The following is a 72,089-nucleotide window of genomic DNA, read 5'->3' as shown; positions in this document are numbered from 1 at the left end:
ATGGTTGCCATTGTCATGTTTCTTGACAGTCTCTTTATAGACTAGCAACTCATGAAGAAATTATTTTTAAAAGTGAGTGAAAATGATGCCGACACGCCTGCTCTGGTGGCTTGTCATCATGGTGTTGAAGTGTCACCGCCGACTACTGGTCACACCCAAGAGGACAGCTTTATTTAGAAAAGTGTTTTTTTAGTTTGGCTCCCAAACGGCTCTTCATATTTTTTTATATTTTTTTAATGATATAGTATCAATAATAATAAAACATTACGCACCAAATTATTTAGTACCGTAAATTCCGGACTATAGTGCGCACCTGATTATAAGCCGCACCCACCACATTTTAAGAGGAAAACCTCTTTTGTACTTACACAAGCCGCACCTGTATATAAGCCGCACGCGCCCACATTAAAATATATAAAACAATCATAAAAATAACCCAAACCCTACTTTGAGTCAGGCGATTTTAACTGAACATAAAGAACACAGTTTAAAAATCACAGCCGGCAAAATGAACGGAAAATGATACCGGTACTTAAGATTTGATGCAGACCTGCAGAGTCCAAGTCCCGTTAAAAGTAATGCAAGGAAAAAAAGTGTATATTTCCAAAGGTAAGGGGTGGGAAAAATATATATACACTTCCCGTCATCCCCCGCGTCTGTTACGCCCCTTCTTTTTAATTGGTCAGTGCTTATCAGAATAAGTGTCCAAAATAAATACAAATAAATACCGCACAAAAATATACAGTTGCAAATACATATTATTCATGGTTACACATATTGACATAAAAAGAAGGTACACCGAGAGAGTTTTTAAAGCTTTAATAATAATATTATAACTTTCATCCCAAACTGTGCCTGTGAAGGGTAGCAAAACGCTACTAACAACACGCTTGCAACACAGTTAACGGGTCTGTTAAAAAGAACATACCGTTCTCATCTTCCTCCCTATAACTGACGTCATCAAAGTAGTCCTCCTTTAGTATGGGAAAGAGACTTTGTCATATAGACATCGTCCCACGCTCCCTTATTCAAAAACACGCTAGCAACACGCTCGCAAAGCAAAGTTTGTGTGCAGTAGCTCTGTTTCCTTCTTTATCGGACTGATCAATTGCGTTTAGCTTGATAGCTGCGTCATGTAGCCTAGATGGTAAGGCGCCCGCTTTGAGACTGGGAGGTCGGTGGTTCGCGCCCCGGCCGAGTCATTCCTAAGACTTAAAAAGTGGTCGGCGGCGCCCTCTGTTGGCTGCGGCTGCATCGGCTCGCTACAACGGGTCAGGTGCAATCGACATTTCGTTCTGTGTACATTGTTACACAGAATGACAATACAAGGAAATTATTATTATTATTATTATTATTATTATGTGCCTTGAACTTTAGTGCCGCTGGCGGCTGTTAGAAAAATTACATAAATTGGCCGCATCACTGAATAAGCCGCATTGTTGAACGTTTGGGGAAAAAGTAGCGGCTTATAGTCCGGAATTTACGGTAATTAGCAATTTCATATTTTTGGAGGGGATTCCCGAATAACACATGAAATATAAAATAAAATGTTCACAGATCTACAAAAATGTTCTTAAAATGCAAGACAATTTTTAGCCTTTTACACTCTGAACAGATTTTTAGTCGAACAACAACACAATCCCTGAAAATGCAAAACAATAAAATAAAAATATATTAACTCTTAGTGCTATAAATAAGTGATAAAATGCAAAATTAAAAAAAAAAGTTCACAATTCTATTTTGACCAATTTGGACACAGGTCCTCTGAAAAACACGCAAAAAATATAGATTAAAAAAGTAAAACAAAAAGCAAAAGATCCGTAGTCTCTAAGATTGAGAGATTGAAAGCCCTCTACTTCAGCGCAATAAATATAATTAAAAAGAGGCAAAGTCCGGTTTTTGTAAACAAGTGTGACGTAGCCAAGATTCGTGTGCATTGTTGAAGCAGTATGGCAGAAATGTCAGTTAAAAGCAGCCAAATTAATCCAAAAATATTATAAATCAGGCAGCACGGCGGCGCAGTGGTTAGCGCTTGTGCGGCACAGTTCATGTCATGGGAACCTGTCGTGGGTTCAAATCCAGCTCCAGACTTCCTGTGCGGAGTTTGTATGTTCTCCCCGTGCTTGCGTGGGTTTCCTCCGGGCACTCCGGTTTCCTCCCACATTCCAAAAACATGCATTCCAGGTGAATTGGCCGGTCCAAATTGTCCATAGGTGTGAATGAGCGAGTGAGTTGTCTGTCCCTGTGTGCCCTGCAATTGGCTGGCAACCAATTCAGGGTGTCCCCTGCCCACTGCCCGGAGATGGCTGGGATGGGCTCCAGCCCCCCCGGGACCCTAATGAGGATAAGCGGTACGGCTGATGAGATGAGAGATGAGATGAGATATTATAAATCATAGATGGAACAGCACAAAGAATGTTCTAGCAGCAGGATAGCGACTTATTTTAGTAATCAAAGGCGCTGGGTTTGGTTCTTTGAAGGTATTGGAAAAATTTTAAAATTGGCCTTTTAAAGTGCTTGAATTGGGCCATTAAAAAGGTGTGTGAATCCTAAAAAGTAAACGTTGCAGTAAAATGTTAGCTCATTGTTGATTTGATTTCAGCTGAGGTGGCCAGCTTACTTGTCCGCAACGTGAACTACGAAGGTCCGGCGTTGAGGAAGCAGCTGGCAAAAGCCAAGCAGCTGCAGCAGGAGATGAGCAGACGTGAGGTTGAGTGCCAGAGCTCGGCCAGCAAACTTCGGGAGCTCTACTATGCCTCTTGTCTGCAGTACGGGATTAAGGTGAGCGCTTAGGATGGGTCAAGGACCTACGGCTCGTAAACCATATATGGCTCTTTTCATACGTAGAAATGGCATGGAAATAAAAGTTGGCTTATGTAAATATCAGTTGCGTAATCCAATTCTGCTTTGACTTTCAACTAATTTTATGATTGAATTACTACCATATGACTCTAACTCCATGTTTGCTGCACCTCCCCTAGGGAGACAATGTTCCCAATGAGCTACAGGCCTTGGTCAAAGGCCTTCCAGACGTTCTCGACCAAGTGGGGATGGATGTCACCAGGCTGAAAGAGCAAATCCAGCTCTATGCAGCTTTTACCAACTTTGTGTGCGAGTGGTGAGTCTACAAACATCAAAAAACTCAAATTTGGACGCTTCCTGAGTCGAGCCAATGGTTTAGTTTATATGCATGCAAAAATCTGTATTGAATGAAGGTAAAATGGGGCATTACAAAAATCCAGTCCGAGCCTGACCAATTAACTTGATTTGAGGGATGGATCACTAACACTAATGATCTTTTTTTAATTATTTATTTTTTTTTTTTGAGAAGGAAGTAGGCTTATCTCTCGCTGACTTTTTTGTTGTATTGATGTATTTCCAATTTTTCCAGTCTATAAGGCCCACTGAATTATAAGTCGAACATTCGAATTCCTGGCAATTTTTGTTTTTTAGGCGCGCATATAGTCCCAAAAAAATACCGTTCCTGATTGTTTCCGCCACTCTCAGAAAATGAACTCGATTCAGATTCAGATTTACTTTATTGTCATTCGTGTACACGTGTATACAGAACGAAATGTCGATACATCTGACCCGCACAGTTTCTTTGAGCGTCAGCCGGGATAGATAAGATTAACCATGTCTTCGTCAGAATTTTAGCGCAGCAGTTCGTCATCTCGCGGTTCGATGCCACTTCCAGTTGTTAAATGGTCCAGTTTATTGTCCAGAGAGCGAACGTTGGAGAGGAAAATGGATGGGAGAGGTGTTTTGCAGGGTTTAGCCTTTAGCCTAGCTGTTAGCCCGGCCCGACAACCTCGCTTCCTCGTCCGGCGGTCACGCCGCTGTCTTGCCACTTGCGGCTACTCCTTTATTTACTAGACGAATTTGGCTTGCCCCAAACCATAGACTTACACTATATATATGGATAAATACAACTGTGACATTTTGGCCATGGGGGCAGAAAATATACTTTGACTGACTGACTCTGAGATGATATGTGATCATTCTGAACCCAAAAAGCATCAATTCCTGCCTGTGAAATGTCTGCTTTTGTGATACCTAGCGCTCCTCTCAGAATGTTGAATGTTTGTCGAGTGAGTAAAGGGGGCAAGGTTTAGCCATAGATCTATTTCAAGGATTGCTCCAGAAATCCAGTATTTTCTTTCCAATCTCATTGTTGCCTGCATATAAACGTAGTTATCGTCACCAGGTCAGAGCCTGTTCTTCCTCTGCTGATGTTTGCGCTGAAGAGAGGAAATACTACTTTTTACGAGTGGAGGACCGGGCAAGTTCCGGCAACGGTTAAGAGGCCAAATGTAGAGGAGTTGTCTGTGGAAGCGCCAGCTGTGGACGACACGGTATCTCTTTTATATATATATATATATATATATATTTGTATAATGTGTATGTATGTATGTAGCAGGACGTTATTGTTCCTGCTTTAGTGGCTCAGCTCCCTATCGCTTATCCAATCAGAAGGCGCGGGGTGGGTAGTGCCCGAGACAGAAGGCGGGAGAGAGAGGCTTAGGTGAATCTGAGCCTAAATAACACAGTTTTAAACCCAGTTTTATGTAATCAATCTGTCGAATAAATAAAAATGCAGATACTGATGTCCGTCAAATTCCCAAATATCTGTGCCGATAATCGGGACCGCCTGATCATCTATTCTGTATCATCAAAACAACACTTGATTGACATTTTTGTGGTTCTAGATTGACTGGGGCGATTTTGGCACTCAGGAGGCGAGCGTCGAAATCAGAGCCGAAGACGGAATTGACTGGGGCATCAGTGTGGAGGTCCGATCCACTCAGACATTGAGAAGTTTTTGGATTTTATTTTTGAAGCAAAGTGACAGTGTTTGGTCTTTCGGCAGGACAGCGACGCCATCGACTGGGGGGAAGCCGACAAAACTCCCGCCGAGATGGAGGTGGTCCAGGAAGACACAGACTGTGAGTAAGACTTTGTCACATGAGACTTTCTTCAATATATTTATTAAACTTGCATGTGGTCTTAGGTACGGTAGGCGTGGCCAAAGGCAATGACGCCTTAAGCGTATTTGAGAACGCACAATCTCGAGGACAGTTCATCGATGAACTCATGGAGGTAACCTTTTATTTCTAATGTATCGAAGAAAGGATTTTTTTTTCCTTTTTTACTATTTTTGTACATTTCCAGTAAATTAGAAAGTTTATTCCAAAGATACTGTATGTAACTTTAAAACATTCTACTTGCTTATGCCATCTACTGACTGAAATCATCATCGCAGCTCCTTTTGTTGCATGTGCAAATATGTGAAATTCTTAGATGTGCTCAAATAAACCATTTCTCTTTTGGGGTTTGGGTTGGCATTTGGACTGTATTTGACACAGTCCTTTTATTACTTTCACAATTTTCATCGTCGAATGAAATAAAACAACGAACATGTGGGTGAAATCGCTCTACTCCTGCTAATCACGGATCCTTAAAAAGTCTCGAATGGCATCAAATTCATTATTCTAAAAATAAGGCCTTAATTGGCATTAAAATGTCCTAAATCCAATTTCTGAAAGTCTTAAAAATGTAGACACACATTTGTTTGAACTAATATGATTAGTAGCATTTATCAATTGTCTTTTTTTAAATACCCCGATTTACTTTCGTGGCAACATAGCTTAAACACAAGAGCGGAAGTATCAAAAAGGTGATGTGGTTTCAGTTGGGCCTTTCAGAGCAGACTCATGTCTCAGGTTTACCCACAATGCATTTAGCAAAATTGTACAGAAACATTTACTTTGGACCATGGCAAAGTGTGCATTTAATGAGAAGTAGCTGTCTGAACATTTTTCACCGTTCCTAAAAGCTGTGCTATGTGATGTGTCCTAGAATTACAACATATTTCACTTAAACAAAAAACTAACAGTGCATGAAATAAATTTAGGCTTAGCAGCAACTTGAATAAAGGTACATAAAAACTTAAATAGCTCCCCATTTATTTGTGTATGCAAACAAAGATAGAAATGTCAATACAACCAACGACTTAAATTAACTTAAAACAAAAGTGCATCGAAATTTCAATGGCGCTTACAGTTTGAAAAGTGTTGGCATGCCTGTATTAGTGCCAGATTGACAAACTAATGTTATGGTAAGAGCCAATCGGTTTCACTTTAGCATGCTTTTTATGCTCTCAATCACAAACACACACGCTTGATTGACAAACTGATGTCATATTCAAAATAATCTGCTTTAAAGCACTTCCATTCCTCCACTTCTTTACTTCAGATATTAGTTTAAAAACCGTAGATCAACAAATAAAAATACAGAACACAGAATTGTCGTTAAAATGATGGGAATTTATAAAAGGACAACCTAAACTACAAAATGTTGTCAGTCTGACATGGTTGATGACATTTGATGTCATATTCACTGATCACAGGTTTCACCTATGGGTAATGAGTTTCCCATACCTTTATATAACTGCCTTTCCTTTTCATTGCGCTCTTCTGACTTTTCCTCAGAGTCAGCCATGCAAAAAAAGATAGAAATGTCAATACAACCAATTTTCATTGTTTCACCATTTTTTGGGACATTGTGAAACAGTTGTAAATGTTTGACTTCTCTTTCCAGAAGTCAATCCATGATTGTGCACGCTAATTTCATGTAAAAAAGGAATCCCGAGTTGCATTACGCACGTTTTTTTACGGTTCCAATTTGAGTACACATCATTAATATGCATACATTTATTTTGAGAATTTCATTGGCTAACCTATGTGTCAATCAACATCAAAATCAGTTACTATTGTTATTTTTGAAGCCGAATAGGTCTTAGCGTTTTTTTCAATACTGGCCTCATAAGTTGTCACAGGCTAAGGACCGTGACAAATTGGCCGAAAGGGATGTCAATTAAATGTTCTGTGACTAACGGCCATATTGGAAATAATCTTACAAGTCTGTTTTTTTTTAAAAGGGAATTATGGAGCGGAACGAACTGATTACAACAAGTCAAGCCATGGGAGGGTGGTTCCTGAGCGGCCAATCAGTTTTTCCAGCCAATCGAGTGGGATATTGTGGTCCATGGTCTTGAGGGCTGCGCTGGGGTCCGTTGCCAGTAGAAAATCATGGTTACCTTAACCAGGGCTTTCTCAGTCGAGTGATTATCCCTGAATCCTGATTGCATGGATTAAAAAAGATTATTCTCAGACATAAGATCATTCAGCTGCTGTGCCACAACTTTTATTTTAGAAAGATACCTTGAATCCCAAGAGTTTAAGCTTTCCAATGATATGTGGCATAACATATTTTATTGACTGGTGACATCGTGAAGACACGACTTTGTTTATTAACAGTCTGACGGCCCGCTTATCCTCAGTAGGGTCACGGGGGTACTGGAGCCCATCCCAGCCATCTTCGGGCAGTGGGCAGGGGACACCCCGAACTGGTTGCCAGCCAGTCGCAGGGCACACAAGGACAGACAATTCGCTCGCTCATTCTCACCTAGGGACAATTTGGACCGGCCAATTAACCTGACATGCATGTTTTTGGAATGTGGGAGGAAACCCAGGCAAGCACGGGGAGAACATGCAAACTCCACACAGGAGGTTCGATCTCATGACCTAAAAACTGTGCAGCACACGCGCTAACCACTGCTCCACCGTGCTGCCTGTCGTCGGAACATTAAGAGATTAATATCATATAATTTAGTGTTTGATACTATTTGAATGTCTTTTTGTTGATCAGGAAATGTTTTGTATTTATTTAGGTTTCACTTTGATCCTTTTTAGTGGCTGAAAACGGGCAAATTAGTTTCTAATCATTTCATATTGGGAAAATTGGCTCGTTACACAAGAAATTCAAGGTATGAGCGCGAACCCGGAACATATAAGGACTGTATGTAGAGGTACCACTGTAGTTTATTTCCTCTCAACTAAAGTTAGTTGAGGTTTCTTTAAACGTTATAATACAGCTAAGCTATCTCCGCAGCTGGAAGCATTCCTGAGCCAGCGCTTGACGGAGATGGGCCAAGAGAGCGATGTGGTTGCCATGTGTCAGTTCCAGTCTGCGCCACACGTCATCCAAATCCAGGGCAGCGAGCAAGTCCGCCAGATGCTGTCTGAGGTCCAGGACCTGCTTGGCCAGCTCACCTCGGTCCGAATGCAGCATCTCTTCATGATAATGGCCTCGCCACGGTACAGTGATCCCTTGTTTTTCGTGGGGTTGCGTTTCATAAATGTCACGTGATGGTCAAACCCTCATGAAGTACAAACCTTTTTTTATATATTAAATACTGTTTTATACATTGAAAGTAACAACCTAGGAATCAACCAAAATGTGTTTTTAAGGGCCATTACTGCTGATTAGTATTAAGAGGAGAGCGACAAGAAGACTTTTTGAGCTGATATTCATTTGCTGTAAAAGCCTAAAAATAGGCATAAGAAACATTTTCAAACATTTTACAGGAAATAAATTACAATTTAAACATGACTACCATGAATAATCTTTACCCTTAAACCGAAAACTATTATTGCAGGAATTAAAATTAGGCTTAGCTCCTACTTGAATAACGGTACTTAAAAATGTAAATAGCTCCCTGATCATTATTTTTTCCACAATAAATGAAAAGAAATGTCAATACAACCAACATGACTTAAATGAACATAAGACAAAGGTGCATCAAAATTTCAATGGCGCTGGCAAATTGAAAAGTGTGGGCACGCCTGTTTTAGTGCCAAATTGACAAACTAATGTTTCGGTAACAGACAAATAGATCCACTTAAGCATGCTTTTTATGCTTTCGCTCAATCATAAACACACACGCTTGATTGACGAACTAATGTTATGATAAGAGCTAATCTATCAGCCCCCACCTGAAAGTGCACCTTTTTCCGAGAAGAGGACAGTGCTGTAGTGCTTCTTTCCACCACGTTGCGCTGTGAGAGGTCAGCCAACATCCACCCCGAAGAATAAATCCGACTTCAACTTCCTAGTTCGTGTGTAAACACACTGCACTGTATCTGTAGTGCGCTAAGAACTTTTGTATGTTTAATTTCTCCTGCATCCATTCGATACGGTTGGTGTAAAGTGCAAAGAGGTAAGCCGTTCCTTTTGAAATGAAAGAGGAATAAGAAAGTTTGATGCAGTTGAGAAAATGGTTGGATCGCTTATTTTTTGTCCACTTTTTACCACGGAGGAGAAAGTCGCCTAACTCTTGCAAAAGTAAGTTAAACTTAACTTTATTTATATTTATAGTCAAGTTATTTTTTGTATAGCCCTTAATCACAAGGAGTCTCAAAGGACTTAACCGACCACAGAATATCTGTGCCTAATGTGGGGCATTGTTTTTCAGTCCTCTGCTTTATCATTCAGCCTGCTTTGTAACATTATAGAGCATATTATTTTATTAAACATTTATTGTTCAGTTTCCAAAACAATACAGGTTACGTATACAAGCCTTAAACATACTTATATAAACCTTAAATACATTCCATACAAAATATAGCACTGAAGCAACTTGCGAACAAATTCAATTTACGAACGATCGTTTGCAAGTATACCCGCTCCATCAAAAAGCTCTCAGCCGCTCTGCCCCACAGCCTTGGAACTCTTTGACCACCAGAATTCTGCCTGTCCACCTTCAAATCCGGACTCGACACCCACTTTTTCAGACTTGCCTTTTCATAATCATCTGCCTCACATACCGTCCCCTTTCTAAGTCTAATGTTTTATTTATTCTTATCATTTTATTTTTGTTTTATTCTTGCTTTATTGTTGTTTGGTACTTTGTACAGCGACCTTGGGTTTCCTGAAAGGCACTCTGTAGAATGTATTATTATTATTATTATTATTAAATTGAGAATGTGGTCACACTAGATGGAAATATTTTCCTCTGCCTTTTGAGACAACTGAAGGTGTTTTTGTGGGTCATGAGCATTTTGTTGACATTTTGGCTTTCAGAGAAAATGGAAATTGAAAAAGATTTGCGTGTACGTAATGTGGGTTCATCAAGTCATTTTACATGTACACCTAAGACCGCAACCTTATTGACAGAAGGATCGACTGATATGGATCTTTCAGAGCTAATACCGATTATAAGCATTAATAGAATAGAATAGAATAGAATTTACTTTTATTGTCATTCTTTGTAACAATGCACACAGAACGAAATGTCGATACACCTGACCCGTACAGTTAAACTGTAGCAAGCTGATGCAGTCGCAGCCAAACAAGGCGCAGCCATTTTAGTCATTAGGTGACCAAACCCCCCAATTCCAACCCTTAATGCCGAGCGCCAAGCAGGGAGGCAATGAGTACCAATGTTGTAAGTCTTAGGTATGACTCGGCCGAGGCTTGAACCAGCGACCTCCCAGTCTCAGAGCAGGCGCCCTACCATCGAGGCTACCGAGCTGGTTTAAGAGGAGGATGTTAACTAAATTTGCAGCCAATATTAATTTGCTGTAAAAGCTTAAGAATTTGCAGAAGACTTTTTTAATAATGAAAAAATAAACCGGAAGAATATCTGTTATAAATAAAACTTTAATAGCTCTCTGAAACTTTTTACAGTAAATAAGTTAGAATTTTAACACAACAAACGTGACTAATCTTTCACTGAAGCCGAAATTTTACAATGCAGGAAACATAATTAGGCTTAGCAGCAACTTGTATTAGATACATGAAAACGTAAATAGCTCCCTGATTTTTTTTACAAGAAGTAAATAAAATGTCATTACAACGATTATGATTTAAATTTACTTAAAACAAAAAGTGCATCTAAAATTGTCCCTAGGTGTGAATGAGCGAATGAGTTGTCTGTCCCTGTGTGCCCTGCGGATGGCTGGCAACCAGTTCAGGGTGTCCCCTGCCCACTGCCTGGAAATGGCTGGGATGGGCTCCAGCCCTCCCGCGACCCTAATGAGGATAAGCGGTACGGCTAATGAGATGAGAGATGAGATGAAAAAGTGCATCTAGATTTCAATGGAGCTCGCGAGTTGAAAAGTGTGGGCAGTCCGTAAGCCAGATTGATGAACTAATGTTATGGTAACAGCCAATCAGTTCCACTTAAGCGTGCTTTTTATGGCCTCTGTCGATCACAAACACACACGCTTGATTGACGGACTCATGTTATAATATATCATTCTCCACCTGAATGTGTCTCTTTAAATACACTTTTCTTGCTATTTCTTGATCACAAACACAATACCACAGACTTTTTAAAATCTCAATATTATTAGCCGTCTTTATCTATAGGCCTGTCTGGATGAGTTAGCATAGCTACTTCTGTAACATTATTGCTTCAGTGACTCCGCCCCCAGTTTCTTATCCCATCAAAATGTGCGGGGTGGGTAGTGTCTGAGGAGAGAGGGAGAGCGAGGCTCAGCAGCATCTGAGCCTTGCTCTCCCCCTCTGCTGCTCTTCTAAACCAGTTTTAATTGTTTAATCGCTTTATTGAATAAATAAAAATGTCAATAATCGGCACGCCCGATAATTGGTCCGTCATACAGCGAGGGTTAACCTTACTTGAACAGCAGACACACGTTTGCTAGAGAGCTCATTTGGTCCTTAATCGAACTAACGTTGGCGTGCAGGTACGTGGAACGCTTGAGCGAAGTGTTGCGGCAGAAAATGAAGCAGGCCGACATTCTGGAGCAAAAGGCCGTTGGCATGGTGCAGAAGAGGCGGCAGGCCTTGGAGGAGCAGGCCAGGCTGGAGCCTCAAGTTGAACTGCTGGCGCAACGCATGCAGGATTTAAGAAAAATGGTCAGTGCTTTTTTTTTTCTGCTCATTCTAACATCACAGTAGAACCCCAGGGTATGGCACAAAGCCTTAATGCCTGCATGTCCAAACTTTTCAGAAAGCGGGCCAGATTTGGTAAACTGAAAATCTGTAAGGGCTTACAATTCAGCCTGGCATTCTTTAAACATCCATCCATCCGTCCACCCTCCATCAAAGGTTTGCAGTTCTTGGTGATCAGCGTCCTCGTAGCTCGCCTTTGTAGCGTCTCAATTTGACTCAGGGGGTCTCTGGCAAAAATGCGGCTGTGCCGTCAAAACAGCTTCCAGTTGCTTCACATTTTCACATAGCTCGTTTCCAGTTAGGTTGCCTAAGTCAGCATGTTTTGTCTGGAAGTGACTCTTTATATTATATTATTTGAAAACAGCTACAGTCTCATGGTAAATTAGGGAAAAAAAACAACACTCCAATTTCCACTCGTGGCCCTCAGTCAACTTTACTTTTTTATTTACAGTGGCCATGTGCAAGGTGGCCAGAGGGCTGCTGCCATCATCTGGTGAAATGGCAATTTATTTCTTTATTTTTTTGGTACAAATTTATTTTATGCTGTGGTCAATATTATAGGCGGACATATTATTGATCTAATGACAGAGGCCATGGGCCATTAAGAATTTAAGCAGCGGCCGTAACTGGCCCCCGGTTCGGACTTGCTGCGAAAATATTTTGAATTTACGGTCTGGAAAAAAAGCCCTTCTGGCATTTTCCCTACTATCCTAGATCAACAACAAATGATTTATTGTATTTATTCGTGTATAACGCACACTTCTGATTATTGATTAACCCTTGTGGCATGCGTTTTCTTCTGTGACAACGCATTTTAGTGTACATTATTTGGAAGTGAACTTAGAAGTGTGATAAATCAGCCATTTATGACTATTTTACTCCCAACCACTTAAAAGGGACTGTAAAGAAACTAACTGATACATATATATCTAGGTCAGGGGTCGGCAACCTATGACACGCGTGCCAGCAGTGGCACTCGGGGGGTTAACCAGTGGCACGCGAGCGCACGGTAAAATGATTTTTTTTTAGATGCGCATTTTTACCTGAAATTTAGACATTTTCAGTTGCGCACCGTGTTGTTCAGAGGCTAGCGCCCCTCCTCCTCTGCTCCGTGTGTGAGTGCGTGTCTGCGCGGCGCCGAGGAGAGATCCGTGTATTATCCCAGCCAATGAAACACACGCATGCAATAAATGAACGAATCATGACGGCTCCTTGAGCGAAAACATCTTGTTCTTTCCAGCCAGCGTGGACAGACGAATGAGGCTTTGTGCAAAAAATGACCGAGCCGTTTTGTGCATTAAATGTCGTTACCAGAAACATGAACATGAATTCAGGATGAGTCTGACATGACGTAGACATTAAAACGCACTTTGTCCAGGTATGGCCAACAAACACAGACCCTGAAAACATTTGTTTCTATCTAAAAACACCACCACTGAAGCAAGCTATCACATTGCTCACTGCATAGCACAGCACTGAAAACCATTTACTGATGGCGAATATTTTTAAGAAGCGTGTGTGGGCTTGCCTTCGGCTTTGATGCTGTTATTTTAAGTTTTGATATTTTCTCCAAGAAGATATTATTGATGAACGGTACGGTAGCTGTCCATATCACTTGTAGTTCATTAATTGTTAATAAAGAATGGTTGGTAGAGTCTGGTTAATTCTTGTGGTAAAAAGTTGAAGTCATGGACGGCTACAGGCCTTTCCACTTGTTTTTCACATTATATTTTTAGTTGATAATAGTGGATAATAAATTGGTGAGTTACACGATTTCAATGTATATCCACACAAAAAGGTTGCTGACCCCTGATCTAGGTGAATATTTCATATGGCCTAATTAGATCTTTGAATTAGTCAAAGTTGTGACGATTTACTTTTCAATACATGCCAATTATTTTGACAATAACAGTTCCACCTAAAACTCCACCAGTCAATCAATGGTTTAAAGGCAAATTTTTTACAGTTACTTCCGCACTAGACTGCACACCCAAGCCTTAATTTAAAAAAAAAAGATGATCATGTGCCTCATAAGACCTTATGCAATGAGGCTCTTTAACTCCACCAGGGGGAGTAAAAGCCCACATTAAACCCCACCCCCACATTTGCATATTACCGTAGCACTATTTAAATACTCTATCGCAAAACATTATATTAGGTATTCTTGTGTACTTTATTTTTATTTTAGTTTTCAACACAAGGATACTGCTGGAAGTTTGAATTTCCCTACGGGGATGAATAAAGTATCTATATCTCTATCTATTTATGAATATTAAGTCTCAACAGGTCTTGCAACTAACTATAATCGTCCGCAAACTCTTATCCCCCCGTAGAAGTAATGCACGGTGCATGCTGGGATAGATTTACAGGCGTTTCATTTCCTAACCCATGTGTCAATCATCGTTTAAATTGGACACTATTGGCGAATGTTAGTTGCAAGTAAAGAAAGTGGGTCATTTTTAGTATATACAGGGTCCTTTAGGTTGAAGCGGGGAAAAACAAAGCCTGCGATTGGCCAAAAAATATGTGAATCACAGTTAGGTTGAGACTCGACCAGTTCAATTCACCAAAGGTATATCAAATTTCATTTTTTCTCCTTTATGTTTACCAATGTTATTAATTCCTATACACTTCCTTTACACATAAATAGAGCTTACTAGATACAATGTTGTTTTTATCTCAATCTGGGGTAGCAAAATTATTAACCAATTAGCACAGGTTCCCATTCCCCACTAAACAGCAATTTTCCTTGCGATCACCGCCTAAGAACGCATTGAAGTCATATCCCAGGGGTCTACTGTATTTTATTGGCTCTAAGACATTTAAGTTTTCTTTTCCTTCCAGATTGAAAACGACATTTCCAAGCGCTACAACAACCGTCCAGTCAACCTGATGGGTGTAGTTATATAGAGTCTTAAATTATATTATTTTGACTACAAAGTATTGTCAAGTGTGTTCTGTCAAGCCATAATGTTATCAGGCATGCACAATAATTGTAAACTGTTTCCCATAGAATTGTGTGAGACCTTGGTGGGTGGGCAGTTTGGGAACGTCCAGGGGCATGACCAACCCCTCTCCCCGGAAGAAAATGTACATTTTAAATTAAAACGCATCAATCTGGTGCATTTTTAGAGCAAGAAACTAGATGTATGAAAAATGTCTCCCCTTGTAGACTATTAAATCATAAATACACTAGTCATGTGTCAAAGATCTTGGTGGCTGTATTTACACAGATAAAATACATATATTGTTAAAAACTACATCGTGATAGCAGCTGCAAGGTACTCACGAGGATCCAAGTTGCTTGAAAAAGGGAAGCCCAAACGGTGGGCGTGGTTTATTATACGTCAGTGAAAACAGGGCACACATGAGCACGACTTCACAATAAAGGAATATAAGATTGATAAACGCACAAAAGATGTAATTACACTCATTATTAAAACATTACTTTATATGTGTGTGTTGGATTGTTTTTATATTTAGGAATAATAAAACAAGTTATTTTCATTAGACTGAATTCTGAGAGATTTACATCCATAACGGCCAACTGACAATGACAATTCCCCCCTGTTGTTAATTTCGAAGAACTTTATGAAAGAGAACATCAGATTGGTAATTTCACGGAGAGGCAAAAACCTTCAAAAAGGTAAAACTTCCTCCCAAGGAATGTCTTTTTCTGGAAAAACAGGATAAAACAAAAATAGACAAAAAACATACGAACAAAAATTGGACAACTAAAACGAACAACAAAAAGTAGTCTTATTTTTAGTGTGGTTCATTTTTTCAAAAATGAAGACATCTCTAGTTAAGCAATCGTTAACTATAAGGTCATTGGTGAAGACCGCGAGAGTTAAAAATAGAATGAAAAGAACCCCAAAATCCTTTTCGAAACTGTAGCATCACTAGTTAGGCAAGAGGTTAGAATACGATTGCATGGTGCCAATTTATCAAAAAATTGTATGCATAAACAAACCTTCAAAACCCTTTTTCATTAAGGAAAATATTGAATATTAAATTCTAGCAAATATGACAACCGGCATCGATAAAATGTGTGGATGTCTTACTATAGGAATAAAAACTTAAATCAAAAACATTAAAATATCGCCTGTTACCATTATTGCTCCTTCATTAAGTTTGAGACCTAATGTCGAAACGCATCAGAAAAACCTTTGAGTGATAAGATGTATTTTCTTGTAAAAACCTTGTCATAATACGTTCATTACATGATTTGATTCATGTGAAAAAACCTTTTTCTCTTATCTTAATTGTCAAAAGTTTTTTGACCTAGAAGTATTTGTTAAACAGAGAATAAACAAAAATTTCAATCAAAGAATCAATTAATCAGTGTTATTTTTGATTAACCCAGTAACTATGTTTATAGCTGTGGGGTCTGATGTGTAAGTAGGTGAGACTTGTGGAATATCTGGCTACGTGATCTGAGGCGTGTTCAGGAGAGTGAGTGATTGCTATCGCGAGCTATCGCTAGCTTCTGAACGGCCAGTGATTATTGAGCGCTCGCGTGCCCGAGTAATCACGGGAGAAAGACCGCTTACTTTGATTTCCAACATGGCGTCGACAGTGCAGAAGATGGAGGATCTCACCCTGACGAGTGCTGTTGGCGATGTAATATATCGTCTTACATTGCCTGGTAATGTTTGTGAACAATGCAAGACAGGTATGACCCTTCCACTGCGTTTAGGATAACCTTAACTGTGTCAATATGCGAACTGTCGCTCATATAAGCCAACTCGCTCAAAGCAAGCTGTAGAACGAAATCCATTGTACTGTCGTCGGCCATTTTGGATCAGTAAGGCAATCACAGTGAGCGATTACAAAACGTTCAGCAGTGCGCGGCAAGCGATTATCAAGAGACTACATGTCTGATCACTCTCCTGAACACGCCTCTGGTCAGCAGGGGTCACTATCTCCTGTGTGGATGAGAGAAGCATAAATGAATACCGTAGAAATGGATATTTAGGGAAAGCTATTGATGGAAATAAGGATAGTTAGGACATAATTTTTTTTTTTTAATAGTTTATGCTAACCATATTTTATTCCCCCTCGTTGAGACACTTCTTGTGGCTCAATTTAACTTAAAAAAAACAACTAATTCATTTAGAGATTCGTATGTTTTCTTAAGTTATGTTTATATTTATTATAAGTGAAAGCAAAAACCCCACTATAAGTTGCCATATCCATTTTTAGCATTATATCCCAAAACTCCAACTCGAAGATAAACAATTTATTTTTTAAATTGTTAGTTCTAAATCTCAAATTTTGCTTTTTTACTAATTCAAGTCACTGAATCAGTTTAACCATTATTCTTGTCAGAATCATTCACTCTGATTTGAGTGATTGTTTTCTCTTTTGTGAATTGATCATTTTCGAAACAATTTTGTATGCACTTTTTATTAGCATTTTCTTTTGATTTTTAATGTGTTATCTTGCTGTTGGCCATCCCCCTCGAGGCAGATGACCAGGGTAGATTGTTAAATTATCAATTTAGCCCAATAAAACGTTTTTATTGTTATGATTCACTCTTTGTTTTGCCTTTTGTAAAAATCATAACCGATGTATTATCTTTTCAGTAAGTAAATAAAAGTAATTTGCAAAGAAAGCAGATAATTCATGCTCAGAGTGAATGATTTTGCCAAAAATGAAAAATACCATCCAAAAATGTTTTCAATGTGGGTGATAATGTAATGAATGGTTATTCTAATTAATTATTGTTAATCAATTTGACAAACAGTTTAATGTTGTTGTAATATAACATTTCTTTTGTGTAATATTTTTCTATCCGTCCAAATTTCGTAGTTTGAATTTCAAAACAGTTATATGGAGAGCTTATTCAGAAGACAATTTTTCATCAATTGCGGACAAAACTAGGTTTTAACTCTTATTTTAATGAATGTCTCAAAACTTCCCCCCTGAGTTAAAACCTAAGTTCACTACTTATGAATTCAAGTGAAATAAGATAGCATTTATAATTTTGCAAGATAAATTTATCAATCTTCCTCGCGTACATATACACTTTGTATTAACGAGACGCTACAACTTCAAGCAGACGTATTCTTGAATGTTGTTGTGTTTCAGTCTTTGATCTGCATATTCCACATTACATTTACCATTTGAATGTTTTTTTGGCCCATCAAAACTATTTTTTTCAAAATGTGTCCTTGTCAAACACGAAATGACTTTATTGTCTTTTTTGTCAGTTCCACTGACAACGAGTCCAGGAATCTCTTGTTAGCTGTCTGAAAAGCAGCTGGGATGTGCTCCATCACCCCCGTGATCTCGTTTATGAGCGCAGCTGGGATGTGCTCCATCACCCCCTTGGTCTCTCTGTTGATAAGTGGCGCAGACAATGGATGAATAATGTCTTTGTTAATTTCTCAACTGAGTTCCCCATCACAGCAAATAACATTTTGTCCGTGCCCTCTTTTTGACAGGTTGATATGCCCTTTGGAGAGTGCATTGACTTTCAAAAAAAAAATATTTTGTGGAATTTAGTGGCACTTAGTCTCATCAATTTTATCGTGCTTACGTACTGGGATGTCTTAGTAATTAGCCGGATTATTCAATGTCTTAAATTTTCTCTAAATTTAAGTACTAGTAGACATTATCTTAGTTTAATCAATATCTATCCATTTATTTCCAGTGCAGTTATATTTTTAAATTATGACATGTCTCGAAATTAATTAATCCGTTATTTTTAATTCCTATGATCCTTTCCAGGGTTGATCAATTTGTTTCTCATCGTCTTCTAAAAAATGCTTTTCCATGGACACAGTTTCCTTTTAACTTAACCAAACCATAAGTCATTATTTGTTACACATTTATTAATCATTTGTCAATCGTAACACTCATTCTAAAAAAAAATTCAGTGTGGAATCAATTGTCCTCCCAGAGGATCCAGTCCTAAAACTCGTCAAAATTCCAAACCCTCACACTATCTAATCATCAAAAAAAATCTCAAAAAAATGCCAAAAACTTTCTAATTGTATTTTCCTCTCTCTGTAATCAGAATCAAACTTTTGTTATTGATTCAATATAAAGCAATGCATACTTGTCACTTATGAATTATCTTGTTGACTCGTATTTATATTATTATCATAATCTTTTATTCTGCGCAACAATCTTTGTTTCTACGCAATAGTCTTTGTTATAAGTTATAGTCTTTGTTTTATGCAAGTCTTTGTTCTATGCTATAGTCTTTGTTTTATCCAACCCTTCAAGATCCCTTGTGATTAAGGCTATACAAATTAACATGATCTGGCCAGACTATTAACTCGTTTTTTTCTTTTTTTCTTTTTTAAAAAAAAAACCATTTCATTCAGTGACTGAAATAGCTTCAGCTACGTTATGACTTCTAGTCTCAAATTTTCTTTTCTGTGTCAATTTGTCGTCATTTTCAAACTTCTTTCAAAATTTTGATTATTTTATTGGGAGTAATCAATTATTGAATATGAGAAAAAAAACTAAGGAAATAATCTTTTTACGTATTACGCTTCTTTTGAATGTGTCCATTTACGAACGAATGAGAAGATGGACACTAAAATCATGGACGGTTTCCAGTTATCTTCTTTGCTTTACTCGTCCTTGCTTTATTAGGAGCAAAACTACACATCTTAAAAATCCTTACCCTTTTGCTATTTGCATATTCAACGGGAAATTATTAGTTTGGTTACTTAAATATTTTTTCTTTTTAAACTATTCTGTATAATTATCTTGTATTATACACTCAGTGTTTTCATTTCCCCACGTACCTGTGTCCTAGACGCATCATTTATGCTGGGGACGCAACTTTTTTTTTTTTTTTTAAATTGTCATTATTATTTATTTTATTTTTAACAAAGATTTACTGCAATACAAACTTTTCATCGTTATTTTGGTTTTGCGGTATGAATTCCTATTTTTCTGCACACCGATCTTAGCTAACGAGATCTCGTCGCTTCGAGATTACTTCATTGTTGTTGGTAATTGTTGTCGAGCGAAGGTTAAGTCAGTCTTTTATTAGACAAAACGTCTTTTTTGGCTCAATTCATTAAAGAGAGCTTGCTTTTAAACGGCTCATTTGCTTTGATGATTGATATTACGAATTATGTTGTACAAAGAAGTTAAAAATAAGGAAGTATAGAAGTAGAAAAATGGAAAAAGACAAGCCTGTAGCCATTCGCCATTACCATCAACAATTACATGCAGAAAATAAATTAATAATTTGATGATCAAAACTGACTGAATACGCAGATATTTACTATATTTGTCACTGATTCATAACTTTTATCTTGGTATCACTAAATTTTGGGGTCTCATAGATCTCTGTCGGGCAGCTCGGCAGCGCAGTGGTTAGCGCGTGTGCGGCACAGTTCTAAGGTCTTGGGAACCTCCTGTGTGGGTTCAAATCCAGCTACCGGACTTACTGTGCGGAGTTTGTATGTTCTCCCCGTGCTTGCGTGGGTTTCCTCCGGGCACTCCGGTTTCCTCCCACATTCCAAAGACATGCATTTCAGGTCGATTGGCCGGGCCAAATTGTCCCTAGGTGTGAATGCGCGAGTGACTTGTCTGTCCCTGTGTGCCCTGCGATTGGCTGGCAACCAGTTCAGGGTGTTCCCTGCCCACTGCCCGATGATTGCTGGGATGGGCTCCAGCACCCCCGCGACCCTACTGAGGATAAGCGGTGCAGCTAATGAGATGAGATGAGATAGATCTCTGTCTAGATCCATAAATCTCCTTAAGGGAATTCAAAATCCCTTAAGGGCAAAATAAACTCCGTACACTACAATATCTCTATTAATCTATTCTTTTACATCTATCACATTATCATTATTGATAGTTCAGTTTTAAATTATTTCATATATATATTTATATGTGTATGTGTGCGCAGCACGGCGGTGCAGTGGCCAGCACGTGTGCGGCATAGTACTAAGGACCTGGGAACCTCCTGTGTGGGTTCAAATCCAGTCACCGGGCTACCTGTGCAGAGCCTGCATGTTCTCCCTGTGCTTACGTTGGTTTCCTCCGGCTATCCGGTTTACTCCCACATTCCAAAAACATGCATTTCAGGTGGACTGGCTGGTCCAAATTGTCCCTAAGTGTGAATGAGCTAGTGATAGACAATTCACTAGCTCATTCACACTTTGCAATTGGCTGTTAACCAGTTCAGGGTGTGCCCTATCCACTGTTCGATGATCACTGGGATGGACTCCAGCACTCCCGCTACCCCACGAGGACAAGCAGTGCAGCTGATGAGATGAGATATATCTATCATGTTTATGGTTCATACCGGCCGCATATGAACACAAAATATTTTCTGGTTCTCACCTGTAACGCCCTTAGTGTGGACATACTCCTTTAATATCATCAAAATTGGTAAATTAGAATAGAATAGAATATACATTTATTGTCATTGTTACAAAATGGGTTAACATATTGTGACAACGAAATTGGGCATGACACTCCAGTTTTACACATTCACAGTGAGGTATGAGTCAAGAAGATAAAGGAACAGAGAAAATAAGGTTATAAAACAAGGGGGATAAGGCTATAGTTATAATTTACGTGGTATTTACACAAGAAATGTCGGCATGTGGGATGTTACATACAGTGTTATCGTGATACCGTTGGTATCGTAACGGTTGTGCAATATTGCATTTGGTGCAAAGTCATCATAGTGCAAAAAAATAGTCAGCATATGCATTGGTGCAAACATAGACATCATAGTGCAGAAAAAGGAAATGGTCAGACATTGTGCAAGGTGACCAGTAAACGTAGTGCAGTCGACATGTGCAAGAACATAGACATGAGTACCATTATATTCGTATGAGGTAGTGTTGGCACGAGTTTTCAGTTTTTTTGTGCGGTGTCTGTTTTGAGCAGTGAACAAACATAGTGCAGACAGCATGTACGTGAGTACCATTTTACATTCGTGTGAGGTAGTTTTTTGCAACAGTTTTCAGTTTTTTGTGCGGTGTCTGTTTAGGGTGGTAATGGCTGTGGGGAAGAAACTGTCTCTGAGTCTGTTTGTTTTTGCGTTGTGTGACCTGTAGCACTTGCCGGAAGGCAGCAGGTCGAAGAGGTGGTGGCCGGGGTGAGAAAAGTCCTTGATGTTTTCTGCTCTGCTGAGGTAGCGAGAGCAGGCAATGTTCTCCAGACTGGGCAGAGAGCAGCCGACGATTCTCTGGGCTGTTTTGATGGTCCTCTGGAGCTTTTTCCTGTCTGCTGCTGTGCACCCAGCATACCACACCGTGATGCAGTATGTTAGAATGCTCTCCACTGTGGCTTTGTAAAAGGACACCTGCAGCTGCTGTTTTAGATTATTTTTCCTGAGCAATCTCAGGAAGTGCAGTCGCTGCTGGGCCTTCCCTACCACCGCTCTGGTGTTTGCAGACCAGGAGAGATCATCGGAGATGTGCACACACAGAAATTTGAAAGAGTGGACTCTCTCTACACAGTTTCCTTTTATGGTGAGTGGTGCTGGATTCCTGCCATTCCTTCTGAAATCCAGAATCAGTTCTTTTGTTTTTGTGGTGTTCAATATGAGGTGGTTTTCCGAACACCACGTTGAAAGTGACTCCACCTCATTGTTGATGGCAGCGAGCAGGAGGTTTAGCGCGGTGCTAGCGTTAGCATCCGGAGGAATGTAAACAGCTATCACTATGAGCACAGTTAGCTCTCGCGGTAAATAGAATGGTCTACACGATACCGCCAGAAACTGTATATCGGGCGAGCAGTGTGTATCCATAATTCTGCTGTTATTGCACCACGCATTACGTACGTAAATGCATAGTCCCCCACCTCTTTTTTTGCCGGAGTCCTCGTTGCGGTCGTATCGGTGTAGCGTGCGTCCTGCTAGCTGAACTGCAGCGTCGGGGATCCGCGGGTCAAGCCATGACTCCGTGATCACAAAAATATTCCTATTCCGTACGAAGCTGTTGGTAGCTATCCGCAGCTCAAGCTCACTGATTTTGTGTACGATGGATCTGGCGTTGGTCAGGAAGATACTCGGAAGCGCTTGTCGGTGTGGTCGCCTTTTTAGCTTCTCCGCTAAGCCTCCCCGAGAGCCTCGTTTTTGTTTACGTTCCCTCCGCCGTCTCCGTCGCTTGTTGGGCGGGCAGGTCACCCAGGGAGATCCCGGTGGTCTTCGTATGTCCTTTGGGATGTTGTTGTTGGTGTTGTAATCGTGAAATGAGTCGAAATCTAATCTTAAACCCAGGTTAATAAGTTCCTGGCGACTTAAGGTGATAGTTGCCGAGCAGGTATTTATCAAAGAAAAGATGAGATAAAAGAACACTTAAAGTAAAAAGATTTACTGGAGAGACACGTGAAGCCGCTGCGTATAGACGCACCGCCATGTTGAAAAAAATTACTCACCGTTGTTCATCCCATGTAATATCTTCATCATCGTTATTAGTGCTACCTTTCCTCATGGTTCCATCTCCCATTTCCTCCTCGGTGGGCCATGGGGGGTGGTTGAGTCCAAATGAGACAAGAACCAAAATTCTAAAACTTATAAAACACAGTTAGTGCAACACTTACTGTAAAATCAAATTTTACATTAGCTCCTTTGTAGTATTTTCACGATAGTTCCCTAGTAATATTTCTGTAGTCTATAATATTTCTTATTGTGGCAACGAAATAGTGTAGTGTTTGTATAGTATTACTATATTATTTTTGTAGTAGAATTTATATTATTGTAATACTTTGCCATCTCATTTCTTGTTCTTTTTTGGTTAACTGCAAATGAATGGCTGGATTAAACCCTAGAGGTTTAATTCTGACCCAATTGTGGAAAAATGTATTTGATTAATTTGTTTAGCCCTGTGCTCAGCATCTTTTTCTATAATACAATTTTTATGTATTGTGTGGTATGTATCTTCTTATTCTTAAGCAAAACAATATGTTATGTCTGTTTATTTGCCTTCAATTAGATATTCATCCTTTTAATAATTCTCTTTTATTTTTATAGCTTATCTATAAAAATACTGTTATATGTTGAGCACAATGCTCACAACTTTTTTTGCACTACGATGACTATTTTTCACCAAATGCATAACACACAAACCTCAACTGTATGTAACATCTTACATGCAAATATTTTTGTGTAAATATTGTATTAATTATTACTATAACCTTATCTTCTCTGTTCCTTTACCTCACTTTGAAGATGGAATGTCATGCCAAATTTCATTGTCAGTCACAATATGTTAACCTATTTTGTAACTATGTCAGTAAAGGTATATTCTATTCTATCATAAATGGTCTGCATTTACAGGACTGTCTCAGAAAATTAGAATATTGTGATAAAGTTCTTTATTTTCTGTAATGCAATTAAAAAAACAAATGTCATACATTCTGGATTCATTACACATCAACTGAACTATTTCAAGCCTTTTATTATTTGAATATTGCTGATTTTGGCTTACAGCTGAAAAAAACTCAAAAATCCTATCTCAAAATATTAGAATACTTCCTCAGACCAAGTAAAAAAATAATTTTATAACAGCAAAACTAAATCAAACATTTGAAAATGTCCATTGATGCACTCAGTACTTGGTTGGGAATCCTTTTGCACGGATTACTGCATCAATCCGGCGTGGCATGGAGGCAATCAGCCTGTGGCATTGCTGAGGTGTTATTGATGCCCAGGATGCTTCGATAGCGGCCTTCAGCTCATTTGCATTTGTAGGTCTGGTGTCTTTCATCTTCTTAACTATACCCCACAAATTCTCGATGGGGTTCAGGTCAGGGGAATTAGCAGGCCAATCAAGGACAGTGATGCCATGGTCAGTGCACCAGTTACTGGTGGTTTTGGCACTGTGGGCAGGTGCCAGATCATGCTGGAAAATGAAATCCTCATCTCCATAGAGCTTTTCAGCAGATGGAAGCATGTAGTGCTCTAAAATCTCTTGGTACACAGTTGCATTTACTCTGGACTTGATGAAACACAGTGGACCAACACCAGCAGCTGACATGGCTCCCCAAACCATTGCTGACTGTGGGAACTTCACACTGGATTTCAAGCAACTTGGATTTTGCTCCTCTCCAGCCTTTCTCCAGACTCTGGCACCTTGACTTCCAAATGAAATGCAAAACTTGCTTTCGTCTGAAAAGAGGACTTTGGACCACTCTGCAACTGTCCAGTGCTTCTTCTCCATAGCCCAAGTCAGAGGCTTCTTCCGTTGTCTTGAGTTCAGAAGTGGCTTGACCATGGGAATACGGCTATATTGTAGCCCATTTCCCGGACACGTCTGTGAACTGTGGCTTTTGATACCTGGACTCCAGCTTCAGCCCACTGTCTTTGAAGCTCCCCCAAATTCTGGAAGCGGCTCTTCTTTACAATTTTGTTAAGGCTGCGGTCATCTCTCTTGGTTGTGCAGCGTTTCCGGCCACATTTTTCCCTTCCAACAGACTTTTGGATATGCTTTGAAACTGCACTCTGTGAACAGCCTGCTCTTTGAGAAATTTCTTTTTGTGTCTTACCCTCCTGATGGAGGGTATCAATGATAGTCCTCTGGACAGCAGTCAAATCAGCAGTCTTCCCCATACTTGTGATTTAGTTTACTGAACCAAGCTGAGTGTTTTTAAGGCTCAGGAAACCCTCGCAAGGTGTTTCGAGTTAATTAGATGATTCAGGTGATTAGTTGAATAGCCTACTTGTATACTTTTTCATGATATTCTAATATTTTGAGATAGGATTTTTGAGTTTTCTTAAGCTGTAAGCCAAATTCAGCAATATTCAAATAATAAAAGGCTTGAAATAGTTCAGTTGATGTGTAATGAATCCAGAATGTATGACATTTTTGTTTTTTTTAATTGCATTACAGAAAATAAAGAACTTTATCACAATATTCTAATTTTCTGAGACAGTCCTGTATATAGTGCTTTTTAAGACCATGAGGAACTCCAAAAACACTACATAATGTGTTGTTTTTCATACTTTTGTCTCAAGTCTTTCATACCTAATTTTCAGCGAATTATTTTTATTTAAATAAATTTTCTCTTTTACATTTCTTCCTTTTCTTACTTGTATTCTCCTTGCTCTTCTTAATGATTTACTTTTTCCCCTTTTTACTTTCTTCTACTAACTCTCATCTTTCTGTATTTAACTTCCCTACCTGCTTTGCCAACAATTCATTCTCAACATAACATTTTTTCCTTCTGCACCCTCTAACACTGGCTTTTTAGCTTACCAGTTTAATGGGAAGTTGACGTATAACCATCTCACTTAATTTTAGCCTTTTTTTTTCAAACCAATTAAATCTACTATTTTAGCTTCACCTATTTAATGTGAAAATGACGTGTATTGATCTACAATGAGTCATTTTACTCATTTGTATTCCACTCAATGAATTTTTCCTCCATTTAGTCCTTAATTTTACAATTTTGAACTGAAAACCGGAACATTTTATCTTTTTTTTGTTATTGTATCTTTTTTAAGTGTTATTAACTTAATTTAACGCATCTTAAATAACTCAAACATAATTTTTCTAAACTTTTCACTCCTGAATTTATCGTTTTCCAATTGAAAAAACCCCAAAACATTTGGACCGAAAAAAAAAACATTTTTGGGAACTCCATAGGCTCATAATGTAGCCTGCATTATCTTGCGCACCGTTCGTGTGAAACGCCGATTTTCCAAAAAGCGAACGTTTTCGATTCCTTATGAGATGTGCTATCGGTTCCACCCAAAACAATATATTTTAAACGGTCTTACTCTTCAAAAAAACTTTCTCGATTCAAAGAGCACTTTCACTTGCGACTTTTTCCTTTTTTTTTTTTTTTAAGTTAAGGAGCACTCTCCCGTTTGAGACGATTTTGCTTCGATTTTTTTTTCTTTTCAGTTCCGTTCAAGTTACGTGGGCAGATTAAAAGCCAGCGCAAGACAAACATATAAGACAAGAAGAAAGAGAATATAGGACAGATGCAAACAGACATTTCACAACATTGAACGGACAATGAGACAGAGCGCCCACAAAAATTTGCTTAGTTTAATCTAATTTAGTTAGTGTAGACTATCTGAAGCCATGCAGTTTATTTAATTAACTTTTGTTATGTTTTCCTTTACAGAGGGGGTCGTTTTTTACGACCTATTGTTTGAGGGGGAATCTCTCCCTCATTCGTGCGCGGGTTTCCAGTTCACCCGAAACCGTCGCAAACTTATTAGTTTGAGTAATTACAATATTCGTAACTTAATTTATGTTATTGTAAAAATGGCTTCATCTTAAAATTATTCCAAATTTATATTTTAATAAATGTATTTTACCTGAGCAAGTACACCAGTCTGGTCCGAATGTAGCCTGCTTTTAGTTGACTCCAAAGCATTAGGATGCTAACCTCGGTCGCTAACCATGTGCTACCAAATTTTTCATCCGAATCCTTCTGCATCGGCAAAAAACGTTGTACACCCGGAAGTCTCAGCACCAATTGTCAAAGATAGTCATTATTAAGACTCTTTGGTGGCTGTACTTACACAGATAAAATACATATATTGTTAAAAACTACATCGTGATAGCAGCTGCAAGGTACTCACGAGGCTCCAAGTTGCTTGAAAAGGGGAAGCCCAAACAGTGGGCGTGGTTTATTATACGTCAGTGAAAACAGGGCACACATGAGCACGACTTCACAATAAAAGAATATAAGATTGATAAACGCAAAAAAGATGTAATTACACTCAATATTAAAACGTTACTTTATATGTGTGTGTGTTAGAAAGATTGTTTTTATATTTAGGAATATAAAAAGTTATTTTCATTAGACTAAATTCTGAGAGATTTACATCCAAAATGGCCAACTTGTCATCATGAAAGGTAATGACACAGAAATGAGATCACACCCACAAAGCATGGTTAACTAGACAGGAAATTAATCCAAAACTAAGTGGCCTATTTACTCACAGCAAGACAGAATTTAGAACGAAAAATAATTTGTGATTTTGAAGGAATTCTTCATACCGGCATTATATATATTTTTGTAGTTCAACATAATTAAATCAAGACTCCCATTCTCTGATTTCGGGAATTTTCTTTACTTCAATTTTTCTTCCCTCAGAATTGATTTAGTTATTTCCCTGCACTTGCTTTATAAAAGTAATATTTACAGACCATTGCAATGTTTTTTCTTAATTTCTTTCAGTGTTTCTGATTGCCAATATGTTGCACTCTGGAATGACTCCACAATTGTTCCATATTTTTGAGTTTTTTTCTACAGAATGAAAAGTGAGTGTCAGGTTCAAAACAATATCCGAATCAAGAAACTTTTGAGTTTCAATCAAACATAAAAATAAAAGGAAAATAAGCTTTTTTTTTCGTGGTTTCTGATCTCCTTTGCGTTACATTTGAATATTTTGCATTTTATTTGAACATATCACTCATCTCATCTCATTAGCCGTACCGCTTATCCTCATTAGGGTCGCGGGGGGGCTGGAGCCTATCCCAGCAATCTCCGGGCAGTGGGCAGGGGACACCCTGAACTGGTTGCCAGCCAATCGCAGGGCACACAGGCACAGACAACTCATTCGCTCATTCACACCTAGGGACAATTTAGACCGGCCAATTCACCTGAAATGCATGTTTTTGGAATGTGGAAAGAAACCGGAGTGCCCGGAGAAAACCCACGCAAGCACGGGGAGAACATACAAACTCCGCACAGGAAGTCTGGAGCTGGATTTGAACCCACGACAGGTTCCCATGACATGAACTGTGCCGCACAAGCGCTAACCACTGCGCTGCCGTGCTGCCCCACGTATCACTCTAATATGCAAATTATTCAAGTAGTCGATCGTTCCTTTATCGTGAGACAGACTAAATCCACAAGATGTTGGTACTATGTAAACAAAATATACTTTGAAAAAAAAAAAACCCCGAAATCTCACTGTAGTTGTAAAAACAATTGACGTGTTTGTGGGCCGAGCAACCTTTCCAATATTACATGTGCAAATTCATTAACATTTGAGCACACTTGATACGATCACAGGTGTTAGACATGTTGAATAAATTTTTGGCTGCCACACTTCGGATTGATGTTCATCACCGTTGTTCCATGCCACGATTACAGACTGTCATTGCACATAAAGATTTCAGGAAACAAACCCAGTAACAAGTACAAACGTTGAGACAAAGTAACAGCTACCCTAGATTTTAAAACAAGTCTTAAGAATTTGAAGGAAATATCCGAATGACTGTATCTAAACGATAACTACTAAAATACTAGATGCAAGTGGTAGACTTGCTCCTTACAGAATTAACAAATCTAGTGAACATTTGGGAGACACACACTATCAATAAATGCAAGAAAATAAATCAAAAAATTCAAATTTAGTTTCATGTAAAACTAACCAGTTTTTACGGCAATTTAGCCGCAACACTTTGTAACTATTAAGATATACTGTACACAACATGTTGAATCCCACTTACTGACATGGAAACCTCCCAAGTCCAACAACAACAACAAAACCTTTAAGTTACTGCTCAGTTAAGTGCCTTTGAATTTTTAAAGAAGTGCTAAATGTGTTAATATTTCAATAATTATCTCAGGAGCAGCTCTAAAACACCACTATTAGTTGTTAGTATAGTGCAAAATATCATTGTTCCCTTTGTCAGACATTAAAACGCTAATATTACCCATCCATCCATTATCTGCACCGCTTATCCTTAGTAGGGTTGGGGGTGCTGGAGCCCATCCCATCTATCATTGAGCTGTGGGCAGGGGACACCCTGAACTAGTTGCCAGCCAGTCGCAGGGCACACAGGGACAGATAACTCACTCGCTCATTCACACCTAGGGACAATTTGGACCCGCCTATTACCTTACACGTATGTTTTTGGAATGTGAGAAGAAACCCACGCAAGCATGTGGAGAACATGCAAATTCCACAAAGGAAGGTTTGATCACGCTAAGATTAATGCTTCTCATTTTAGAGGGCAAGCAGTATTTTTTTTATACCATCAGTTTATACACACACACTCTGCATAGGCGCCTAGAGGCAACTCCACTACACAAGACTTTAAGAAGCAGTAGCATGCTAAGCTAAACGATTACAATCTGAGGGCCACATGTTGGTAAAGAGTCTGAAACCCCTGGCCTAAACAAAAACGCAAATCGAGAAGAAGAGTTTGTTGTGATGTTTAGTGCCCCTATGTGGCGCCTAATGACAAGTACACTACAACTTAACGAGCAGTAGCATGCTAAGCTAAATGATTAGAAAGACCAATTCCTGTTACATGTTGACATGGGGTCTGGGGCTGTAACAGCGCTTTAGCTGACAAATATTTCAGAGAAAAAAAAAAAAAAAAAAAAAAAAAATCGGTCCTAAACTGATATAACAACTCAAATAAGAAAGAAGGAACTGGCCCTATCAAAAGTCAAATTTTAAAAAACATTCATGTTGCACAAAACGGATCCCGTTGTACTTCTTAGAATGACGCGATAGTGCCGTGGATGATGTCGATGCACTCTCTGAGCTGACATTCGTTAATGGTGAGGGGCGGGGCCAGGCGGATGATGTCACCATGGGTAGGCTTGGCCAATAAACCGTTATCGCGAAGGCGGAGACAAACCTTCCAAGCGTCGTAATCTGAAAAGGCGGCAGGAATAAAAACATTTTTGGGATTACCGTAATTTCACGATTTACAAGACAATACTTTTTTTCCCTATGCTTTAAACACTACGGTGTGCAGTGCGATGCGATCAATATACATGTCGACACTAGTTATGAACTAAGAAGGGGTCCACGATAATTAACGAGCTGATACCAGCCGAATATGATGTCAGTTTGCTTCCCTATAGCAAAAATATACCAAATAAATATTTAATCATTTAATAAAAGATTTTTAACATTTATTTGCCGTGGATTTTTTTTTATACGTAAGAGTAGCAATACTTTGTCTCCCGTTTATAACTCTCTTATCCTTTGCACAAGGGAGGAGAGCGCTTATGATTTGTCTCTCAGGACGTGTACAGGATTTTTTGGCTTCTAAATTAGAATTAGTACTGTACAGCAGTGGTCCACAACCACCATGCCGCGGACTGGTATGGGTCATGGGTGGTTTGGTACTGGCGCACAGAAAGAATAAAAGTTTTTATTTTTTGCTTGAACTAAATTTATATAACGGTTGTCCCATTTGCTCTACATTCTCCTCATTTTAGGTGATGCAGTAGTTGGTTGTCTTTTTTGCTATTTTTTGGAGTTTGTTTTACAGTCATTAGAGGGTTTTGGTGTCGTTTATTGTTGATATTTGATTTGTTTTTGGTCATTTGGTAGATGGTTTTTGCAGTGTCTGAAACTCATGACAAAAAGTTAGACACCAGGTCCGACAACTCTGAAAAGTTGCCTGCCCAGCCATAAAGTTGCCAGAATATATAACAGAACAACACTTTAAAATTAAGTTTATTATAAATCTACTTATAATTTTCATTGCATGTATATGACATGGCGGTTTTCATCTGCTATCAGTATGTACCTGTATCTTCATTCATGCAATGTTTACGTTGCGTCTTCTGCTACAAGCCACGTGAACTCCTTTCCACGATGCTTTTAATGTACGTTTACGTTTTGTAGTCATAAATTTTGTTAGCTTCTTTTGAATATCTTTTCTTGGGCTGAGATTTTGGCTTGATTCCTAACCACTTATTCATTTTTCTTGTGTTCTCTGTGCGTTTACTTTGGGGAATGATATGCAAATGCACGACTTCATAACGCTCGGGAAAGTCCGGAAGCACAAAGTTATTCGACGCGGGCTTCTGATCGGCTGCCGAGTATGCAAATTGCCGAAATTTCCAAACCGAACGAAGATTTCAAAATCGGAAACGTTTGATTTGAAGAAAAAAAAAAAAAGTTGCCGACCACCCGGGCAGACATCGTTGTGCAAGTTGTACGCCAGACGTAAAATATGAATGACACGTTATTTCAAACACTGGTTTTTGATGATCATATTTTGGCATTTTGTTTTGTTTTTATCTTTCTTTGTTGTTTTGAGTCATTTTTGGTTAATATTTTGTTTTTTTGTGGGGTTTTTTTGCCGTTTTTTGCTAGGTTTTGTCAAATTTTAGTAGTTTTTTTTTTTGGCCCATTTCAGTAATTTTTTTTGGTTTGTTTTTCAGACGTTTTTTGGGCGGCGTCGTATTTGTCGCTTTTGGTCATACAGTATTTTATTGGTTTTAATGGTCTTTTTTTAGGGCCGTTTTATTTTTGGTCATTTTTTGTTATTTTTTGGGGTTAGACGTTAGAATAATATTAATAATAATTTACTTTTATTGTCATTTTTTGTAACCATGCACACAGAACGAAATGTTGATACAGCTGACCCGTACAGTTAAACTGTAACGAGCCGATGCAGCCAAACAGGGCGCCGCCATTCTAAACCCAACTGCTGTGTTGGGAGTCATTAGGTGACCAAACCCCCCAATTCCAACCCTTAATGCAGAGCGCCAAGCAGGGAGGCAATGAGTACCAATGTTGTAAGTCTTAGGTATGACTCGCCCGAGGCCTGACCCAGCGACCTCCCAGTCTCGGAGCAGGCGCCCTACCATCTAGGCTACCGAGCTGGCAAAGACGAGACAGTGTGAATAGGTTGGGGACCACTTCTGTACAGTACATTGAGTTCTGTTTGAGAGTGTCTTTGTCACACTCCTGTGTATATGCAGTGTTTAAAATATCCCCTGCCCAGACACCCGGGGCATGCATCTTTTACGTCAGGCGTACAAATTCCACGTCTCTGCCCGGATGGAGAGAAAAAAAAAAAAAAAAAAAAAAGGGGGGGGGGTCAAATCAAACGTTTGCTTTATTCAGATTTCAAAATTTTCGTTCGTTTTGGAAATTTCAGTTCGTTTGTCAATTTACATACTCGGCAGCCAATTAGAAGACTGCATCGAATAACTTCCTGCTTCCAGAGTTTCCCGAGCCTTATAAGGTCGTGCATTTGCATACCATTTTCCAAAGCAGACGCACGGAGAACACAAGAAAAATGGAGAAGTGGTTAGGAATTAAGATTTGTCAATTTAATAGCACTCTTACTCATGGTATTGCGGTAAGACGTTTTCCATTGAGTGACGTCATTACGCACGCACCATTTTTTGTTTTGATAAGTGTTGATCGCCATGTTGTATTAAATGAAGCCGTGTTGTTTGCTTGCTGTTAAGGAATAAATATGCTTAAAGGCTGAACCACAATGTCCTGCTTATCTTCTCACGCACGAGGAAAATGCACACATATCCTTACCAGGAATCAAGTCAAAACCTCAGCCCCAGAAGAAATATTCAAAAGAAGCAAACAAAATTTATGACGTTACAAAACGTAAACATTAAAAGCATCGTGGAAAGAAGAGTTCACAAGGCTTGTGGTAGACAACGGAACGCAAACATTGCATGCATGAAGATGAGTAAATACAGGTACATACTGATGGCAGAGGGAAAACAGATATATATACATGCAATGAATGTTAGAAGTAGATATATTTTGATTATCAATCCCTAATACTTTTGCAACAACAGGTTTTTTTGCGATTCATCGTCTTGTGTTTCAAGTTGTGAAAAATGGGGCAGGCAACACTATGGGTAGCCTGCCCTGGTGTCGGGTAACTTTTTTCAGTTTCAGACACAGGTATATGTTAATGCCAATTTAATGATTATTGACTGCTGTGCTTGTTTATTGAGATTGACAGCTGCGAACAAGGTCCGCAAACAAGTGTCTTAAACGCAGCACAATGTGTTACTTTTCTGTACTTCTCCTGATGTTTCTTTTTTTTAAATAAGAAACTTGTGAATTAGTACAAATTTTTTGGTTGTTTAGGCTTAAAATCCGCGGCTCGTACAAATACAAAATGGGAGTTTCTTCCTTAAACTTGTGCCACCTTTAGTTTCTCTGATGACGACAGCGTTGAGGAGACCCTTTCCCCGGACGGCTGTCACAATGTCGGATGGCAGCTTCTTCAGTTCTGAACGCAAAATCCTTCCCATCAGTTCAGCGTTCTCAGCGAGCTTCTCCTCTTCCAACACCTGCGGTGAAAACATTGCTTATTTTGACTACTCATCAAGCAAGGATAAACAAGTGCATACAACAAATTTAGGTTTACGCTACTTAAAAGTACAGTGTTACCAAAAGGAGCTCCTCTAAACATGTGTATTTTGGTATGTGGAGTTTTTTTTTTGGGTTAAACAAAAATATAGCTCGCTTATACAAATGAAAATCTAGATTACAATTAGTCCCAGAGGCTTCCACTAGAGCCTGCTCAAGAACCCCCCCCCCCCCATATAACAATTGTTATATGGCGTACACAATGTGAAGTGTTCAAAAAACAAAATATGGAGGGAAAGACTGAGAAAAGATTGAGTAAGTGAAAAGGCGAGGAAAGAGCGTAAGAAAGGAATAGAGAGAAAGCAAAAAGAGACTAAGAGTAAGAAAGTGAGAAAAAAAATAAGTCAGAAAGAGGAAGACACAGAAAAAAAGAAAAAGAAATTGATAGAGAGAGAAAACAGAGTGAGAGAAAGGAAAGAAAAGACAGAGAAAGAAAATAAAAGAAAAAGACAGTGAGGAAAAGAAAAAGAGAGAAATAAATACGGTGAAAAAGTGAGAAAAAAGAAAGAGGGAATGAAAAAAATAGAGCCAGAGTAAGAAAAAAGAACAAGGAGACAGAAAGAAAAAGTGAGAAAAAAAGAAACAGAGAAAAGAGAAAGAAAGAGAGCAAAACAAGGAAGGAAGAGAGAAAGAGAAAAAGAAAACAGAGAGAGGGAAAAAAAAGAGGGATACAGTACGTGCACAGATTTGTCAAGGCGCTCATAAGAAACTCAGATTTTATTTTATGAATATATTATTTATCATCTCTTACTGTTATTTTCTATGGTAGCATGAGTGGTTAGTACGTCTGGGGCACAGTTCTGAAATGATTGTTTCCTCCAGGCACTCCGGTTTCTGCCCACATTCGAAAAACATGCATCAGGTTAATTGGTCGGTCCAAATTGTCCCTAAGTGGGAATAAGCGAGCGAATTGTCCGTCCTTGTGTGCCCTTCGACTGGCTGGCAATCAGTTCAGGGTGTCTGCTGTCCACTGCCCGATGGGATGGGCCCCAGCGACCCTACTGAGGATAAGCGGTGCAGATAATGGATGGATTTATTTTCTATTTGAATCTATTTTTAGTGACCAAGAAGATGTGTTTTAAAGTCGTTTACTTGGATGCTTTTGGGAGGATGGGAACAACTTAATTGGTTACAACCTAATACTACTAGCATTTAAGCTACAAGTACGATTCTGAAACAAATTAGGCTTGTAGGAAGAGGTACCACTGTATTCTAAGATGAGACATCAATTAAGACTTATTCATCCATCCATCCATTATCTGTACCGCTTATCCTTAGTAGGGTCACAGGGGTGCTGGAGCCCTTCCCAGCTATCTTCAGGCAGTGGGCAGGGGACACTCTGTACTGGTGGCCAGCCAGTCACAGGGCACACAGGGACAGACAACTCGCTTATTCACACCTAGGGAAGTTTTCGGACCGGCCAATTAACCTGACATGCATGTTTTTGCAATGTGGGGGGAAACCGGAATGCCCGGAGGAAACCCACGCAAGCACAGGGAGAGCATGCAAACTCCAACCAGGAAATCCAATCTCATGACCTCAGAATTGTGCCGCCGTGCTGTCCCAATTAAGACTTAAGTGTGATTTATTATTTTACACTTAAAAATAACATTTTATATTAAAATCTTTCACCTCTTGTCAAATATGTGAAAATTAAATCGAAACACGCAAAAAGACAAAGTTAGGCGTTGGACGCCAATTCTGATTCGAATTATATATATATATATATATATATATATATATATAAATAAATAAAAGGCCTACCATCCCTCCGTCACTGGAAGGTTAGGGTTATTGTAAAAAAACTGACCTAGGGTGATACTATGGGGAGTCGACAACTGACGGGGTCTCTCCAGTATAAATGTAGGGTTTAGGGTTAGGCTTATTTTAAGAAATTGAACTGGAATGCAGCTATGGAAACCTAAGAGCAGGGTTAGGGGTTAAGATTAGGGTTATTGTTAGAACGGACCTGGAGTGCGGCTATGGAATCTAACGGAGACTGGGTCCACGCGTAAAAGTGGAGTGTTCGGGGTTAGGTTTAGGGTTCTTGTAAGAAAATGACCAGGAGTGCGGTAATTGGGACCCGGCAGGCGATGGGGTTACCCCCCCGTAGGTGGAGGCTCAGGGTTGGGGGTTAGGAGCTACGGTTCTTGTAAGAAACTGACCTCAAGTGCAGCGATGGCGACCTGACAGGCGACAGGGTTCCCTCCATAAGTTGAGCCGTGTTCCCCAGGCTTGATGGTCAGCATGACCTCATCGTCGCACAGCACGGCCGACACCTGAAATACATTTGGCAGTTACACAGTGGAGAAAATAAATCAAATAAAACTTACAGGGTAGACTCCTCCTGATAGCGCTTTTCCTAGGATGACAATATCTGGCCGCACTTGCTCATGGTCCACGGCCAGACGCCGACCAGTTCGCGCCAAACCAGTTTGAACCTCATCGGCGATCCAAAGCACCTGCAACATATTTTCACACACTCGCTCGGATTTATTTTCAAAGTTCTGGGATTATTTTATCAATCGACAGCAGCTTTGTCTAAACCAGCGTGGCAACCAAAGGTCCCACCCTACAAGGAAGGCTATACTGGGTGAGCTGACGTGCACTTTCATATTGGGACAAGTTGTAATCAACAGTTACTTCGAGGCACATGCCCTACAAAAAAGGGTTCCCAAACTTTTGCAGGCTGGCGCCACCTTGGCTCCCCAGTGAAGTCCTTTATTTTGACATTTATTCTTAACCAAACAAAGTAAACAACAAAAATAAATTGTGCACACTATAAAAATGTAAACTTTGCACACTAAAAATAATCCACATACTTTTAAGGCTGTAAAACATGACATGTCTGCAATTAGTGTAATTTGAATTTTACCATGTGCTACTGCAGCATGTTCATCAGTGCAAAAAAATTATTCAAGTATTAATTTAAAGCCACAATTCCTGTTAACTTATAAACACTGCTACAACTATTCATTACTCTTATGATAAAATTTCACTTATTAAGTTGCATAAATAAAAAGTGCTACCTCTAATCGATAATGCAGTTTTGAGGTTGGACACTGTTAAGACATTTTTAGCTCGAGTCACAGCATTGGTTATTTCTTTGTGCCTTTGCAAACGTTTTTCGTATGGTGTGAAGGTCGCAAAAGCTGCTTTGATGGAGGTTTGTTCACCTCTCAGTCCACTTGTAGATGCACCTTCTTTGTCTTTTACTTGTAATCCTTTTTGACATGCCGCGATAATTTGTAATGTGCTGGTACAAATGACTTGTGTTTCCTCTGGACATAGCGACTACGCGAATGCAAATTCTGCAACGGCCGTTTTTCTTCCGTTCCACATCGGCTTCATCAAAACCAAAATAGGTCCAAACCAGTCATGTACCGCCCTTCTTCGGTGCAAGCTTCGTTTCCTTCTCGTTTGTTGACTCTGGGACTATGTTTACGGAGTCCGCCATGACACACAATGAGCTCACACGGTGGGTGTGGCATAGTGTGGTGCTTGCAAACTTTGAATCGTGTTTATTGGATTGTGCTATTATTAAAACTTGCCTCTGAGTGGTCGACGCTTTTAAAACTCGAACAGTAACAATTGTGGTTGGCCAAAACTCCATCACTCAATACAAAAACAAAAAAAAAAACAGTGCTTTGCGGTTTCACAACCGCACTATGTCACATCGCGATGTCGATTCAATTTTGGTTAATCGTGCAGCCCTTACGTGTTGTGTACAAATAGTCAAACGTTCAAACTTCTGACTTCAGACTGCCGCCCCCCTACCGCCTCCTTCCTCACCACCCACCCCAGATCTTTCCACCGCCCCCAGGGGGGCGTTACCGCCCACTTTGGGAACCACAGCCATACAATTAATTAGCTCCTGGGAGTGGTCCCACTTGAGGCTAATTCATTAATTGCCCAGGTGTCTGTATTTAAGGGCAGCTGCCCAGGGAGAAGATGGGGAAAGCAGCCAGTGGCTGAATATTTCCAGAAATAAGAAGAGGAACCTTCTTTCTGTCTGATCTGATGATATTGCAGAACCCTGGCTTCTAAAGAGCGCTTGAAAACGTCCGAGAATTGTCACAAACAGTTTACTTTCTCTCTATCTCATGTGTGGTAGACAAAAGGAAACTTATACTGCGCTCGCCCGCTGTATCACTCGCCTGTCCGCCCGCCCTATCACGCTTCCTCTTCCCCTATCACGTTCCTGCTACACGATAGTCTAAATGTTGTTTACTCACATTGTTATTGGTGCACAGGTCTCTGACTTTGCTCAGGTAGCCTTGATCGGGCACCACCACTCCTGCCTCGCCCTGGATGGGTTCCACCATAAAAGCGGCCACGTGTGGGTCCTGGAGGGCTTTCTACAAACAGACTTTTCATCAAAAACAGGATTAAAACATTTTACTTCTATATCTGTCGATAACACTAAATAAATGGAATCAACTTTTCAAAACAATTTTGAATTTCCTTGGGTTGGCGCTGTGTGATATTAAAATAGGTATTTTAATCAGAAACCTTGTGGAGTGATAACTATGCAAAAATAACAGAAATCGGGATTGGGGGTATATACTTATTCACTGTACTGTATAATAGTGAATGTATGTTTGCTCATTAATCTTAACAATAATGTTTTGGGTTTTTTTATGAACAAGCTTTTTTTTTACCATTAGGAGGCACTAAACAATACACAATGTAGATTTAATGTTGTTTAATTGAAGAAACAATGAATTAGGTGGATGTCAAAATGGCTTTGATAACTGTTCTAATGTTTTGTTTGCATCACAAATATTGACTAAAATTATTTTTACACAAAACTTAATTTTCTTCAATATAGCTTGAGTGTAAAAGTACACAAGCAAGAGTTAAACCTTATTGACATCCGATAGCAAACCTCAAGCGCAGGAATGTTGTTGAACGGGACGAGTTCGAATCCCGGCATGTATGGGCCAAAGCCTTCGTAGCTGCTGGGGTCAGTAGAGCTAGAGATGGCTGCCAGGGTGCGGCCCCAGAAGTTCCCATCTAGTAGAAAGCAAAATGTGAAAACAATTATTGAACTCTTTCAGTGTCAAACGTTTCTCTCAAATTGCGAAATGCCAGTGCCAGACAGTTTTTGCCATTGCGACTCATTTTTGAAGGCCTACAGGAGAATTCAGATCTGTAGCTATAAAGCAGGAGTTGACAATTATTTGGAGTCAGGGGCCTCATTGGGTTAAAACAGTGTCTAAAACTCATGACGAAAAGTTACCGGACACCAGGGAAGACAACTCTGAAAAGTTTCCTGCCCCATTTTTCACAACTTGAAACAATACGACTTATCGCAAAAAAAAAAAAAAAAAAAAAAAAAAAAAAAATCAATTTAGAATAAAACCACTATGACCCAGCACTGGTCAGCTATTTTCAGAACAGGTCCACGGGCACTTAACTCTCCTAAGAAGGCACCCTGTTGGCCGTGGGCGCCATCTTGGAGACCCCTGCAAACTAAACACTGCCCTCTAGCGGACGGAGATAATTTGGTTTGTATTCTTTCCCCAAAATAATCATTACATTTTGACAGGAATGCCGAGCTCTCTTGTTCTCGGTCTATCTTGTTGTCTTTCTCTCATGTGCCCTTTATTTCTTTCTTCCTTTTTTTCTAGCTCTCTCTTAATCTTTTGTTCTCTCTCTTTAATCTACTAGGCCTGGCCCCCATGAGTTTTTTTGACCATGTGGCCCCCAAGCTAATATGAGTTTGACAACGCTGACCTAGAGATTCACTTCTTTATTTGACATACACAAAAAGTTACGGCGGGCTGGATTCAATCATCCAAGGCGCATGTTTGAAATGCCCGGTCTAATTTAAACTCACCAGCAAAAACAATCTTGGCTTTGTTTTTGGGGACGCCTTTGACGTTGTAGGCCCATTTCCGGGCCAGCTTGCAGGCCGTCTCACCGCCTTCCACTCCTTGGACAACAAAAAATGAACGTCAGGAATTTAAAAAACCTTCCCCGAATTTGCGTTTTGACCAGGGGAGTTACCAGTAGACAGGGGTGGGCAATACTCACCAACTGACACCCAAAGAAAACTGGGTGCAGGGCTAAGGTAGTCTGACAAAAAAAGAAAAACAAAACAAAAGAAAAACAAAATGAAATGAAAAAGGAGAAAGGGAAAAAAAAAAGAAAAACAAAACGAGTAAAACAAAACGAGAAAAGGAAGAAAGAAAAAAAAAAACAGGAAAGAAAGGGATAAAGCCAAAACATTAAAAGCAATGGAAAAATGAACAAATAAAATAATTTAAATAAAATAAAAAAGGAAATACAGAAAAAGTAAAAGGCAAGAGAAAAAAGAAAAACACCTATCTATCTACCCTGGTAATATCCCTCGAGAGGGATGAGCAACGGCAAAACAAACACATACAGAAAAAAACAAGAATAAGACAAATTTAAAAATGGAAAAAACAAGCAGGAAAAAAAGATTTAAAAAAAGGTGAAGAAATAAAAATAAAAAAGGAAAATGGAGAAAAAAAATATGAAAAAAGGAACAAATAAAGGCTTTTTAAGTGTTGTAATAGTGGTGCCCCCCCCCCCCCGTGCATTTTATATGCCTCCATCACCCGATACTCATGTTAGGCCCTGGTTTGGACTCACCCGTGTTCATGGGTAGGACTTTGTCGTAGCCGAACAATTTGGTGACGAACTCCTCGTAGGCGCCTAGCACATTGTTGTAGAAGGCTCGTGATGTTAGCGTCAGCTTAGCTGCTTGAGCGTTGAGGGCTCTGAGGATTTTGGGGTGGCAGTGGCCTTGATTGACGGCGCTGTAGGCGCTCAGGAAGTCAAAGTAGCGGCTGCCTTCCACGTCCCACACGTAGATTCCTGTCGCATGGTACACAATGAGTTCTTAAAGAGAGAAAGAAAGAAAGGACGAGAATAAAGAGAAAGAACAAGAGAAAAAAAGAAAAAGAGTGAATGAGTAAGAAAAAGAGGGAGAGAGAGAGAAAGATAAAGAGAGAGGGAGACAAATAAAGAGAAAGCACAAAAGAGAGTAATAAAAATAGAGGGGGAGGGAGACAAAAAAGGGAAAGAGTGCGAGAGAAAGAGATAACAGAGGAAGAGAAATAAAGAGAAAGAGGGAAATCCCCCAATCCCCCTCTTCTGTCATCTCGCTCAATACCTGCTACAATTATGAGTTTTGTTAGTGCTGTGTGTATTTTGATCTCACCTTGACCCCTTTCTAGTGCTACAGGCAAGGGATGGTAGTTGTGCGCCCCGTACTTTTCTTCACGTGCATAGATTTCCTCAGAGTTGAGCGGCTGATTCGATTTGTGCGCGGTAGCGGCAGTAGCGGGACGTGCCGCCGAGTGAACGCCACGGAGGCCCAAAAACGCTATCGAACCCCTCAGGTTGCGACCGAATTGGACAATCGTCGATTTCATCCTGTCGTGGTTGAGTCTGTTGGGACAAAGAGGACATGCAAAGTTAGGGTGCGTAGTTTGAGGTACCATTAAAGAGTTGAAAATAATAATAATAATTTTCTCTATTAATTACGTGTTAACAAGAGTCTTAGTTACAACGCCGTTACGTAAAAACATCTTTTTACTGATGGGGTTATATAATCATTTTATACTTTGAATAATACGATCTTCTGCTCTTCTCCAAGATGTTTACGTCCTGTCTTTTCAGGTCATGTCACTGTTCAAAATAGTTACATAACCTTACAAAAAGTATTTACTAATTGACGAAAGAAAAGGGCCATCGAGGGTTGATTAGAGAAAGCTGTGAGCCCTATATGACAGCACCCGACTCGTCTTTATGAGCAGTCTCTTAAAAGTGAACAAATGGAGCATGTTCCCTTTCAAGATGCCTTTTTTTCTTTTATTAGTGTCTGAAATAACGTCTGCCCGGACGGCAGACAACTTTTAAGAAAAAAAAAAAAAAAAAATCTAAAATCTCTTTTCAAATGAAACGTTTGTTTTTTTCCGATTTCAAAATTCGGTTTTGAAATTTCAGAATTTGTTTGTTTTGCAATTTGTACACTCGGCAGCCGATCAGAAGCCTGCATTGAATAACTTCCGGACTTTCCTGAGCCTTATAAGGTCGTGCATTTGCATATCATTTTCCAAAGTAGATGCACAGAAAACACTAGAAAAATCGACAAGTGGATAGGAATCAAGCCAAAATCTCAGCCCCAGATGAAAGATTCAAAAGAAGCTAACAAAATTTATGACGCTACAAAATGTAAACGTACATTAAAAGCATCGTGGAAAGAGGAGTTCACGTGGCTTGTAGCAATGAAGATGAGTTAACACAGGTACATACTGATGGCAAATGGAAAACAGCAATGTCATACACATGCAATGAATGTAATAGGTTGTAGATTTATAATAAACTTAATTTTAAAGTGTTGTTCTGTTATATATTCTGATTCTCAACCCGTAAAACTTTGCAACAATGTTTTTTTTTTTGCGATTAGTCGTCTTATTGTGTTTCAAGTTGTGAAAAATGGGGCAGGCAACTTTTAAGAGTTGTCTCTAACTTTTTGTCATGAGTTTCAGACACTGATTTTATGATTGATCAATGATGGTTGTCTGAGAAGAGTCCACAACATCCTACAGGACCAGCACCATCCTGCTCACCACTTGTTCCACATGCTGCCTTAAGGGAGGAGATACCAGTTAATACAGGCCAGAACTTCTAGACTGGCACACAGTCTAGTAAGGTTGTTAAACTCTTTATTGGGTTATCTATATAGGTATTGGGTTTTTATCTATATTTATTCTGAATATTTATGATCTTTTCATTTTCTTTAACTTTGAATGGATGACTGGATGCTGTAAACAAAATTTTGTTGTTCTTTGACAAAGACAATACATTTTACGAACATCTGAGTGATTTTGCACATGTGATAGTTGTTTTCAGTTATTCTAGGAAGAAAATGGTGAAAGTAAGAAAATGATTGTTTCAAATAAAGTCCAAACTCCAACCCCAAAAAATGAAAGAAGAGTTTATTCGGGTGCGTCTAAGAGAGACGGCATGACCGAATCTGTTATGATGATTTCAGCCAGTAGATTCAACTTACGGATTCGGGATGTCGAAAAATATCCGGACATTGCTGTAAGTTATTTTGTATTGTGCACCTTTAAACGATGGTTTTATTGTTTCATTATCTCGTGCATCCATTCAATATGGTTGGTGTAAAATGTAAGGAAGAGGCGAGAATTTACGGTATATATATATATATATATATATATATATATATATATATATATAATGTGTGTGTGTATATACAGTGCATCCGGAAAGTATTCACAGCGCTTCACTTTTTCCACATTTTGTTATGTAACACACTCATTCCAAATTGTATTAATTTAATCTCTTATCTCAAAATTCTAGACAAAATACTCGATTATGACAATGTGAAAAAGTTTTTTTTTTTTTTTTTTTTTTAATCTTTTTTTGAATTTTTAAAAATAGAAAACTAAGAAAACACATTTACATAAGTATTCACAGCCTTTGCTTAATACTTTGTTGATCCACCTTTGGCAGCAAATACAGCCTCAAGTCTTTTTGAATATGATCCCACAAGTTTGGCACACCTATCTTTAGGCAGTTTTGCCCATTCTTCTTTGCAATAAATCTCAAGCTCAATCAGGTTGGATGGGAGACGTTTGTGCACAGCCATTTTCAGATCTCTCCAGAGATGTACGATCGGATTCAAGTCTGGACTCTGGCTAGGCAACTCCAGGACATTCACGGAGTGGTTCTGAAGCCAATCTTTTGAGAGCTTGGCTGTGTGCTTTGGGTTGTTGTCCTGCTGAAAAATGAACCTTCGCCCCAGCCTGAGGTCAAGAGCGATCTGGAGCAGGTTTTCATCCAGGATATCTCTATATATTGCTGCATTCATTTTTCCTTCCATCCTGACTAGTCTGCCAGTTCCTGCTGCTGAAAAACATCCCCACAGCATGATGCTGCCACCACCATGCTTCACTGTAGGGATGGTATTGGCATGGTGATGAGCGGTGCCTGGTTTCCTCCAAACATGGCGCCTGGATTTCATACCAAAGAGTTCAATCTTTGTCTCATCAGACCAGAGAATTTTGTTTCTCATGGTCTGAAAGTCATTCAGGTGCTTTTTGGCAAATTCCAGACTGGCTTCCATGTTCCTTTTACTAAGGAGTGGCTTTTGTCTGGCCACTCTACCATACAGGCCTGATTGGTGGATTGCTGCAGAGATGGTTGTCCTTCTGGAAGGCTCTCATCTCTCCACAGAGGAATGCTGGAGCTCTGACAGAGTGACCATCGGGTTCTTGATCACCTCCCTGACTAAGGCCATTCTTCCTGGATCGCTCAGTTTAGAAGGCCGGCCAGCTCTAGGAAGAGTCCTGGTGGTTCCAAATGTCTTCCATTTACGAATAATGGTGGCCACTGTGCTCATTGGGACCTTCAAAGCAGCAGAAATCTTTCTGTATCCTTCCCCAGATATATTTCATCTACAAACAGAAGAGCAGCTTCAGCGACAGACTGCTGTCACAGTCTTGTTCCACCGACAGAATGAGGAGATCATTTCTTCCTCATGCCATGATGCTCTTTAACTCCACCCGGGGGGTGGGGGGGGGTAAAAGCCTACATTAATCCCCACCCCAACATTTGCATATTACCCTATTTTTATTAAAGTGTGTATTATCCGTAGCACTATTTAAATTCTCTCAGGGGTCAGCAACCTTTTCGGTGCAGCGTGCCACTTTCAAATTTCCTTGTAAATCAGTGTGCCACATTAAGATTAATAACTCGCACAACATTTTTTTAATATCCAAAAGAGCTGTCATTTTACACCAGTCCAAATATACAACATGGATAGACATTTTAATCGTATAACTCAGTGGTTTTCAACCCTTTTTGAACCAAAGTACACTTACTTATAAAAAAGTTCCGTGGCACTCCGTCCGTCGAAAATGTAGTTATGTCAAATATTTCACTGTACTACCTAATAAGCAGATAATTAGTATATAAAAAGAAGAAAAATACTTAAAAACAAAGCACGTCATTCTTTTTTATATTATTTTTTACAGTACAATCTTAAACCGCTTTGTTAAACAAATTACGTTATTAAATATACTGTGCTACCTCAAGAGCAGATAATTAGTACATAAAAAGTGTATAAATTTCTACTCCCACCTACTGATATGGATGACTATTACAGTTCCTCGTCTGAAGAGTGCATAATTACTGAATACATTTTTGGAAAGAAAATTCCAGCGGCACACTGGTATAACTGACCTATTTATCTTCCACTATTCTTGTTAATCAATTAACGCTTTCGGGGCATAATTCACAAAGAGCACGGTCATTTTTTGCACAAATCCTCAGTCATCTGTCTATGCTGGTTGGACAGAGCGTGATCTTTTTGCTCGAGGAGCAGTCATGATTCGTTCATTTATCGCGCGCATGTGTTTCGTTGGCTGGGTCTCTCTCTCTCTCTCTCTGCGAGGCGCCGGGCAAACTCACACTGAAAAACCCACGTAAATCCTTTACACAACATGACACGCAACTGAAGATGTCTAAATTTCAAGTAAATGCGCTTTAAAAATAAATAAATCATTATTTGGCCATTCATGTGCCACTGGTTAACCCCTCACGAGCCACTGCTGGCACGCGTGCCATAGGTTGCCGACCCCTGCTCTATAGCAAAACTTTGTATTGGGTATTTTTGTATTCTATATCTTTATTTTACTATTTTATTTTTCAACACAAGGATACTGCTGGAAGTGGGAATTTCCCTACGAGGATGAATAAAGTACCGGTATCTATTTTGTAGTGCATTGTTTAGATGTCGCATGTAAAGCTATTCATCTCCGTTAGTTACCAAACTGGAAACTTCTTAGTTAAAGTTTTGCTATTTTTACTTGATAATAAAGAAAACAAAATTCGCAGTCAGTTTAGCCTAGGGTAGTACGTCTCCGCAATTCGCCCGAGTAGGAAAATATGGCAGAACACCGCTCTGCTCTGACCTTGCATTGATGTCACAACTGACGTCATGGTTGACGTATAATCGCATCAACTATTGATTTATTTTTAGGTACGGACTTAACACTCGACGTGTAAAACCATAAACAAGGCTCTAAATAAACCTTCCCATAGCACAATATGCACCCGTCCATGCAATCTGATTGGCTGTACAGGAACGGCCTTCTTATACACACCCCCAACCTTTTTTAATAGGTCAACACACGGGGCTTAAAATTTTAATCACATTAAAATGTGAAACAAATAAACATTCAAACCCATCTATTAGTACTTTCTAATATGTTAAATTCATATAGTGATCGAAAACATCACAGCCACGTTCAAGGCGACTCATCACGTGGCTAAGCTAATGTAACAGACACAAAACGGATATGGAAAAAGATGGGGGGGAGGGAAAGATACCAGAAAGATGAGGATTGGGGTTTCCCGAGACTTCAAGGTGGTTTCTGGTTGTCTGAGAGGTCGCTTTGGCTTTTAGAAGATATTCGCCGGTTCCGAGTCGATTGGATTTGAGTTCACAAGGGAGACTGCCAAGTACGGAAATATACTCAATATGACGTCACTGGAAACGCCCACATGTTGTAACATTTCGCCTTGATTGCGAGACCGTTCCGCTTCGTCATCATGATTATTCAAAATACATTTTGTTTGATTGTTGACAAAAAAATGTACCTGCATGATAATCAGTAGTAAAATGACAAAAGTTATGATTTATTTTCAATGTACATGCATTGCCTTAACAGGGAAGTAGCCCCGACCAATATGGCCGCCATGTAGACACGCGAAGTAGCGGGTTTCTATGTTGCATACATAAATATAGGAAGTCGGACAATCCTACTCGGATGGTACTAGAACCGACCTCAAAGCGTTCCAAAGAGGAGGGAAGTCGGGGTTTTCCAACTACTGACCTGGAAAATATCATTGGAATGACATTCGAGGCAGATGGTCCAAGTCGCATATATTTTCTCCTGGTCGGAGGTGGAGAAATCCCGATTTACCACTTTTATAGAATGCAGCAATAGTGTCTAAATATGGTCTTGATGTCATGGCGGGCACCGTCTGGCCGAGCTTCACTACGGATTTGAAAGGAGTAATTTTGGATATGTGCGGAGTTTTGTATGATAGCGGCGAAGGAGACGGTGTGGCAATTCCCGGATCAATCGAAGCCGTTAGGAAGTGAGCGTCGAATGTTCATAAAACAAAACAGACACTGTGTGTTCAAGTCTTACCCGCAGGGTTCCTCTCACTTGTCTTTTTCTGTTTACAAAGGCTCAAAGCTTCCGATCTGAAGCTAAGATTCTGCACTAATGAGACTCAAGCAGTGAGAGACAAGTTTGTGGGCAAACTCCAAAGAATTGGTTTTGACATTTGTGTCAGTGAAGTCTTCTCTCCTGCACCTGCAGCTGTTGCTGTGCTGAAAGAAAGAGGGCTGCGGCCACACTTGCTGGTAGACCACGGTACTGTATCAAATAGTCCTCATTGATATCAACCGCAGGTGGAAACAATCAGGGGCGATTTTAGGTACTTTACAGAACTCCGAGTGCTTGACTGGTCAAAAACATTTTTAAAATTTCACTTAAAGTAATATATTATGTAAAATTCAATTATGATAACATTATAATTAAGCCAAGAACTTTATGTGTGATGCCCATGACGTCTCTGCCCGGGTGGTGTTATGCCGAGAATTGTATCCCCGCCGAGAAGTGTATTCCCTGTCGCGGGAGCGCGCACACGTCACTCCTGTTGCTACAACCACTTTTACCCCGTTTTATCTCACTTTTACATCACTTTTCGGGTATGTAAGGGCGAACATATATCCAAGACCACTTCGTCTTGCATTTGTTGGGAATGTAATACAACTTAAACCATTTCTTCTTTGTATTTGTTGTGAACGTAATCGAACTGTAATGCACACCGTATATAAACCACTTTTGAGCAGGTAACGTGTTTATTTTGCCTTTTCCGACTCAAATCGCTCGTATTTAAACTGTTATGCACGCTACCATAAAGCTGATTATGCTGAAACGAAGTGTCAAACCAGGATAAGCGGTGTTGCTAATGAGATGAGAACTGTCAAACCATCAACAGATAAACGGGAGACGAACGTGTTTGATTTCTTCTCATAGTCAAACGAAGACGTAACACGTCGATAATTGTATTTTGTGTTTGACTTGAATAAACAGATCATCGTGTGCCTAATATTTTCACAGCAACGGTGTCATTTTTTTTCTAGTACAAATGATCCAACGTCAACCTAACAAATGTAAACAAAGCTGGTGGGAGGGACCAGCCTGGCTGCAACAGTCTGGCTGCCGAGAAATGCACCCCCCATTTATCTCTGGCTATGAAGGTCACAGGTCCATGCAAATTACCCTGATTACTCGTGGTGGGCCCATATCCTCTCAGTGAAAAGCACAGCTCGCTAGATGCAACTGAACCTGTTTTAAGGGGGGTGCGTTTTTGCCTGCCGAGAAATGCACCCCCTATCTATCTCTGGCTATGAAGGTCACAGGTCCATGAAATTTACCCTGATTACTCGTGGTGGGCCCATATTCTCACAGTGAAAAGCACATCTCGCTGGATGCAACTGAACCTGTTTAGGGGGGGTGCGTTTTCGCCATATCAAATTGGTTATGTAATAACATGGATCTTGCTATTTTCATGGGTTGTGTATTTACTTTTAATTCCTAAAATACTAATCAAACTCTTTAGTTTGCAGAGAAGGTATTAAAAGGAGAAGATATCACCATCAAAACCACAAAAAGTGAAGTCAACAAGTTGAGACTAAATATAGCGACTTATCTACTTCAAGAATCAGGTGAGTGTCTTTTTTACAATATCGAAAAATGAAACTGTAGCTATTTTTCCAGGTCACTTTGTATGCTGAATGGTTTAAATCAGTGTGCTAGCTTTCTTACTCTTGACCCACAACCCATAGCCTTGGTATTTTCTCCAATGTTATGTATTTTCTCGCTGCTGTCATGCACTTTCCGGAAAACTTTTCAACATGTTACCTAGTGTTTACTATGTTTGTGTACTGTAATGCTAAATGTAATTCACCCTGATCATCCTGGAAGGGGGATTACCATTTGTGAGGTTCCTTCTCAAGGTTTCTCTTTTTCCTCACGCTGAGGTTTTGAGTTGTGCCTTGCCCGCATGTTGGTTTAAGATCAGGTCATTGTGTCACTGTAATCCTGTGCAGTCCTTTCAGACATTTTTGTGATTAAGGGCGTCATAAATAAATGTGACTTGACTTAACTGTTATTTGTTGTGTTATGTGTCAGCAAAGGTTTGGACCAAGGTGTGGACATTTCATTATTTTGTAGTCATTCTTGACCCTCCTTTGGAGTGCTTTGTTGACTACTTCCTGTTATTGTTATATCAGTCATCACTTTATATTCCAAAAGGCAAAACTTTAGCATACAGCTCTACAGTCTTACATGAAAAATGCTTTGTTGCACATATATACCTGAACTTCCCAAAATGTACCTGGAAACTGTCAATTAACATTCCAGGTCATCCAAGAAAAGCTCGATAAAGTATATCAGAGGATAGGCTGTTTGTGTTATGGTCAACTTTATTTAATGCCATAGATTTAATAATATATATATATATATATATATATATATATATATATATATATATATATATATATATATATATACCGGTAATATATATATGTGTGTGTCTCCCTAATCAATTAATAAAAGGGTTAACATTTGTTACTTTAGTTTTTATTACACTACAGGCAGCTGAAAAGTTCCTACACGACACTCGACAATATAAAAATGTATGTTTTTTGAGGAAAAGTTAAACTCTGTATGGATCTTTACTCTTTGTCTTTACAGATGATCTCAGCAACGTGTGTCACAGTTGTGGGTCTGAGAGGTCTGCTGACCTACAATGGGTAAATATGTCAACATCACTAAATACAGTCATGTGAATTAATAGCAGGACACTGATAACATGAATGTGGAAATTGAACAGATGAGTTGTAGAAATGACAAATGATGTCAAATTATACCAGCATGTCTATGTGGTCATTAAATCAATCAACCCAACAAACAAGGTCAAACATGACACGGGGTGCAAAAAAAGGACCTACCTATACACGGAAACAAGTAAACCTATTTTTTTTTTAAAGATTTGCTGTGACTTCTGCGATCGATGGTTTCACCACGAGTGTGTCCAAAAGCCTCCAGTGGAAGAAGGATACCTATGCCCTGCATGTCCACCGGACATTTCAAGTGTTGATGTTTTGCAGACAGTGACATCTGTTTTTCTCCGGATATAAGATCTGCAACCTCAGGGTTAAAATAGTTTTGCACTTATTACATAACATGTACAAATTTTGCATTTTATATTGTAGATATTTTTTTAATTGTTCTTAAGCCTACTTTTTTGATGTAGATTTTTTTTTTTTGCCTATTTATCTCGGATAGTCTTTTTTTTCTCTTTGAGGTCATTATTACACGTTTTACCCTGGAGTGCCATGTCCAATCTCGTTGCAGACCATGTTTACCAACGTCTATTGATGTGTGGATATCTACCTTAAAGCGACATCTAATGCTTTTTTTTCGTGTTCAAGTTTCTGTTTTAGTTCCTTCAGAAAAGAGTTTACATAGTTTATTCCTTCAAATAAACATTACTATTCTCACACTGCTTATTTCTTCCTTGCCTATTTGCAGTCTTTTAACGAAGACAATCACGTTTTTTTCTCGTATAAAATGTTCCCTTTAATTTCATAAAATAATTTAAGTAAAAATGATTGGACCATATGGTTATTAAAGATATACATGATTCTTCCCTGATTAATCAACATTATAATTCTTGCTTGATGGGTTTTATGCGACCAAAAACGCACCCCCCTTAAAACAGGTTCAGTTGCATCTAGCGAGCTGTGCTTTTCACTGTGAGAATATGGGCCCACCACGAGTAATCAGGGTAAATTGCATGGACCTGTGACCTTCATAGCCAGAGATAAATGGGGGGTGCATTTCTCGGCAGCCAGACTGTTGCAGCCAGGCTGGTCCCTCCCACCAGCTTTGTTTACATTTGTTAGGTTGACGTTGGATCATTTGTACTAGAAAAAAAATGACACCGTTGCTGTGACAATATTAGGCACATGATGATCTGTTTATTCAAGTCAAACACAAAATACAATTATCGACGTGTTACGTCTTCGTTTGACTATGAGAAGAAATCAAACACGTTCGTCTCCCGTTTATCTGTTGATGGTTTGACAGTTCTCATCTCATTAGCAACACCGCCCACTTGAGAAGACAGAGCTATGCCCCTGCACAATAGTATTGCCCTTTACACATTGGTTAACTGCTGTTAAAAGTGTCGATAAAAATGGTTCAAACCTCATATTGTTAGAATATGATATAATGAAATTGTGAATGTATTTAATTGCTGTTAAAAATGTCGAAAAAAATTGTTCAAACCTCACATTGTTTATTTGCTGTTAATAGTGTCAACAAAATTGTTCAAACCCCCCCAAAAATACATGCAATGAATGTTATAAGTAGATTTATAATAAACTTACATTTAAAGTGTTGTTCTGTTATATATTCTGAATATCAATCCCTAATACTTTGCAACAACGGGTTTTTTTGCTATAAGTCGTCTTATTGTGTTTCAAGTTGTGAAAAATGGGGCAAGCAACTTTGTGGCTGGGCAGGCAACTTTTCAGAGTTGTCTGCCCTGGTGTCCGCTAACATTTTGTCACGAGTTTCAGACACTGCTGTGAAAGGCAGTTTTTTTTCCAGTTGAATAATCTTTTTAAATTTTATATGAATCATGGCTTCCATAATAACATACTCTCACCATAATACACCGGAGCCTCCACAAACTCTGCCGCCTTGCCTCCAGTGACACTAGCCGAGCGAAAGAGGAGCGGGGAGGGAGGTTAGAGCAGTGCTAGGAATCAAATGGACTGAACCATTTCAATGCAGTGGAGTATTTCCGACGCTGCGTTGTTCACATTTTGTTTTACTTTTTTTTAAGTAAAAGAGAGTTTTTAAAATGTTGTAATTTTGGGGGTGCTTGAGCGACCACAAAACGTGGGCTGGTTATGCCTAGGGGTAGAATAGCCACGCATTTTAGTCAAGTCAGAGTACTGTTACTTCTGAATAATTCAAGGAGAAGTAAAAAGGAGTCATCCAATTAATTACTCGAGTAAAAGTAAACAGTAACTTGGTGAAAACAACTACTCAAGTACGGAGTAACTGGGGCAACGTCTTATTTATTAATATTTTTCAAACAACCATTGAAATCCGATCAACAAATCATCAAAGTCTATCCAATCAACAATAAAAAATAGAATAAAATAATCAAGGCAAATTCAATGACTTTAATAAACAATAAATTGATCAAATAATTAAATTGAGCACAAGTAGCACATTTAAATCCCTAGGGAGAAAGAGAGAATTACAGCCCCAGTTTTTCGGCGATGGTGCCTGTATTTTGTGGCATTTAGTGGACATATTTTGAACAGCAAGTTATTTTTCTCTTGTGCTTTTCATAGCGGATTCTCGTGGGGCGGATTCAAACCCTTGGCGGGCTCTATGCTCAACACCTTTCTGAAAGATGAAATGAAACCGTGTGTCGTGTGTCTCATGTCAGGTCTCCTGGGCGAATTTGAGAGCGTAGACACAAACAATCCCAATTGCGTTGTGATCGGTGACGCTACGGATAAGTGGACTTATGCCAACTTGAACGAGGCGTTCAGGGTCCTGATCAACCTGGAGAAGCCAGTCCTTTTTTCTCTTGGAAAAGGGTAAGAATGGCTGTTTATCTTTTGTCATGGTTTCTAACATATTGAATGTTATTTTTGTAAGGTTTCTCCATTATCCTCATGTAGAGGTTTTTGAGGTTTTCCTTGCCCTCACGTAGGTTTTAGATCAGGGGATGGTGTAATAATAGTCTGTGGTTTGCAATAATCTGTGCAGCCCTCTGAGACTCTTTGTGATTGAGGGCCAAACAAATAAACATGACTTGACTTGACTTAACACATCCAATTCTTTCTGTGCTTTGACTGTGTTGCACTTTAATCACGCATTGCTTTATTTATCTTTTTTTCAAATCAGGAAGTACTACAAGGAAACAGATGGCCTGAAACTGGATGTGGGTGCTTACATGAAAGCTCTGGAGGTACTGTTTAAATGGTCTGTTTTTCATGAGTTAAAAATATTTTTACGAAGAGCAAGAAAGGCTGTGCACGATTATAGCATCTTCCACCTTTTTTGGGTTGCATATCCCTTTTTGGCTGAGTCATTCATCTCGAGAGTGACCTACCTGATTGCTTGCAAAATATTGTGCTCCTGGCCAAACTTGTTCTGGTCCTGAGAGCGTTGAATGTCTTTCTAGGAATGGTGCTGAGTCTGTAAAACAAAAAAATGCAGAGTCTTTACACATGCGCTTTTCACATCTGGGGTAACTTACCTGAACGCCTGTAAAAGATTGAAAAGAGTGTTGATATTCATTGTTGTCTAGGCCTGGGATAGTAGAATTTTTTCAATAGCAAAAAATGGTGAGTCAATAAAACCAATAGTGCTTTTTTTCCACAGCTAGGGTAACCTACCTGACTGTTTGTAAAAGATGGTGATAATATTTAAACTCCATTTCAATTTTCCTAGGTCGACAGACAAAAAAACTGACACAAACAAACAGCTTTACCAGTACTTAGATAATCTACAATATAGTTGTTTTATTGTCATTGATAGTGACATTGACATTGCACTCCAGGGTAAAACATGTAATATAAAGACTTTGAATACAGAAAAAAAAATTGAGCTTCTTGTGGGTTTCCTCCGGGCACTCCGGTTTTCCTCCCACATTCAAAAAACATGCATGTCAGGTTAATTGGCCAATCCGAATTGTCCCGAGCGAGTGAGTTGTCTGTCCCTGTGTGCCTTGTGACGGGTAGGCAACCAATTCAGGTCGTCCTCTGCCCACTGCCCGAAGATAGCTGGGATGGGCTACAGCACCCCCGCGACCCTACTGAGGATAAGCGGTGCAGACAATGATATATATATAATATACACACACACACACACACACACAGAGGCTTGCGAAACTAGCGCACCCAGGTGGGGGCCAAGGCACTGTACTCGGTCCTGGTGTCCCTGACCCCCATTGCTCACTGCTGCCTCAGTCCCACCCCTATTCCAGGAGGCCAGTCCCCGTTCGGTGCGAGGTATGGCCTCTGTTGAAACCAAACCCAGAAAGCCAGGCACTCAAGACATTTCCCGTTCTTTTATAATGGGATGGGGCTTTAATGTCCCTGCTGTCACACTGGGTGGTGTTTAGTGCCAGTGTCTGACATGACTGGGCGCCCGCCTCACGCATCTGTATACCAGAATCTGTGCGAGATTGGTCTTTTAATTTCATTGGCTGTGGTCTTGGAAAGGTCTTAAAATGTCTTAAATTGAATACTCTGTATGTTTTTCCTGTCCGCTGCCGGGAAAAACATTCAGACAATAAATAACACAGCTCCAAAAGAAAACATTATTACCACCCTGGCTTTGCTCACAGGTGAAAAGATCGTATAACCAATGAAACTTTTGAAAAACATCAAAGAATCAGAAAACAATTGCAAATGGGTAATGACTTTCAGAATCGTTTTCTTTGCTATAGTTCGCCTGCGTTGTGGAGGCTGAGGTCATCGGGAAGCCATCTTCTTCCTTCTACAAGAGCGTCCTCAACGATATGGAGCTTCAACCACATCAGGTAGATGACACAGACACAAAACTTACCGTACTTCAATTGACTCAAATATATCTCACATTATAGTTTCCGTTCTTTCCATACAGTCTCTCTGAACAGTGTGTCACAACCCTTTTGTAGCCAAGGCACACTTATTTTCATGAAGATATTGAAGCACAGTCTCTCCAAAGTGTTTTTCAACCAGTGTGCTGTGATACCTTGTCTAGTAAGCTGCCAGAAATTGCCCCATTTCATCTTTGGAAAAAAAGCATGCCATTGTTCAGTACCTTTGCTTTCTTCTGGTCGAGTAACTGTCACATTTATCCATATCAGTAGGTGGCAGCAGTTTGCTCTTATTTTAAATTCTCTATATATACTTATCAGCTTGTGGCTGATTCTGAGGAAACATTGAGGAGGTTGGTAATGGAATTTGGAAGAGTATGTGATAGGCGTAAGTAATGGTACATTTTCGGAAGAGTAAGGTGATGAAGTGTTCACGTGATGGAGTTGGCATGGCGTTAGAAATAAGGTTGCATGGACAGGTGCTGGAAGAAGTTGAAAGCTTTAGGTACTTTGCTTGTGATGTGGCTGCAGTTGGTGGAATGGAGTGGGAGGAATTGCACAGAGTGAATTAAGGAAGCAAGGTTTTGGGTGCTCTGAGGAGAGTGATTAGCAACAAGAGTATGAGTATGGATGTTAAGAGGGGACTGTATGAGAGTGTGATTGTGCCGACTGTGTTGTATGGTGCAGAGACTTGGAGCCTGAATGCAGATTTGAGAAGGAAACTAAATGTTTTTGAGATGAAGTGTTGAGGAGTATGTTGGGAGTGAAAAGATTGGATGGATTGAGAAATTAGATTGTGAGAGAGAGAACTGGAGGAGTAGTGGAACTGAGCAAGCGTGTGGCTAGGAGAGTACTCGGTTGGTTTGGACACAAGGAGAGGAGCGATGAGGAGCGAATGTTGAAGAGGAGCTTGTCAGAGATGGACATTATTAAGACTCTTTGGTGGCTGTATTTACACAGATAAAATACATATATATTGTTAAAATCTAAATCGTGATACCAGGAGCAAAAGTACTCGCGTCCTCCATGATGGTTAAAAGAAGGGAAAGAGACCCCGCCCACAACGTGGGCATGATTTATTATACGTCAGGGAAAAACAGCACACATGAGCACGACTTCACAATAAAAGAATATAAGATTGATAAACGTACAAGAGATATAATTAGACTGATTATCGAAACGTTGTTTTGTGTATGTGAGAAAGATTGTTTTCGTATTTAGAAATATAAAAACAAGTTATTTACATAATTGAAAATTCTGAGAGATTTAACATTCAAAACGGCCACCTTGACAAGCTACAGAGCAGAAGTCAATGGAAGGAGACCAAGAGGAAGGCTGCGATTGACGTGGATGGATGGTGTTATGAGTGCAATGCAGGAAAGAGGTCTAAATCTAGTGGAAGCTAGAGCTCTTGTTGGTGATAGGAAGAGTGGAGAGGTGTTGTAGAAGGATAGTGGGATGTGTGGACGCGTTCTAAGGGATGGGCAGGGCACCTGTATGATGCGGCAGGGGTAAACCAGTGAAAGCTGTCAGACCCTGCTGTTGAACAAAAGAGTGTGTTGTGTCACCCTGACCTGAGTGGCATGGCTGCTTTCTTGTGTCCCGTTTCATCTCGAGGGACGAAAGCATGACCAACTTAGGTGCTGAGGTGCCTAACTTTTGGGTTGGCCATGGTCCAAAAATGTTTGTGTGTGTTTTTGCTATTTTTCCCCCTTTTTTATTTTCTCTGTTATTGTATGTGTTTGTCATCCTGTCGGTCACCCCTTTTGAGGGATATGACCAAGGTAGATAGATCATATGCTCATGAGGTAGTACAGGCCAATTTATTTAATATCGTATTTTATTTGGATTGAAAATGACAAGTTTAAACTTTAGTAGACACTTAAAATAAGGAGAGAAGACATGTATTTTGACCTTGCAAGGAGAACATGGAGTAAACTCAAAAAACAATATTTTATTAAAATTTGTGTTATTTATAAAGAAAGAAAAAAATAGATAGGAGTAAAAAAATAAAAGTATTACTTATGTTTTGTTGGTTGTGTTTTGTTATGTTTCTAAAAAACAAAAATTCCAAAATGACAGCAAAATAATACACCAAAATGAATAATAACCTGTAATACCTACTGTGCCACGGTAACCACAAAAGATAAAGAAAAAACAATATAAGCAATATGATCAAGTGCCGCGCATTCATTTTTAAGCATTTTTGAAGGACAGTGTACATTGAATTTTTTTAATGAAAAAGAATGCCTTGGCCTATAAAAAGGTTAATAAACAGTGGTCTATTGAAAGTGTTTAAAATTATTTTGTGGCACCAGTCATGTGTGTGTGTTTTAAGCTTAAATATTCATGTTGTTTGTTTTAAGAGTGTAATGTTTTCCTTATCATTTTGTTTATTTTGCAGTATTTTATTTTAATTTTACTATATTTTCAACCTGTTATAAATATATATATATATATCAGTGTCTGAAACTCATGACGAAAAGTTAGCAGAGACCAGGGCAGACAACTCTGAAAAGTTTCCTGCCCAGCCATAAAGTTGCCTGCCCCATTTTTCACAACTTGAAACTCAATAAGACAACTAATCGCCAAAAAACATTGTTGCAAAGTATTAAGGATTGATAATCAGAATATATAACAGAACAACACTTTAAAATTAAGTTTATTATAAATCGACTTATAACATTCATTGCATGGATATGACATTGCTGTATTCCATTTACCATCAGTATGTACATGTATTTACTCATCTTCATTATGAAATGTTTGCGTTGCTTCGTCTGCTACAAGCCACGTGAACTCGTCTTTCCACAATGCTTTTAATGTACGTTTACGTTTTGTAGCGTCGTAAATTTTGTTAGCTTCTTTTGAATATTTCTTCTGGGGCTGAGGTTTTGACTTGATTCCTGGTAAAGATATGTCAAGAGTGTGCGTTTTCCTCATGCGTGAGAAGATAAGCAGGACATTGTGGTTCAGCCTTTAAGCATATTTATTCCTCAATCCAAATAAAGTACGATATTAAATAAATTGGCCTGTACTACCTCATGAGCAAATGATCTACAAAAAGATTTATTTTTATTTTTCAAAAAAGTTGTCGGCCACCCGGGCAGAAACGTTTTGTAAGTTGTACGCCCAACGTCAAAGATGCACGCCCCGGGCGTCCGGGCAGACGTTATTACAGGACCTGATATAGTATATATATATAGTATATATATAGTATATATATAATAATAATAATAATAATTTCCTTTGTATTGTCATTCTTTGTAACAATGTACATAGAACGAAATGTCGATACACCTGACCCGTTGTAGCGAGTCGGTGCAGCCGCAGCCAGAGGGCGCCGCCATTATACCAATTAGGTATGTCTCGGTCGAGGCGCGAACCAGCGACCTCCCAGTCTCAAAGCGGGCACACTACCATCTAGGCTACTGAGCTGGTGTATATATATATATATATATATATATATATATATATATATATATATATATATATATATATATATATATATATATAAAATCTACTATATATGTATTTTTCTTCTTTTCTTTAAAAGCCAACAGACCCCCACCCCCACCAGAAAAAAAAAACATCCTTTTGATCACGATATACCCTGTATGTCTGGATTTTTTCTTTGAAGATACTAAAATTAGTCTTCAAAGTGCTTGAAAAGTGATTTAATTTGGCCATGAAAAAGGTGTACACATTTTTTTAAAACATCTTTACAACTGTGGTTTAAAAATTCAAATGGTTAAGTAACTATTAAACATACTTAATTTTAAGGGTCTTTTTTACATTGGGGCGGCAGTAGCTCGGGAAGTAAATTGCTTGCTTTGGGATCAAGAGGTTGCAGGTTCTGAATTATATTATATATAAGACAACCCCGATGAGTAGGTAGTTGCCTTGCATGGCTGACACTGCTATGTGTAAAAGGGAAAGTGTGGAGCGCTTTGGGAGGTCTTTATTGACTTGAAAAGCGCTATATAAATGCAGAACATTTACATTTATTTATTTACATTTTACCCTTTTTTAATATGTTCTTCATGTCCTTCCAGGTATTGATGATTGGCGACGATCTGGTAAACGATGTAGGTGGTGCCCAGCAAGTCGGGATGAAAGGCGTGCAAGTCCGAACGGGAAAATACAGGTTGGTCAATTACTGGACAGAACCCCAAAAAAGATGTTGATTATTTAACCCTCGTGGCGTGCAGGTACCAATTATGTACATTTTCATGATTTTTGTCATTTAAATCAAAGAGAAAGCGTTGAAAAGTAAAGACTTGAGGCTCAAATTTCCCACAGGTTGTGAGAACCTATAGATGCAAAAAAATATTGTGCTTTCTACCTTGTGGTTGCAAGGTGTCGTGAACTTGATTTGCTTTTGGGCCTCTTGGCATTGACCAATTAGCATAATTTGTCAGCATGAAGCAGTTAGCATGTAGCTGTTAGCATGAAGCGTTAGCAAGTATCCATTAGCAAAACTTGTAAGCAAGAAGCAGTTAGCATGTAGCCGTTAGCATTATTTGTTAATATTTAACTGAAAGCAAGTATCCATTAGCATAATTTGTAAGCAAGAAGTAGTTAGCCTTATACCCATTCGCATAATTTAGTAGCATGAAGCATTTATCATGACCTGTAGCATGTAGTCCTTAGCATTATTTGTTAGCATGTAGCCTTTGGCATTTAGCTGTTGTTAGCTAAATTTGTTAGCATGAAGCAAAAATCATGTAGCTGTAAGCATTACTTGTTAACATGTATTTGTTAGCATAATATGTTAGCATGAAGCTGTTAGGATTTAACTGTTATTATGACTCGTTGGCTCATTGCTGACAGTGTTTACAGCTAGCATGAGTAAGCATAGCATCAGCCTATCCCAGCTAATACAATTACAATTCATCCATCCATCCATTATCTGCACCGCTTATCCTCAGTAGGGTCGCGGGGGTACTGGAGCCCATCGCAGCCATCTTTGGGCAGTGGGCAGGGGACACCCCGAACTGGTTGCCAGCCAGTCGCAGGGCACACAGGGACAGACAATTCGCTCGCTCATTCTCACCTAGGGACAATTTGGATGGGCCAATTAACCTGACATGCATGTTTTTGGGATGTGGGAGGAAACCGGAGTGCCAGGAGGAAACCCACGCAAGCACGGGGAGAACAAGCAAATTCCACACAGGAGGTTCAATCTCATGATCTCAGAACAGTGCCGCACACGTGCTAACCCACATGTGTCAAACTCCCAGCCCGCGGGCCACGTCCGGCCCGCAAGACCATTTTACGTTACTGTTATTAATGGCCTGTTCTCCATCTCGTTCAAAACTTGAACCAACAATCCTGTTCAGATACACGCAAAGCCAAACTAAAACTGAATTATAAAGCAGTACTTTTCAGAATATATAGGGCACCTTTGCTACGATTTACAGTCAAGGTGCCACACAAAAAAATACTCGTTTTGGCTGTACAACGCTAAAGAATCCTTTATATAGAAGCTCACTATATAATCTGTGTTCAGTGTTCAGATACTTTTTGATGAATCCACGGAACAAATTGTAAATACGCCAAAACACCGGAAGAGAACTTAAAGTTATTTGAGTGGGAGGGATGGGTGGAGCTATGCAAAAGTGCAAGCACTCCCAAAATTGATGACGCTACAAAACGTAAACGTACATTAAAAGCATCGTGGAAAGAGGAGTTCACATGGCTTGTAGCTGACGAGGCAACGCAAACATTGCATGAATGAAGATAAGTAAATATACAGGTACATACTGATGGCAGATGGAAAACAGCGATGTCATATACATGCAATGAATGTTATAAGTGGATTTATGATAAATTTAATTTTAAAGCGTTGTTCTGTTATATATTCTGATTATCAATCCTTAATACTTTGCAACATTGTTTTTGGGCGATTAATTGTCTTATTGTGTTTCAAGTTGTGAAAAATGGGGCAGGCAACTTTATGGCTGGGCAGGAAAGTTTTTAGAGTTGTCTGCCCTGGTGTACGCTAAGTTTTTGTCATGAGTTTCAGACACTGTTAATGGGATTGTCTGATGTTCACACTGTCCTAAAGTAAACCTTCTACGTCTCGGTGCTTTTGTACGACTGTATCTATACCAGCCCCGATTTTGTATAGACTGTGTTTTCTGTTATTAGTTTTGTGTTTCTATCCTCTTTGGAGCGCCTTGTGTTGATTTCTATTTCTCATTAAACCTCTCATTTTGTTGCGTGTATCTGCACACATAAAAAATATTGTCACATTTGAAATAACATGCCTGATTATATTTGTCAATGTCATTCGCATAACAGAAATCTGCCTTACACAGGTACCTAGTACTCTCTGAATTCTGTTTCTTTTTTTGCATAACTGTTACTCACAAACATTTCAGATTATTAAACCAAGTGCCCCCTAAGGACCTCTTATTATGATTTTCTAGTATAATGATCATTCTAGTGGTTGACTGAGTCAATTAAGCCCTACTTTCAGAAACAATCTGGTAATAAAATGGTAATAACATAGTAAAAATCTAATTACAACATTGTAACGCATGCTACATTATTTTAGAAATGCATATCAAACTTGGTTCCCTTTGCGCCAACAAAAGGTAGCTCTCGGCTTAAAAAAGTTTGGAGAACCCTGGTATAAATCATTAAATTTTATAGCTTTAGTCATCTCAGGATTTACTTGGGACTTGCCTGCAGGTAGTTTTCCTCTGATTGAGACTGATATGAACTTGAAAACATGCACACCCAAGCTGTGGAATTGACACCGTTGGATATTTTATTGGTGTGAGCTCGTGTGATCTACTGGGAACAATTTAGCACAGGAATCTTTCTGTAGACATCTTGTTATCATCTGCTTTTGTTCCTGTCCCCCTCAGGCCCAGCGACCAGACTCACCCGACCGTGACTGCTGACGGGACAGTCGATGATCTGGCTCAGGCGGTGCACATTATACTCAGACAAAGAGGGAAACCAGAGTAGAGTAGGCCTGATGTAATGATCATTATCGGCATATCATTTTTGCCACAATCATCAATGTAATCACGAGCCTCTTGGTTTATCCCTGATTGGTTTTCTCCTTCTTTGGGCCAAAAGTTTAGAGGGACGGCTAGGGATTTTTAGGTTTGCAGTAGTCCTTTGCGATGTAATAATAATAATAATTATTGTTATATAATTTTTGCCACAATTAATAATAAAAACGCTCAATAAAGTCAATAGATTTAGCATTGGGTAACAGTACACAAAACATAGTAACGTACACAACATCAATAAAAGAGAACAATAGGTAACATGTTGAAATTTGTCTGGAAAGATTTTTTTCACTCTGTTCTAAATTTCTTCAGTTTTTTTTTGTAAATAAAAAAATAACTAAAATTATGTACAAAAGAAAAACGTCAGGTTCTGAAGGTAAACACAAATATTTTATTATTTCTCTGTCTCAGAAAACATGTCCCGGAGCCCTGGAAATACGTTTTTCACCCCATAGGGGTCTGTGGACCCTATTTTGAAAACCACTGCATTAGGTTTGTATCAAAACAGGAATATTTTGAGTTTTTGCGGGTTGCCAATTACAGGCAGAGGTCAGACGAATCAAAATACTTCATACGCACTTCTGCCTTAGGTAACACGTTCTTTTTTCAGACGTGTTTATTCATGTAGTTTAACGTGCTATATTGTACATGTTTTTCGTTATATCATATATATTGTTAATTAACATTTTGTTGTGAGATCCTGAGTTGCTCGACATGAATGAGGTTTATTAAATTTTTTTTTCCAAAATTAAGTAGCTTGGACGTTCAAAGGAAGGAAAAAATACATGCAAATATAATTAAGTAAAATAATACATTTTCTTATTCAAATTATCAATTCATTTTCCGAATTAAATTATTGTTGGTAATACAGTAATCCCTCGGTTATCGCGGTTAATGGGGACCAAAACCACCCGCGAAAAGTGAAAATCCGCAAAGTAGCGACGCCCCTTCAAAAATGCTTAAAAAAAAAATATATATATATTTTTTTTTTAAATCATTTTTATTATTATTATTTTTTTAGACACGGCTAATGGGGATCAAAACCACCCACGAAAAGTAAAAAATCTGCGAAAATTATTATTATTTTTTGAATTATTTTATATTTGTTATTTTTTAGACCCGGTTAATGGGGATCAAAAGCACCCACGAAAAGTGAAATTCTGCGAAGTAGCGACGCCCCTTCAAAAATGCTTGAATAAATAAATAAATAAATAAATAAAAAATATATTTTTTTAATTCTATTATTATTTTTTTTTAGACCCGCGAAGCTCTGAACCCACGAACGTGGAACCGCGAAGTAGCGAGGTCCCACTGCATACTGATTACAGGGATAACCACAAACCTGTCTTTTTTCATTTTCTCCATACAAACTTCTTTATACAACAATAATGATTCGTAATATTATGCATCAAAGCAAGTGAGCCGTTTGGAGCCGGCTCTCTTTAATGAGTTGAGCCGAAAAAGCCGGTTCTCTAAGAAGAGACGGACGAAAAAAAAACTGTATCGAAATAGAGGGTACCGCGGCGAACTCGTTTGACTTGATTGATATGCCGTTTTGTCATAGTCGGTGTATACCGGATCGTACCCATAATTGACAAATTTGTGTATTTCTGAACAACTTTTCTTGTATGTCGTACACGTCTTGAAATGCATAATAAACGTACTTTGTACGGCAAAAACGTACAGGTTGACAGGTATGTGATAAGTTTGTGGAAGAACAGAGGGAATCATGTCTGTACAAGACAATGTGTCTGGAACAAAACCGGAAGTAGGATTTTGCAGTTATGTAAAGGCAAAGGTGAGTAGAGTAGCTAAAAAATATTTCTCAATTAATTAGCGCTGTTACTAAGGAATATTATGACTCAAGTAAAAGTAAAAAAAGTTATCCAAACAATTACTTGAGTAAAAGTAAAAAAGTGCTTGGTGAAAAGACTACTCAAGTACTGAGTAACCGTAGCAACGTCTTATTTTTTTTTATTTTTTTCAAACACCATTCCATCAGATCATTAAATCATCCAGTCCATCCAATAAACAATACATTAATAGTTTGTGTACTCATTTTGTTTGGGTGAATATTTTTATATATATATATATATATATATATATATATATATAATATAATTATAAATTATAAATATAATTTATAATATATATATATTATATATATTATATAATATATATAATGTCCCCTGCCCACTGCCCGATGATTGCTGGGATGATGGGCTCCAGCACCCCCGCGACCCTACTGAGGATAAGCTGTGTAGCTGATGAGATGAGATGATATATATATAATATATATATTTAATGTATAATGTAGATCAAAGCGGCGCTGCCACGAGCGGCTGCCTTTTCCAGCAGCTGCCCTATTGTTTTATTGTCTGCTCCTATCTTCGGTGTTTTTTCTTCCCGTTTTGACAACTACACTATGGATTACTTCTATCCCATGGGACATGGGTTTTAGCGCACAAAAATGCGTGTATTCAAGGAATTTCAACTCCTTGCCCTGAAGAATTCTCGTGCCGGCGTGATGAAGGGGCCTATCGTGGAAGAAGAGCCGGAGCTAGCGAAGCGGCTAGCGGCGTTATAAGTCTTCGGTACCATCCGTAATCATGGTTAATGCGAACTCACGACCAAATAAGATCATCGAGTGCTGGTGGAAAACATCGAAGCGCACAGGGAGCGCAGTTGCTGTGTTTTGCGGAAACGTGGCTCACGTTTAGCATTCCGGACGCTAACGTGTAGCCACCCGGAGCTACCCGGAGCTATCCGGCATCAACGCCGCTATACAGAGACAAGAAAGCCGGGGGGGAATCGGAGAGCAGGCGGTCTTGCTAACACGAGGTGGTGTATCCCTGGATTTTCACAAAGAAAAGATTTCCATCTGCCGCAGGGATGTCGAACTTTTGGACTGGCGTGACGTCATCCACTCCGCTACAAGCACCCCTAGGGCATCATGTTAATCTGTTAATAAACAACGGGGTAGACTGCTGGAAGTGTGAATTTCCCTACGGGGATGAATAAAGTATCTATCTATCTATCTATACAGTGGGATCTTGCTACTTCGCGGTTCCACGTTCACGGGTCTAAAAAAATAATCAGGTTAAAAAAAAAAATGTAAATATATATATATATATATATATATATATATATATGTATAAATATATATATATATTTTTTTTTTAAGCGTTTTTGAAGGGGCGGGTGGTTTTGGTCCCCATTAACCAGGTCTAAAAAAATAATAATAATAAAATGAAATAATTAAAAAAAAAAAATTGAAAAACATTTTTTTAATCATTTTTGAAGGTGCTACTTCGCAGATTTTCACTTTTCGCAGGTGGTTTTGGTCCCCATTAACCACGATAACCGAGGGATTACTGTATATATGTATATATATATATATATATATATATATATATATATATATATATACATATATACATATATGTGTGTGTGTGTGAAATAACGTCTGCCCGGACGCCCGGGATGGCATCCCTTACGTTGGGCGTACAAATTACAAAACGTCTCCGCCCGGGTGGCCGACAACCTTTTCAAGAAAAAAAATTTGTTTTTTTTCCCCAAATCAAACGTTTGCTTTATTCCGATATCGAAATCTTGAGACTATTCCTCCCACTCTTCAAAATTCTTAATGTTTTTTTTCAAATATTTTGTCAATAAATTGAAAATGTACAAGTTTTGCTGAATTACAATTGACACTATTCAGGATGTAATTTTTTTTTCTGTTACTGCTCAAGTCGCCCTGTGACTGCCTGGCAACTGGTTCTGGGTGTCCACTGCCCTAAGATAGCTGGAATGGCCTCCAGCACCCCCGCAACCCTACTGAGGATAAGCAGTGCAGATGATGGATGGATGGGTGTTCAAGTCATTCAGAAAAATTAAGAAGCTCTAAGAGAAAATGTTGCTTTTTAATCACGCATTTCAATCTAATTTGTTGCGAATGAATTGAAAAGGATTTTCTTGATTTACAAAACTTTTCAAAGAGACAGTGTGTGCTATTTAACCACAAATGTCGCTGTATGGAATACTGTAACCAAAACAAGTGGTTAAAACTAGGGCTAATACAAATTATTAGCATTAGAGGAGGCCGATAACCAATATTTGAAGCCTAAATATTGGCATAAGACATTCTTAACAATTCAAAAATGAACAAAGAATATTTGTTATAAATTCAAATAAAACTTTAACAGAAACCTTTTACAGAAATGAAATTTGAATTTCAACTCAAAAAGATTGATCTTTCACTTAAATCAAAATCTAATCTTGCAGGAAAGAAAATAGGCTCAGCAACCCGATAAATAGCTCTGATTTAACCCGTATAAATAGCTCAGATTTTTTTTTTTTTTTTAACAATAAAAAAAAATATGAATAAAACCAACAACTTGTATAAAGGTACATCAAACCTTAAATAGCTCTCTGAAACCCTTTTACGGTAAAAACATGACTAATCTTGCACTTGAAGGAAATAAAATTAGGCTTAGCAGCAACCCGTATAAGGGTACAAACTTAAATAGCTCCCTGATTTTTAACAATAAACAAAAATATCAACACAACCGAGAAGACTTAAATTAATTTGAAACATAAATTGCATCTCATCTCATTAACTGCACCGCTTATCCTCAGTAGGGTCGCGGGGGTGCTGGAGCCCATCCCAGCAATCTATAGAATACAAATATACCCAATATAACGTTTTCCTATAGAGTACCGTATTTTCCGCACTATAAGGCGCACCTAAAAGTCTGAATTTTTTTCAAAAGCTGACCATGCGCCTTATAATACAGTGCGCCTTATATATGGCTCAATATTAAGTCGCAAGGCCTCGCAACTTACGCAACAGCCGCCGACTCGATTTTCCCCCGAACGTGGAGTAGTCCGCGGTGTATGCTGGGATTTACATACCGGCGTTTCATTGGCTAACCAATGCGTCAATCATCATTTGAATCGATTGCTATTGGCTGAAGTTATTCGGAGCCTCGGATAGGCTAGAGGGCCAAAACAAACCCTGCAATTGGCCGAAAAAGATGTGTCAATCATCAGTTAAATCGATCGCTATTGGCTGAAGTTATTCGGAGCCTCGGATAGGCTAGAGGGCCAAAACAAACCCTGCAATTGGCCAAAAAAGATGACTCTGAATAGCAAGCTTGCTAAAGTACGCCATAAAGAAACATGTTTCATTAGTCTGTATTTGTAAATATTTTACTCTCCTGGATTTACTTTACTCACGGTTGTAAGAAGACCATGGTTGCGTATCATTATTGAACGTGAGAACTTAGGTGAGCTATGCGGCTTTATATTTTCCTGGTATCTTGTTTTAGAACGAACTTGATGTTGCTGTGATGAGTTGAGTGAATTAAACTAAATTCCAAGTGTTTATTGTCATATGCACAGTAAAGTTGCGAGCGGAAAAGAAAATAGAAACTAAGGAATGGTTGGCATTTCTTGAATCCCAAGACTTTAACCTTCCGAATGATATCTGAAACGATGCATTTGAGTGACATCGTACGGACACCGCATCCGCACGTGTCTACGACACGTATTTGCTTCTTTGCAAGCTTTGGGAATGTTAAGGGGGTAATAAGTTTTACTGAATCATCTGACTGTTTTGTCGACGTTCCCATTGTAGCGCCTTATAATCCGGTGCGCCTTATCTATGGAAGATATAGGACCAAAAACTATTTTTTGGGGGTGCGCCCTATAACCCGGTGCGCCCTATAGTGCGGAAAATATGGTATTTAAATAGTGCTACAAAAATACACACAGTAATACAAAATAGTTTAATATGCAAATGTGGGGGTGGGGTTTAAAGTAGGCTTTTACCCCCCCCGGGTGGAGCTATAGAGGCTCATGGCTTGAGGATGAAATGATCTCCTCAGTCTGTCCGTGGAACAAGACTGTGACAGCAGTATTTGAAGTATAATGGACTACATGTTAAACATTTTCAACCTTAAACTTGAGTTAAAGCTTTGACAGCGTAAGATATACTTGTATTACTAAAAATTATTGGCACTAACTTGGAAGTAATTTTTTTTGGACTTTTCCTATTACTATTCCTTTTGTATTTTCCTTTAGTAAGTATAAATTTATTAATTAATACCAGCTCGGTGGCCTTGGGGGTATGGCGCCCGCCCCGATACTGGGAGGTTGTGGTTCTGGGAGGTTGTGGTTCAAGCCTCGGCCGAGTCATACCTATTGGTACCCGTTGCCTCCCTGCTTGGCGTTCAGTATTAGGGTTTGGTATTGGGGGGGGGGTTGGTCACCTAATGACTGAGCGAGGGGGCTGGGAATCCCCTCCTCTGTATCAATCAATCCCAAAAAGAGTCAGAAATGACTCTAGCCACCTCCCACTAGGGGGATATGGCTGTGGTATATAATATACTGGACTGTCTCAGAAAATTAGAATATTGTGATAAAGTTCTTTATTTTCTGTAATGCAATTAAAAAAACAAAAATGTCATACATTCTGGATTCATTACACATCAACTGAACTATTTCAAGCCTTTTATTATTTGAATATTGCTGAATTTGGCTTACAGCTTAAGAAAACTCAAAAATCCTATCTCAAAATATTAGAATATCATGAAAAAGTATACAAGTAGGCTATTCAACTAATCACCTGAATCATCTAATTAACTCGAAACACCTTGCGAGGGTTTCCTGAGCCTTAAAAACACTCAGCTTGGTTCAGTAAACTAAATCACAAGTATGGGGAAGACTGCTGATCTGTCTGCTGTCCAGAGGACCATCATTGATACCCTCCATCAGGAGGGTAAGACACAAAAAGAAATTTCTCAAAGAGCAGGCTGTTCACAGAGTGCAGTTTCAAAGCATATCCACAAAAAGTCTGTTGGAAGGGAAAAATGTGGCCGGAAACGCTGCACAACCAAGAGAGATGACCGCAGCCTTAACAAAATTGTGAAGAAGAGCCGCTTCCAGAATTTGGGGGAGCTTCAAAGACAGTGGGCTGAAGCTGGAGTCCAGGTATCAAAAGCCACAGTTCACAGACGTGTCCGGGAAATGGGCTACAATAGCCGTATTCCCATGGTCAAGCCACTTCTGAACTCAAGACAACGGAAGAAGCGTCTGACTTGGGCTATGGAGAAGAAGCACTGGACAGTTGCAGAGTGGTCCAAAGTCCTCTTTTCAGACGAAAGCAAGTTTTGCATTTCATTTGGAAGTCAAGGCGCCAGAGTCTGGAGAAAGGCTGGAGAGGAGCAAAATCCAAGTTGCTTGAAATCCAGTGTGAAGTTCCCACAGTCAGCAATGGTTTGGGGAGCCATGTCAGCTGCTGGTGTTGGTCCACTGTGTTTCATCAAGTCCAGAGTAAATGCAACTGTGTACCAAGAGATTTTAGAGCACTACATGCTTCCATCTGCTGAAAAGCTCTATGGAGATGAGGATTTCATTTTCCAGCATGATCTGGCACCTGCCCACAGTGCCAAAACCACCAGTAACTGGTGCACTGACCATGGCATCACTGTCCTTGATTGGCCTGCTAATTCCCCTGACCTGAACCCCATTGAGAATTTGTGGGGTATAGTTAAGAAGAAGATGAAAGACACCAGACCTACAAATGCAAATGAGCTGAAGGCCGCTATCGAAGCATCCTGGGCATCAATAACACCTCAGCAATGCCACAGGCTGATTGCCTCCATGCCACGCCGGATTGATGCAGTAATCCGTGCAAAAGGATTCCCAACCAAGTACTGAGTGCATCAATGGACATTTTCAAATGTTTGATTTAGTTTTGCTGTTATAAAATTATTTTTTTTACTTGGTTTGAGGAAGTATTCTAATATTTTGAGATAGGATTTTTGAGTTTTTTTCAGCTGTAAGCCAAAATCAGCAATATTCAAATAATAAAAGGCTTGAAATAGTTCAGTTGATGTGTAATGAATCCAGAATGTATGACATTTTTGTTTTTTTAATTGCATTACAGAAAATAAAGAACTTTATCACAATATTCTAATTTTCTGAGACAGTCCAGTATATAATAAAGTATAAATTTGAAAGCCACAGTGTGTAATATTTAGTGCCTCTTAGTTAAAAAAAACTATCATTAAAAAAACCAAAACGTTGATCTGAATACAGGGCAAAAACAATCATACCAATGTTGATTAAAAAAAATCATAGGTGGAGTAATTTGTATTTCTTTCACAATGTGGAATCCTAAGGTTGCGCCATGTTTGCCTGGCGTCTTGCTGCGGCACTAGTTTTCATTCGCATTAGACAACAGTACCAACTAGTGGTCAAATATTATGTACTAGGGCTGTGGAATGCTCAGATTCCATCTGCAACTTCAGCAGAACTTTTTAAATCTAGGCTTAAAACACACTTGTATTCCATGTTGACAATATCTGTGTATTGCTTGTTAATGCTACATCCGTTGCAACTTGGTCATCCTTTTTATTTTAGCTTTTGTTGTATATTGTACTTTACTTATTTTACATTTTATTATTATATTTATTGTTTGTAAATGCAAGATCAATTGCAGCCTGGTCATCCTGGAAGAAGGATTACCTTACACCTCAAGGTTTCTTCATTTTCCTCATTCTGAGGTTTTTGAGTTTTTCCTTGCCCTCATGTAGCTGTGCAGCCCTTTGAGACTCCATGTGATTTAGGGCTATACAAATAAACATGATTTGGCTTTTCCAATATTTTTGTGTAACTGACAATGTTTTAACAGATATATTTGAAACTTTTAATTTGAAAAATATTGTTCCAATTCACCCCATGTAGTCAATTTAGGAAGTATTACGTATTAAAAAATATATATTTTCTACGTGTCACGGTTGCCATGGCGCCCAATTGGCCCCCGCCGTGTGGTGCCAGCTGCAGCTTGTTGACAGATTGGCTCCCTGTCAGTATTTAAACTCGAGATCAAAAACGGATCGTTATTCGTGATGGGAGAGCAGACGTGGTCGAGATCAAAACAGGTCGTAATTCGGGACGGAAGAACAGACGAGGTCGAGATCAAAACAGATCGAAGCGGGAGACAAACGGGAGCAAAAACAGGACAGACGAAAAAAGGCTTGCCGTGTAAAAACAGAGATTCGCAGACAGACCAACAAAAGGGAACTGACAGGACAGAGTTTAAATACTGACAGGGAGACAATCTCAACAAGCTGCAGCTGGCGCCACACGGGCTGGGCCAATTGGGCGCCGTGGCAACAGTGTTATTTATTTTATTTCTACATCAATGTATACTCATTTTGTCAAATTTGGGTGACCCTGCAGTTTTGTGAGGTTAATTTGTGAATGGGCAACTAGCAAAGTTAAATGACAGTGATGCGTTCGAGTAAATTCAGTAAATTTGATTGTTTATCTTCTTTTTGTATTTGATCACTGTATTGTTTTGTTAGAATGATTTACAATTGGCCCCGTGTGGCGCCAGCTGCGGCTCGTTAACAGATTGGCTTTCTGTCTATTTTAAGCTCAGCCCTGTTACAATTCCCTTGTCAGCACGTCAACAAACATCTGCCCCGCAAGACGTGGGTTACGACCCCGTCCTGTTCCTGTTGGTATTTCCTGTCTGGTATGGTTCCTGTTTATTTTGTCCTGTTTAATTTCGGTTTCTAGTTTTGTTTCCATCTATTTTTGTCCTGTTTATTGTTTTCTCCAATTTTCGTTCCCGTCTAGTTTCTCCTGTTTATTTTCAATATCCTGATCCGTTATCTATCCTGTATGTCCCGTCCTCTTGGGTATCGATCCCATCTGTCCGATATCAACTCGGGCAGTTGGAATCGATCTCATCGGTCTCTGGCTTCCTGTCTTTCCACGCCTGACCGGCTGCCTAACGTGCATGACTCCCCATATCCCATAAAATAAAAGGCTTGTGTGAGAACGTCACGCGATTGGGTCCTTATTCTGTTCTGGTTCTTGACATTTATTTTGTCTTTTATTCCCATATTTGATATTGGAGTACTCCAAAAGTAATTGAATATAATCCAGTTATATTACTTCAAATCTATATACAATTCTGATCACGTTTCTGATTAACTAGTACTAGTTACTAGGAACTGTATCAGATTACATTTTTAAAGTAACCTTCCCAAATCTGTGCATGACTATGGCTGGAGTCACAAGTTGGATATGTGCACATGGTAAGGAAAATCAGCATGAAGATTTCAAGTTAATCCGAGTTCTTACACTTGTGTTTATCAAGAGACATTGATTCATCATAACCCATCATCGCACACAATACATTCATCTACAGCAGGGGTCAGGAACATATGGCTCTTCTATAAGTGCCTGTGGCTCAGAGACAAATTTGATTGCATGCAAATTTTCTCTCCTTCAAAACATGTCCCTGTTCAGATACACGCAAAGCCAAACCGAATTAGAATGCAGTACTTCGCAGAATATATAGGGCACGTTTTTCACTACAATTTACAGTCAAGGTGTCACACCCAAAAAAAAAAAAGAAAAAAAAAGAAAAATCGTTTTCGCTG

At 39.2% G+C, this 72,089-nt stretch overlaps 3 protein-coding genes across 6 annotated transcripts in view; 2 read left to right on the top strand and 1 right to left on the bottom strand.

Annotated features, from left to right (window-relative positions):
• Window positions 1-15,267, top strand: part of cdk5rap3 (CDK5 regulatory subunit associated protein 3) — a 16,788-nt gene extending 1,521 nt beyond the window's left edge. The window contains exons 6-14 of the mRNA XM_088323305.1: window positions 2,603-2,781; window positions 2,982-3,118; window positions 4,208-4,355; window positions 4,710-4,793; window positions 4,871-4,946; window positions 5,012-5,100; window positions 7,954-8,159; window positions 11,553-11,724; window positions 14,605-15,267. Of these exons, the coding sequence (XP_088179431.1) occupies window positions 2,603-2,781; window positions 2,982-3,118; window positions 4,208-4,355; window positions 4,710-4,793; window positions 4,871-4,946; window positions 5,012-5,100; window positions 7,954-8,159; window positions 11,553-11,724; window positions 14,605-14,670 (1,157 nt within the window). The 3' untranslated portion in view covers window positions 14,671-15,267. The remainder of the gene's footprint in view (window positions 1-2,602; window positions 2,782-2,981; window positions 3,119-4,207; window positions 4,356-4,709; window positions 4,794-4,870; window positions 4,947-5,011; window positions 5,101-7,953; window positions 8,160-11,552; window positions 11,725-14,604) is intronic.
• Window positions 15,268-27,300: 12,033 nt separating this feature from the next.
• Window positions 27,301-47,277, bottom strand: oat (ornithine aminotransferase). Of its 3 annotated transcripts, none has more exons than XM_088323308.1 (10): window positions 47,053-47,277; window positions 41,022-41,251; window positions 40,451-40,675; window positions 39,672-39,767; window positions 38,718-38,845; window positions 38,065-38,187; window positions 36,163-36,291; window positions 35,995-36,108; window positions 33,606-33,750; window positions 27,301-30,331 (listed from the first exon to the last, which is right to left on the bottom strand). In XM_088323308.1, the coding sequence occupies exons 2-10, from the start codon at window positions 41,233-41,235 to the stop codon at window positions 30,171-30,173; spliced, it is 1,335 nt and encodes a 444-aa protein (XP_088179434.1). In that variant the 5' UTR covers window positions 41,236-41,251; window positions 47,053-47,277; the 3' UTR covers window positions 27,301-30,170. The 3 variants fall into 3 exon arrangements, with proteins under 3 accessions (XP_088179434.1, XP_088179433.1, XP_088179432.1); XM_088323307.1 differs by lacking the exon at window positions 47,053-47,277 and adding an exon at window positions 46,226-46,382; XM_088323306.1 differs by lacking the exon at window positions 47,053-47,277 and adding an exon at window positions 42,048-42,072.
• lhpp (phospholysine phosphohistidine inorganic pyrophosphate phosphatase) lies at window positions 46,438-61,844 on the top strand. 2 transcript variants are annotated; one of them, XM_088323309.1, is made up of 7 exons: window positions 46,438-46,999; window positions 47,093-47,280; window positions 52,451-52,604; window positions 52,915-52,978; window positions 54,464-54,556; window positions 58,651-58,742; window positions 61,474-61,844. In XM_088323309.1, the coding sequence occupies exons 1-7, from the start codon at window positions 46,869-46,871 to the stop codon at window positions 61,574-61,576; spliced, it is 825 nt and encodes a 274-aa protein (XP_088179435.1). In that variant the 5' UTR covers window positions 46,438-46,868; the 3' UTR covers window positions 61,577-61,844. The 2 variants fall into 2 exon arrangements, with proteins under 2 accessions (XP_088179435.1, XP_088179436.1); XM_088323310.1 differs by lacking the exon at window positions 46,438-46,999 and having other exon boundaries at window positions 47,137-47,618.
• The last annotated feature ends 10,245 nt before the right edge of the window (window positions 61,845-72,089 follow it).

Source organism: Urocampus carinirostris, chromosome 19, assembly GCF_059441175.1.
Source record: "Urocampus carinirostris isolate Australia breed hairy pipefish chromosome 19, RoL_Ucar_1.0, whole genome shotgun sequence".
Classification (NCBI taxonomy): domain Eukaryota; kingdom Metazoa; phylum Chordata; class Actinopteri; order Syngnathiformes; family Syngnathidae; genus Urocampus; species Urocampus carinirostris.
This window is presented reverse-complemented; position numbering and strand designations above follow the sequence as displayed.

Coding starts and splice junctions, on each gene's coding strand:
- oat (XM_088323306.1), bottom strand. Junction 40,676..41,021: donor AGCACTAGAAAGGGGTCAAG/GTGAGATCAAAA, acceptor ACCATGCGACAG/GAATCTACGTGTGGGACGTG. Junction 36,292..38,064: donor ACCTGTGCACCAATAACAAT/GTGAGTAAACAA, acceptor AATATGTTGCAG/GTGCTTTGGATCGCCGATGA.
- lhpp (XM_088323309.1), top strand. CDS start 46,869: ATGGCGGGCACCGTCTGGCCGAGCTTCACTACGGATTTGAAAGGAGTA. Junction 47,281..52,450: donor ACACTTGCTGGTAGACCACG/GTACTGTATCAA, acceptor GTCTCATGTCAG/GTCTCCTGGGCGAATTTGAG. Junction 52,605..52,914: donor CTTTTTTCTCTTGGAAAAGG/GTAAGAATGGCT, acceptor TTTTCAAATCAG/GAAGTACTACAAGGAAACAG.